General features: G+C 40.1%; 2 protein-coding genes across 3 annotated transcripts in view; both read left to right on the top strand.

Annotated features, from left to right (window-relative positions):
• NRK (Nik related kinase) overlaps positions 1 to 28,250 on the top strand; it is a 105,503-nt gene extending 77,253 nt beyond the window's left edge. For both annotated transcript variants that reach the window (XM_074915269.1, XM_074915270.1), the window contains 11 exons: positions 736 to 829; positions 3,340 to 3,513; positions 4,337 to 4,466; positions 4,854 to 5,012; positions 7,203 to 7,346; positions 8,372 to 8,506; positions 10,526 to 10,626; positions 11,160 to 11,309; positions 14,634 to 14,793; positions 23,559 to 23,698; positions 24,518 to 28,250. In XM_074915269.1, coding sequence (XP_074771370.1) covers positions 736 to 829; positions 3,340 to 3,513; positions 4,337 to 4,466; positions 4,854 to 5,012; positions 7,203 to 7,346; positions 8,372 to 8,506; positions 10,526 to 10,626; positions 11,160 to 11,309; positions 14,634 to 14,793; positions 23,559 to 23,698; positions 24,518 to 24,601 — 1,471 coding nt within the window. In that variant the 3' untranslated portion in view covers positions 24,602 to 28,250. The remainder of the gene's footprint in view (positions 1 to 735; positions 830 to 3,339; positions 3,514 to 4,336; positions 4,467 to 4,853; positions 5,013 to 7,202; positions 7,347 to 8,371; positions 8,507 to 10,525; positions 10,627 to 11,159; positions 11,310 to 14,633; positions 14,794 to 23,558; positions 23,699 to 24,517) is intronic.
• Positions 28,251 to 33,909: 5,659 nt separating this feature from the next.
• Positions 33,910 to 60,389, top strand: RADX (RPA1 related single stranded DNA binding protein, X-linked). The gene is made up of 15 exons (XM_074915271.1): positions 33,910 to 34,631; positions 35,367 to 35,509; positions 36,407 to 36,599; positions 39,768 to 39,876; positions 40,030 to 40,121; positions 40,216 to 40,338; positions 41,407 to 41,514; positions 43,167 to 43,334; positions 43,887 to 44,047; positions 44,523 to 44,734; positions 45,887 to 45,955; positions 51,207 to 51,286; positions 54,614 to 54,907; positions 56,211 to 56,393; positions 57,275 to 60,389. The coding sequence occupies exons 1-15, from the start codon at positions 34,058 to 34,060 to the stop codon at positions 57,418 to 57,420; spliced, it is 2,655 nt and encodes an 884-aa protein (XP_074771372.1). The 5' UTR covers positions 33,910 to 34,057; the 3' UTR covers positions 57,421 to 60,389.
• Positions 60,390 to 71,740: the final 11,351 nt, after the last annotated feature.

The raw sequence follows: 71,740 nt of genomic DNA, 5'->3' as shown, positions 1-71,740 counted from the left end.
AAGCCAGTATGCTGGGGTATATCCCAGCAGGTGTTTGCCTTGTTCTTACTCTTTCTTTAGGCATCTGCTTTTTGGTCACTATTGAGGACAGGATACTGGGCTGGGTGGGCTTTGACCCCAGCCAGTCCAGTAGCTCCTACATTCTTCTGTCTCTGTGCTCTGGGCAACTTTTCCTTAGTTTCTTTGTATGTAAGGTGAGGATGTCCATGTTTCAAGGACTGATTCCCAGTATGAAATTCCAGTGTAGCCTGTCCCAGCAGGCACTGGCAGAGAGGTCCCCAATACCATGAATCTCCTCCTTGCAAGTGCAGCTGGTGCTCTTTCTCTGGAGAGCAGGGTGGCTCATAATTGCACCCCGCAGGGTAGTGTATGAGGGGAGACAGGGGAAGTTTTGAAGTAGGCACTTTTCAAATGGCAGCTTGAGGGACCAGCTCTCACTTTCATGAGCTGTGCAGTGTCTGAAAAATGATGGGTGAAATGCAGGGAGATGAAGGGGTGCTCTCCATTGAGGTGGGGAGAGCTTCCTGCTATGAGTGGTCCTCAGGCTTGAAGTCCGTTCAGGCACATCCACAGACTAATCGACTTGCTTTTGTACAAGAACCTTTATATGTAACTAGTGAATGTTAATGATGCTCACTTTTGAACATGTATGTGTGGGGTGTTTTACTTCTTGGTTTTTGGGCTCTTTCTTCTTCCCTGAAGTAGTTCTGTTCATTAATTGGAGTTTGTTACCAGGCAACTGCTAAGCAGCAGAGTGGCAGATTTCTCAAGGACAAGAGTACCAGATGGAATTGAACTGAAACCCCAAAGCACCGTCACAGAACAGAAGGTAATTTGGCCGTTTGTAAGGGGGTGGGTATAGTTGGGGGGGGAGTCAGATCGTTAATGTGCATGATAAACGCTGTATCCATTTCTTCCTGACAGCGTTTTCACTCTGAAGTCCTGCTCTGTCATTGCAAATTATAGCTATAAGCCTTGAAAAAATGTGCAGTTTCAGGTTTTGTGCTTCCTATAAAAATGCTTACATTTAGGTAGAAAATTGTGCTTCTTTATTTGTCCCTGTTATTGAGGTAGTTGTTTCTGATGTCAACGTATTTCTTGAAAGCACTGGGCAGGTTGCAAAAAGCAATACTGTTGATTATTATTGGTGTGCATTGTTGCTATTTTTAGAAATCTTGACCTCTTTTATTCCAGCTTAGAGAAGTACCTCTTATTACTTAAAATATGACCCAAAGAGGGGAAAAACACTTCATCTCTCCCTACTGGCTTAGCAAAAATGCATGTCTTCTCATATGTCATGTTGTGGTTCCTTCCCAGCTGTAGTTTCTAGTAGAGACTTCAAGTCATGTGGGTTTTCCCCTGTGATAAATATTAGTGCAGAAAAGATGAAGACAGACAAAGCAGAACAATGTTCTTTGTGGTCGAAAACAAAAAAAATTACAGTAATAAGACTTGCACTCAGCATCAGAGCGCTTCTCAGATATTACTGAGTGTACTCTTGTTTCACAGATAGGGAAAATAAATTGCTGTGAAACTGGTGTTTTCCCCAGAGCTGCTTGTGTGAACTGTGGCAGGACTAAGGAAAATAAAAAAAGTTTTCTTTAACTCTGCTGTGATTTCTAAGCTTCAGACCAGGGTGGCATCCTTATTGACTGGGGAAGGAGTCCCACTTTGCCTTTGTCCCACCATCCTCAAGAAGAAAAGACCCTGCTTCAGAGAAAGAATTATAAACAGGGCCAACTCAGTATTTTTCTTGTGGCAAAACCAGCCCGGCGCTTTCCCTTACCCCTCATACCCGGGCATTGGAAATAAGCTGCTGGAGGAACAGGGAAAGATGGGGTCTTTGAGGCCCAGACTGAGGATGAGGGAGGATGTAAAAGAGTGGGGTCACATATTCTGTTTGATTTGAGGAGGAGAATGCAGAAGGGAGAACAGATAACTGCCACCTCTCCTCACAGACCTGTCTGATACCTTCTAGTCTTCTACCTCCTTCTCATGGAGACTCCTATCTGTTCCTCTCACCTAGTTTCACCAACCACGGCCACCATAAGTCTCCACAACTTCTCCCAACATCCCTTTCAAGGCCCATCAACATGAACTATTATGAAGTGATTAGGGTGTACCAAGTGATTACGGTGTACTGCCCACATGATTCACATGGGGGTTGGTTTAGTTTAGCTGAATATGACTCGAAACTGAACAAAAAAGCCCCATGCTGGCTTGATCCCTAATCTCAAATACTGACATGTACGTTTTGGTTTGTTTTGGTTTTTTATATCTAAATCAAAATGTAAAATACTTAGAGCATCAGTTTGATTTCTAGTTAATTACTTGGATTTTAAAAGGTAAATGTCTTCTATTTAGAACTATCTACTTCTTTTTTGGTTTCATATTTTGGCCAGTGTTCAAAAAGGCTGATCTGATTTCAGTAGGTTGTTTATCACCGTCAGTACAATGTACAGACTTGCCTTGAATTCAGCCACCCAGAAGCTGCTCGAGTTTGGTGGTGCTTTCTGCTTCCGTGTAATTTTAATCTGAGGAATTTTCTAGTGTACTGCTTGCCTTCTGTCACTCTCTACATTCCAGTGCCGATGGTGTTCAGGTACCCTTGACCAATCGTGACCAGGAGTAGATCCCTCTGCACTTCCCTCCACATCTGGGACACCACTTGCTTTACGCATCTCAACTTTTTTCCTCTCAAAGCTTCCAGCCATGTATTCCCAGAAACCAACCTCTGACTTCGTATTTTGTGCTGTCAGGGGGAGAGCTTGCGTGGTGTCTCGTACCTTACACAGTTTACAAGTATTTCCTTGAAGCCAGTGGGATTCTGTAGGGAGGTCTGCAGTACCAAACGTCGTTGTACGGAAAATGCTGATACTGGATCCTACTGAATGTCATCATTCAGTCTAGAATCCTAATTCAGTAAATGGAAAGTAGCAACAGTAAGGGGTTTTGAACTAAATGCAGGTCCAGAACCGAGAAGTACCTGCTCCTGACTGTGGTAGGTAGATCTGTAACGTTAGGACAAGTCATTTGATTCTGTCTCAAGTGTCTCTGATAATGAATTTCCTTCTTCACCTGTGGTTGAGGTAACGTACATAAAGAACATTCGCAGAGCACTTCAGGAATGGAAGCCAGCGTTGATGTCTTGGTGTTTGCCATACACTTTTCTATTTGTTTTTTTATTTTAATCTTACCATAAGGTTTGTCTTTACATACTGTATCATGCAGAACACCCCTCCCCATATCATCATTATTTATTGTCCTAATTAACAGGAGTTGCATAGTGCAATGGAAGTATGCTAAATGTGGACTTTAACTGTATGTTCTCATGTGCAGGATCAGATTTTGGGGAAACAAATTTCTAGCACCCAAGAAGGCCTCTGGAGCATAAACAACCAGAACTATCTCCTGCCAGATCTCCTCCAGCAAAGTCAAATTTCAGACTCCTCTGTGAACCCACCAAAAGTGCCACTGACTAGCCAGGAACCTCAGAACAAACCTCTGAATAAGGTAAGAGATAAATTACAGATTGAATGAATCGTACCATCATTTTCCTCCAGCTCTTAGGAGCCTGAGGTTGAGAGTCCTTTAACTTCATCTATCCTGTCTCTTTTTATGATGAGATTTTTCACCCCATCCCTCCTTTTCTTTACAAGTTTTGTCTAGGGGACATATAATCTTGAACTCCCTAACAGATTTTATTGTCCCACTTGTTTGTCCCCATCTGTTCCCTTTTCTTTCCTTCCTTTTTTTGTCCCCTTCTACACAAGCTAGAAGGGCTTGTACCCTCTGCTCCTTTACCTGTCGTGTCAGCAATGCAGTGCACTCTGCTGCCCCTGCTCATTGTCCCTGGCTTTCTTCCATCCAAGTGTCAGGTGGGAGTGCACAGGGCTGGGGCAGCATGTCTCAGCCGCCCCAAAGGGCCTCTAACTGCTGTGAGCACAGGGCTCTCCTGGGGGGGAGTGTGTCACTGGAGGCAGGTAACAGCTCTGTCAGCAGTCATGTCCTAAACAGCTTTACTTGAGGCAACAACGTCCTCCTTGCTGCAGAGATTTGAGCAGTGCCTTGTTGCAAATGTGACAGCAGGGAGTGATCAACGTGCCTTTCTTCTGGGGACTAGTTACGGCAGTGTGGTGCCTGGCTAAGGAACCCCACACAACTGCCTGCTCAGGCTGCCTCTTCTGTCACTGAATTTGTACCATGCATATAGTGCTTTTAGACTCATCGTGTCCAAGTATGCCACGTGCCATTTCTGCTGAACCTCCGAGGCACAGCACTGCTGTGTGCTCTCCTGGCATCATCTTCCTGAAGCAGCTCTTGTTTTTCATTGTAGACCCCGTGCACTGAAAGCACACCTTCAAAGAGCAGTACATCATCTACCACATCATTTACTTCATTCATAGATCCTAGACTTCTGCCAATCACCCCTCCCACCAGTCCAGTAGGACCTTCCTGTAGTTCTTGTGAGTATGCTTTACCCTTCTTATAAAATGTCACTCCTGGTTTCTCCTGGGGGGAGTGAGGAGGGCCTGTTGCTTGGAAATGGAAACTGATGGTAACATCTTCAGAAACTGAAACTCCACAGTGTTATGAGTTTTCATTATACTCCTTCTGCCCTTCTTCCAGATGTGATTTGCTCTACTCTGCTGCTGGGTTACCACTGTGCTTACTCGGGAATGCCTGAGAAATTTTCCAGATTTTTTTTTTTTTTTAAATTCTATGGCTATGTAATGTTCCTGAGATGTTTTCTCACCCCTATGGGAATTCTTTCATTCTGCCATGAACAGGTCAAATGTGAGATATAGCCAAACACTGGAATTTTTCATGATTGCATATGTCTTTCATTGTAGCATCTAGTGCAAAACCTGAGCCTGTCAGGAGAGAAAATGCAAGGAAGGGCTCCGTTGTCAACGTCAACCCAACAAATATCCGCCCGCAGAGTGACAGTCCAGAAATTCGTAAATACAAGAAGAAATTCAACTCAGAGGTCCTTTGTGCTGCTTTGTGGGGTAAGCTCAGAAGTGCTTGGACATGTGTATGGAAGGAAGGCAGCAGCAGGAGAGGCTGGCAGTATATGCCAGGCAGATTTCACAGTTGTATTGCACCTCTTTTGTCAAAATCCTGGAGCAGATCACCAAGTAGATACCTGTGTCAGTCGCATGGCACCGCCTTCCTCGTAGAAGATACAGATGACTTGCGGTTGCAATTTTGTGCATCAGAATGAGAAAATGTTTTGATTGGGCACCAAACTGAAACTGCTTGTTTGAAGAGCCAGAAGCTGCAAATGTTTAATAACTTAGGCAACTCATGATACTCTTGTCCTAGCTGCATACAAGTACAGCTGATCGCTCTAAGTCCTGACCCAGTAGAAATAATACAAACCTGAAGCCTTTTGCTGTCATGTGTGTTACATATTCCAAGAATCTGAAGCAGGTCAGGTGTCGATCTTTCCAAAAGCTTGGCTTCCTTAGTTCCTGCTGTTCCTCAGAACCTCACTGGATCACTTTTTTTACAGGATCAGCTTCACGTGGTGTAAAACGAAGATGAATGTAGTCAAACTAGTTTTCAGCAGCTATAAACCTTGTCCCAGTCTCACAGTAGCTAAGCTCTTGAGTTGTTTTAACCATCTTTCTACTTCTGAAGAATGGATGTATTCTATAGGACTCTCTCAGCCTTTTACTACTCCTCACTTTTTGAGTCCAGAATGGAAAATTAATATAGATGAAACATTATCCATAGGAAATGGAGATTTCCAGTTTACAGCTTCACAGATTTTGTGTAATGTATGTTTGTTAGGACTCCAAGATTTAAAATTAAGAACAGAGCTGTGTGGCAAGGTCTGTAATTAAATGTGTGTTGAGGCTGAAGAGCACCAGGTACTCATCAGAGCATTGCCAGTAGAGTAGGTTGCTTGTTACAGCAGGATACCTCATGTCACTTCTGAGAACCTGCTGATTAGGAAACATAGCTGTCATGCCAGCTGAACACAATTTTTGACATCCTCTGATGTCAGCAACTCACTGGAGCCTTTGCTTCCTTGGAGCACTTGGATTTCAGATGGATTCACTTAATTTGGCATGTGAAAGCATTCTTGCAAAACACAGACCATTTTCAAACACTCTGCATCTTCGTAACAGCAGCCCTTCTTCCCACAGGTTTGGTCCTCCTGTCATTTGAGTGTTGTATCTGGGGAAAGGGGATTTTTTAATTCTTTTTTTTTAATTGGTAGAGACCCTTAGGACATTTAGTTGGATCTCCTGTGTGGAGTGGTGCTGGACTGGGACTTTTGTAGTGCTCACAGGCATTTTCCAAGGTCACCTGAGAAATCGAGTTCACAGAATCACAGGATCATCTAGGTTGGAAGAGACCTTGAAGATCATCCAGTTCAACCATTAACCTCACACTGACAGTTCCCAACTACACCAGATCGCTCAGCGCTGTGTCAATCCGACTCTTCAACCCCTCCAGGGATGGGGACTCCACCACCTCCCTGAGCAGCCCGTTCCAACGCCTAACAACCCGTTCTGTAAAGAAATGCTTTCTGATATCCAGTCTGAACCTTCCCTGGTGCAACTTGAGGCCATTCCCTCTTGTCCTGTCACTTGTTACTTGGCTCAAGAGACTCATCCCCAGCTCTCTGCACCCTCCTTTCAGGGAGCTGTAGAGGGCGATGAGGTCTCCCCTCAGCCTCCTCTTCTCCAGACTAAACACCCCAGTTCCCTCAGCCGCTCCCCATCAGACCTGTGTTCCAGACCCTGCACCAGCTTTGTAGCCCTTCTCTGGACATGTTCGAGTAACTCTGTGTCCTTTTTGTAGTGAGGGGCCCAAACCTGAACACAGTGATCAAGGTGCGGCCTCACCAGTGCCGAGTACAGGGGTAAGATCCCTTCCCTGTCCCTGCTGGCCACACTATTTCAGAAAGCATTTTCCTTTTTGTTTAAGTCAACATTGACCTCAGTGGAACTACTCATCCTTCAAGTTACATGCGTGTATAAGTGTTCTGCTGGGTAGAAATTGTAATGGTGAGATCCTTTTCTTCTATTCATTTTTCTGGGAAATCATCCACAGAACAACAGAGAAATTATCAGGTATCATTAAGTTAGACTAAATAAGAATCAGTTCTCAAACCAATGAACTCTTACTGGCCTCTGAATCATTAGGTGATTTATGCAGGGGGGTTTTTTTTCATTCATCAACAGGAGTAAATTTACTGGTGGGAACAGAGAATGGATTGTGGCTGCTGGACCGAAGTGGGCAAGGAAGAGTTTATTCACTGATTACAAGGAGACGATTCCAGCAAATGGATGTTCTGGAAGGACTCAATGTGCTAATTACTATATCAGGTTAGTTCAGTGTCTAAAAGTATCTGACCTGCATTGGGGTTGGAAGCAATTAAAAAGAATTAGGCTATAAACTAGGTTGAGGAATTTCCTCTTACAGAAAAACATAGGACAGTTATTCTTGTTAATAGGTAAATTCTCTTGAATTTTTAACATTTACATTCTCATTTCAGAGAGGATTTGGGATATTTCATTACCTGGTTAATGTGTAAAATAGTTCGTGGGAAGTATGAAGTATTTCATGTCCTTAAAATGAATTCGTTCTCAGTAACTTGTAGTTTGTCAGTCTGCTTGTTTCTGTGATGGGCAAGCCTCTATTTAAGTCCAATTTTATTAAAATGTCATTGGCCCAGCAAGGAGCAGTGCAGACTTGCTGTGGTAGGTGATGGTGAGAGCTGTTTGTCCCATATTGCCAAGTCCAGTTGCTTGTGTGACACAGTCCTTCTCCTTAGACTGACCTGTGATCCCAGACTGCTGTTGACCATATGTGCTTATGAACTAAAGCAACAGAAAGATTGACTGAAACGAAAGATGACAAAGTAATTCTCACCTGGAAAGGCATCCAAAAGAAAATAGCTACTTTTAATGAAGACTGTCAGTTAATTAGAACTAGATGAGTTACTTATTCAGAATGGCCATTGCAGGCCATACCTGTGTTCCTTCACATCAAAGAGCAAATGCCAGGTAGTGTGATTATTTCTGATAACACATGTGTCAGTAGAGACCTGTTCTTTGGCCTGAGGGAGGAATTTTAGTCAGGTGTGAAAATCTTGCATGAAGCTTGACTCACAAGGTCACAAGGTAAGTGCACATGTGTCAAATGCCGTAGGATTGCACATGTTCCAGTTCCCTCCTGCATGTCACTGTCATACAGGGATTTTCTTTCGTGCTGCTTCACTCTTTTTGCACCTTGAAGAGGCAGAGACCTGCTGTATTCAAGGTCACAAAACTGGCTTTTTCTAAATGTGGGAGAGTTTGTACTTCAGTGAGTTAAAGCATTATGTCTGTCTTCTTTTTTCAAATCCTAGGGAAGAAGAATAAGTTGAGGGTGTATTACTTATCATGGCTGAGAAATAAAATTTTGCGCAACGATCCAGAGGTGGAGAAGCGTCAAGGTTGGGTGTCTGTGGGTGACCTGGAAGGCTGTGTACACTACAAAGTCGGTAAGGACTTTTTGTTTTTTCCTTTAAGAGCTGCTTAGTCATCCTTTTGCATCTCGTGACACCAGCATTTTTTCAGCTCTGTTTCAAGATTGTATTGGGCTGAATACGTTTGAGTTCTTTCAAGCCTGCTTGTTTTACATGGCAGACGCTTTGCTCCCTGTCATTGCAGATAGCATCTCTTTTTGCAGCAGTTATGGATGGTGTTCTGGGTATTCCCTGTGACAGCTGGAAGGATGGAGTGCCGACCCTGGTCTTTTGCTCAGTCAGTGGTGTAGAAGTTCTGTACTTACTTAAGGTTTTAATTAGACTGATGTTTTCCACCTCCATGCTATTCAGCTTCCCTCCTGGCTCTGAGTAACTGCTAAGAAACTGGTCTAGTAAAGCGCTAGTAAATCAGGTTTGTAAGACGTCCATAGGTAGATCAGATTGGATGTGCTGCAGCTCATCCCTGTCTCTGTATCATAAAAGACCCAAATGTATCTTTGTTTAAACTTACACACTGGAAATGGTACCATAGCAGTAGAAAAAACATCTTTCTTTTATTTGGCTTTCAGGCAGTTCATCCTTGAAGATGAACATCAGTATTGTGATAGTTTCTGTCATTTAACTTTGTGAGGGGGTGTGATGTATAGTGCACGTTTTGCTTTGGTGAAAGATGGAATATCAAAGTGGCACTTTTTTCAAAGTCAAATAAAGAAATGATGTAGAGGAGTGCAGAAGACAGAAAGGTGGCTGGCTCTCATAAATATCTTGTTTGATGGTTGTTTTGCTTTTATCTCACTGCTTTAAAACTGGCAAGGGTTAAATCCAAGAAAGAATGTGAAACAGATGTGTATTGTTATTTTGTTTGTGATTACAGATAAGTACCCACATATTCCACTTCAGTTGCTCCTCTTTGGGTTCTGTGTGTTGTTTTGGTTTTTTTTAAAAAATAGGCAAACATTTCATAGGAGCTTCTGTGTTTACTTAGAAGCCACTCTGACAAAACAGCTGCTGTTGTTTTTCTCTTGATGAATCTTCTTGTATCTTGACCTTTGGTTTTACAGCCACTTGTCCAGGTGGAAGAAGAAAAGGATGTACTGTTCTGCATTTTGGTGGAGTTTAGGTTTTTTTTCTTTCTCTGCCTATGTGAGATTTTTCTAGTGTCACTCTTTTCCACTCTTCAAGCCTCTGCTGTATGTTTGGCCAGCGTGAACTGCTGCTTTTGTAAGCAGCAAGGGCTGATCAAGCCCTCCTCCCAGAGAAAACAAACCTTACTTCAGTAGCATAACACCTGCATCTTTTAGAAATCCCTGCCAAGCAGACACTGAATATAAAATGAAGGGTGAACGTGTTGGGATGCAATACCCTAGCATTCCATTTCCAAAGCAAATGCTTGTCTCCGGCAGAGTGAAAACACAATGTACAGAGAAGCCTTAATTTTCAATGCATGATTCTTCATTTATTCTTGATGAGTCCAACATGACCTTCATTGACTTAGAGAAGTTGCTCATCTCTTAAATGCTTACTTATCTCAGAAACATGGAAGTCCTTCACCCACACTAGCACATGGAGATTTAACCCCACACGTGAACAGTGAAATGAAAATTCATCCTACAGAGTGTAACAGAATTGTTCAGCCAACAACCACCATTCCTCCAAAAGTAGTTTTTCACAGCCAGCAATGTTGGTGTGTGTTCACACTTAAAAAATAAATTAGGCTGGTTTAGCTACAGGGTCAAGACCTTTTTTTGTGACAAGTAAGATTTTTTAAAATTTTTTTTTTCATCGATGTATGGAAAGCAATATATAAATATTGTTAACAGTCATCTGGCTTTACTGAGAATAAATGAACTACAGGTTTTCCGTCAAGGTATTGTCACTGGTGATATTAAACATTGATGTCCAGAACCCATTAGTTTCCCTTGCTGGATAATGTCTACCTCTAAAATCATCCATTGAAATTATTTCATGTGATGAGATGGTCTTTAATTTAAGTGTCTGTCTGGTACCTAAGGAGTTGTTCTTCTTGTATTGCAGTAAAATATGAGAGAATCAAATTCCTTGTAATTGCTTTGAAAAACTCAGTGGAGGTTTATGCTTGGGCTCCAAAGCCTTATCACAAATTCATGGCTTTTAAGGTAAGTGAAACTTCACTTTGGTTCAGATGTATCAGTGTCTCTCATCTACTCTTTGCTTTTGTTTCTGTTGCTTTGTATAACATCTATTTCTAGTTAAATATAAAATGAGTATTCTTTTTAAAGAAAACGTAGGCCTTTTGACATATATTGGAGATGGCTGGCATAAAAGTCCCACAATCGTGATTCTGTTAGATGTGAATAACATGTTTCAGTGCTGTGCCAGAATGTACATTTGACTTCACAAAGCTGATGCGAGTTTCCCTCAAAAGAGGAGGAAATTGAACATGAATGGTACTCAGCCCAGTTTTTGCCCAGTCATTTTCTAGAATGTGGATTTTTTTGAAAACACAAGCGAATTATCAAGCACTCCTTGCAACTCAGTGGGTGATGGATACTTAGCTCCTTAAATGTAACATACTATTTAACAAAAACAACTGTCTAACTTGTGAGTTTTGAAAATTCTTAAGACCATATATGCAGATCTGTAAACCAACAGCTTTTTTGTGTTATATAGTGTATCTTTCTTTTTCCAGTCCTTTACCTCACTTCATCACAAACCACTGTCGGTTGACCTGACCGTTGAAAATGGACAAAGATTAAAAGTCATATATGGTTCACTAGTAGGTTTTCACGCTATTGATGTGGACTCTGGATCTGTGTATGACCTGTACCTTCCAACACACGTAAGATACTCCAAAAAATTATGTAAATACCTCTGTTGTTTGGGCTGTATATTGATGATGATCAGGTTAAGAGTTGTGCTGTATTTCAAAAGACGGGGTAAGAGAATAATTATTGTATGCCAGCTAATAAAAAACCACTTTTCACATACTTTTATAAAACTGAAGTTCTGTTAAAAGGCTTTTATCATATTTAGAATATCAGTTTTAATGGTTTAATGTCAGAAAGCCTGTTGTATGGACAGTACTATTTCTAATTGATTTATCCTGGAAATTTAGGACTTCTTAAGCAATCAAAGACACAATAATATCTACATGAATTTAGGTGACTTTTACAATCTGCCACTGTGCTTTTCAATCTTGCTGACAAGCTGATTTAAATTATCACTGAATTGAGCTGAAATTTGGCCTGGATTACAAAGACCATTGCAACATATTAATCTTGATCCACTGGAAGCATGCTACCTTTGCACCAATGAGTACCTGTAGGTAGAGGAGCCAGGTATACATGTGAACCCATGCATAAGCCACATTTCTTCAACATGAAGCAGAGTTGCATTTGTTTCACGTGACTACAGATCCAGGCTCTGTGTGCAAAACCTGTTTTGCCTTTCAGTCATGACTTTGCAGAAACCCAGCTTCCAGTCTAAATAAATTTGCTGATCTTACCGTTCAGTTGCCTGTGAAATCAGTCCTTAAACTCAAAAGAATTTTGACATTTTCCTCAGGATTTTCTCATTAGATTGTCAAGAAGTTGCCATGAGGTTGTTGATTGCAGGTTCGTGTGTACATACTGCATTGTGCATCTGTTCACTGAGGTGATGGTGATCGCTAAATTCCGGCTTAAACTCAGATAAGAGCAAAGTAATTCCCCTGCAGAAGTGAATGACTGGCATGGGGCTGTCCCATATGAAGTCTGTGCTGTGGTTTTAATCTTTTTTGTTTGTTTGTTTGCTTATTTTTTAGCTGTTCTAGATAGTTTTTTTCAAAGCTGCAAGTCCCAAAAGCCAGAGAAACTTGGGGGCTTAGGTCCAGAAAACTACCAGGTTGCCATGGTTCCAGTCTTATGGGAGGCTCCTGGCAAGGAAACTTCTGTGCACACTTGAAAACCTCCCTGAAGTCAACAGAGCTCCACGGGGGCAGAGGGTTAGCTCATCGGGTGCCGTGGCCGCCTTGTATCCCAAGGCAGTGTCCCAGAGTTAAGCTTAGGAGGTCTGAAGAAATCTCATCCCAGATCTGCATGTTGCAGCCTTTGCCTTGAACCCTTTTTTTTATTTTTTTAAACTTCTTTTTCTCCACTCTCAGCCCCATGTTTTCAAACCAAATGAAAACCCGTGCCTCCCGTGCAAGCCACTTGATCACTCTGCTGCCCTGACAAGTGACTCATGGAAATTGTGCCTTCAAATTCCGTCAAACCTGTGTTTCTGATAGACACAATGTTTGAGGATGGCTGTTAAGTTTCTAAACTTCTCTCAGTTAAAAAGTAACTTTTCTAGCTGTTCAGAACAAAGGAATCACCTGCTAAAAGCTTGTACTGTTTATTTCTGTGTTGGGGTTTTTTAAGGGACTTAATATTTGTTTTGTTAGAGGGTTTATTTAATCTTCCAATTAGTAGCTTAGTTAACTATGCAACTATGAAAAATTCCCATCAGTTTATAAATCTAAGTGGGATGCCTGCATGCCATCCCTGGAAGCTGGTTGCTAAGCAAGGTGAATAATGACTTGTCAAAAAGATCATTAGCATAATTGCCCAAGATAAGACAGGCAAAGAAAAAAGTGAACCTTCTTAGAGGCCATATTTTTTCAACAGGCTGCAAATATAATTATGTACCTGATGAAAGAGATTTCCCAGGTGACTGTCCTGAATATTTGGGGCACCTTTAAAACTGACTCCATTTGTGTGTGCTCTTTAACCAAAAGTTAGCATGTACTAAAAATATTTTTTCCCTTAGAGTCTTAGACCTGAAATAAATCTGCTGCTACGGTGGCTCTATCTTTTTTGGTATTTTATTATTTTAAAGAGCATCTGCTAGAAGTGGATAATTCTCTCAAGGAGCTTTGTGGTGGCAACAGACCAGACTTTTAACAGGCTGACTTTAGATACTCTTGCTTTCTGGTAGCCTCTTTTCCTGGTTCCCCACCTCTTTCTTCATCTCTTACCTGCTTCGATCACTCATGCGAGTACCAAGGCAACGCATTAAAATTGCTCTGCGGCTCTGGATACCCGTTCTAGTGTTACGGATAGTTGTTGCGGAGGCACGGAGTCAAGTGGTTGGCCTGAGTGTATTCAGTTTGGCAAGTACAGCTTCAGTGCTTCTTTTACTGTTCATTGTGCCCTTGCGGTGTGCATAAGTGTATGTGCTTGAAGAAAAAAAAAAAAAGATCTGTGTGTTGCTGGCTTGTGAAAATGATGTAGAAACTCCAGTCATCCTTCCTATAAAATATTAATTGTAGTGGTTTAATTTACTGTTTAACGTCCTGAGTACTGCTTTGAACAAGGAAATGCTTTGTTGTTTTTTTAAGGCTGTCGTCTTTTCTTTCAAAAACGCTTCCATAAAACCCCGCCTTCATGGTTGTATACTTAGACTTTTTCACTTGGGACATGTTGGCTTCTGGGAGAGATTCTAGTGCATTGAACAGCTGTTAAAATAATTTGTGTGAGTGAAATGCACTGTTCCTGTGGCATGCAAAAAAAAAAAAAGTATGCTGAACAGCGTTTAAATGGGGAACTATTTTTAATAAAGGCTGCGGGAAGGGAAGGACACAGAGTAGCTTATAATTGAAAGGTCCAGGTTAACTTTTCAACTTGCTGTAAATATTGTTGAATTTACAGGTTTTAGCTTGTGAGTGGGGATAGGGAAATATCATGGAAAGTGAAAGCACTGAGGTCCTGGAATGTGGAAGCTTTTGTCCTTCATCTCCTGAAATAATTGTGAATTCAAATTTATTTCACCTTTCTTCTATTTATATAATGCAAGTGTTTTGTGAGTGAGTAAGTAAATATTATTGTGTCTCAGTGGCTCCATGGCTTCTTGAAACCAATGAATACTGGTAAATATAAAGTGAAGTATTGAACGTTGATTTGTTTGCGAACCTGCTGCCATATTCAAAGCGGGGGCGGGGGGGGGGGGGAAGGAGGGGGGAAAGCCTGTTTCAGAGGCTAGCTAGCAAACTAGCAAACTGCCTTTCTGAAAACAGGCATTTCTTTCACTTTCCATGAGCCATAAGCTAGTTCCTTTTATTGCTCTGCCAAGCTAGTTAGATTGATGTAGTCACTAAAATTGCAGTCCATTTTCTGATCTAAATCTTAGTAAAATACGATTCTAGATCCAGGGGACTATTCGCCCACATGCCATTATCATCCTCCCGAACACCAGCGGAATGGAGCTTTTACTCACCTATGAAGATGAAGGCATCTACATTGATATATATGGGCATTTCACAAAGGAGACTGTTTTACAGTGGGGAGAAATGCCAGCATCTGTAGGTACGTATGAAAAACAGCACTTTATTAAATACAGGATTTTGCTGCATGAAGCCTGACTTCTTTATGAGGTTTGTATCCCTATGAAAGTGGTTGTGTGGCACATAAAGCAACTTCTGAACAAACCAGATGTGTAAAGAGTAGATTTATGTATGTTTGTGTTGAGACAGCCAGTGATTGCAGTAGGGTCTTCACATCTGGATCACAGAGTTTGGGTTCTTGTCACACTGTTTATTGCATCGTACCTTGACTGAGGATGCAGCGTACCACCAGTTTTCACAGGGAGAATTCCGTGAATTACAGAGGGGAAGAAAGGTGCTCTCGTTTCCTCCTTCGATTGTTCACAGCCCATAGCGCTTTATGTAAAAATTCACGAAGATAGAGAGGTCGGTTACCAAAGAGGTCTGTAACTGCTGTCAAATGGCCCCTTAATTTTATCACTTTAAATTCACAGTGCTGCCAGCACACGGTATTTCTAATAGATTCTCAATCTCTCCGTGCTTGCAGTTGACTTTGCAGGAGGAGATTCTGATTGCATTGTAGCCAGGACAGCTCTTTGTTTCACCTTCCCTAGAGGGATTCAAGTTAACAGTGTGGGGAAAACCAAGAACAACACAGGCAGATTTCTGGTTTTATTATTTGTTGCTTTTAATTTCTTTTCTGTCTTACTCCTACATCTTAAAACAAACATACCAACAAACAAAAAAAGCCCAAGACACTTAGATTGTACAAAAGCGTATTATTAACTTGGCAGAAACTGGATGCCACAGTGAAAAATTGAGGATGTTTACCTTTCTCCTTTCACTTCTAGCTGCGTAGTGTTAGGGAAAGTCCATTAAAATTAGTGGAATAACTCTTGAGTAAATTCCAGGTTTGACATTGTAGAGGGTTTTCAACAGTACTGACAACAAGAAGCCCACCTCTGGAGCACAGTTGCTACAAGACAGTTATTTTTGGAACTGTTTCAATAAAATTCAGCAACAAAACTGCTTCAGTTTCAAAACCAGGTATAAGGTAATAAGCTTATATATAATAAACTATATAATGTTTCCTTCCCTTCACTGAATAGCCCCATCTCCAATTTTCAGCCCTTATTCAGAGCTACAGGGCATAATTAAAATGTATGAATTTTCCATTTTTCATAGGAATACCTAATGGTCTTTGATGTTGAAGTTTTACATCCCCTCTGAATTAATATTAGAAACACCATAAGAAATAATCAATAATCAAAAAGCAATTACTCAGCCAGGGTAAGAAGAGTTCTAATGAGAAATACTGAACATAATTGGAACCTGCACTGACAAATGCTATCTGCGTGTCGTTACGAGACATGCTTCCTTAGGCCTTACTAAAAGTAGCAAGCTTGTTTAACATTAATATTTTCTTCAAACTGTAAAGTCTTATCCATCTTTATATAAGTGTCCTGCCAGAGATTAACCCTGATCTCATGTTTAATACTTTTTAAACCATGAATGTTATTTGCAACTATTACAGGCTTTTCTAGTTATATCATTCTTACTCTACGCTATGTCCTAAAGAATCACTGTTATGGGAGAGTTAATGTGTTTCAAAGACAGATGATATAAAAGGAACAAAGGGCTTTCTTACATCCTGCTTCAGAAAGGGGCATACTGCAAGAAGTTGCACAGATCTATGACTCCTGCTTGAAAATTTGCAGTTTGTGTCACTGGGCACTGATTGCTCTCAAAGCTTTTTCGCTTAATCTAGATCAAGTTTGCAGAAATGCCTCAGAAGTGGACCAGAGACCTTAAGTCTTTCTTCCTAATGTTGCTGAAAGTACTGAATCATCAAACCCACAGATATGGGAGAGAGGTTTGTAAAGCATTCTTGTAGCCCAGAAATCACACTGACTTAAGCTCAGTAAAAATTTCCATGTGCGTACCCAGCTGGCGTTAAAGTGAATAAAGCTTCACCACTTTGGACCAGATGAATGTGATCTTTTTTGCCAGTTAATTACTCTGATTTAAAACATCCTTCACTATACATCTGGCTAGGCATGATATTCTCAATTTCTCAAGGTTGGTTACATCTTAATAGAAGGAATGCCATTTGGACATTCGCCTTCCCACGTGCTTATGCAGTTATTTCTCCTGTTCTTCAGCACACTGCTAACGATAATCATTTGCATGGAAAGCTATCAGTATGAAATTGCCTAAGCATTTTTGTTACAGTATTTTAGGGCAGTTAAATAGGAAGACGATGGAGAAGATGCTTCTGAGGGCAGCATCCTGTCTGCTGAATTTATACTATATAGCAGTTAGGAGTCTTGTCTATGTGAACAGTTTAGATTTTCTCCGTAGCCAGTCTAGAGAAATGGGCACCACCAGATGGGAAGGTGGTGCCCCATCCAGGGACAGGGAGATAGGACAGGTATATCAAACGTCCTGCTGAGGAAGCAGAGGGTGAATTAGGTGAAATGTTTTGGATGGTAAGCTTAGGAGAGCGGTGTAAACAGCTAGCTCTTTTTAGAACTTCTCCCAGTGCTCAGAAGGCAAGATTGTAGGCTTTCTCTGGAAGGAAAGCTGTCTGTCTCCATCCACCTCTTTCATTGTTTATACTTCTGCAGATTCCACAGCTGAAGGAAGGCAGTTTCCATACAGCCCCTCTCAGTTGTCATTTGAAGATTTTCCCATACATTATCTTGAGAACTGTTGTGTTTCTGCTGCTGCAACAGCACTTCTGGTATCTCAGAAACTGATTGCCTTAGAACAGAAATTGTCAGGCTTTGTGATGTGGTACAAAATTAATTTGACTTCTGACTGAAGTAATATTTCCACTAAAAACAAATTAACCCAACCTATAACTTGACACACAACTCAAACTTTAAACAAAGAGCTCTGTTAACTATTATTTTAATGACTGTTTCCCTCTAGCTCCTATTAATTTTCTTGTTCCTTTGAAAATCTTGGCTCCAGACAAAAACATTAACTATTACAAGGGAAGTATGAATAACTGTGGTATTTGCATGGCCAAACTTAGGGGGAACTTGAAAGTTTCGTAAGAGATCCCATTTTCATTAAATTTGCAGACCCATTTCAGAACTCCTAAAGTCTATATGAGCTTATCTCAAAATTTTCACTCTGTGTTTCAGAGAGAGAAGGATCTTGTGTTAACCTCAGGGTTCTCTCTAGTCATCCTTTACTCGTTTCTTGATTTCTTTAAACAATTATTTTGAAAGAAAACTTTTATAGTTGGTGAGAATACCTGGACTATGAAAAGTAAAGAATCATTTTTATTGTAATTGATGGATTTAGGGCAAGGAATCTAAATATAGCTTACTGTCATAGTCTTTAAGTTGGGACCTCTGTGACCAATCTGTTAATAAGAAACTGGGGAGAGGAAACCCAAATCCCATGGGAAATTAAAATTGTCGAAGTACTATGTTATGTTTAACCTGAAAGATATTTCACATATATAGGGCTAAATACAAATATAGCTGTAATATTTTCTTTCTATAAAACAGGATTAAAAAAGGGTTTAAGAAACATCAAGTTAATAAGATCTGGAAGCACTTTTGCCCTTTTATGTGAGTAATGAATTATTTACAGTATGTAGTCTTACAGGGTTGGCACAAAACTGGATATTCCAAGAGTAGGAAACCAATAAAGGTCCTTATTTCCTTTGCTGTGTACATATTAGAAGCAAAAAGGATGTTACGTAGAGAAACAGCATTACCAAAAGCTGGCTGAATTACTGCCTCAGTGCTCTATCAGCATACTCACCAGTTCTTGAACCAGCTGCTGTCCAGCTCATGCACAGAAAATGCCTGCTCATATCTGCATGATTCTTGTTGGTCAGATCTCCTGTGCATTTTTTCCCCAAGAAACAGCAAAAAGCATTCGAACAAGCAAATTGTCACCCCAGATACATTTCTGGGTTGGGTTATCAGTTCTGCTGGACTAATTACAAAGCAGTGAGCAACAAAGAAGAGCAGAGAAGCTTTGGAAGAGAGATGCTTAGAAATGTACATGTTTAGGAAAAAAACCCCAAGATTTAGTCATAAATTTATTTTTAAGTTGCTTTGGGGTGGTTAGGGAAGTGTATGTGTTAGCCCTTTGTCCAGTACAATCTAACCAAAACGTACAGCAGAAAAACACCTGCCTTCCATGGCCAATTCCTTACTTTGTCCATTGCCTTAGGTTTTTCTCCTTCTTGATTTTGGCTCTCTAGCCTCTCTCATTTAGTGAAAGTTCTCCACAGCTGTGACTGGAGGAAGAAAAATACCCACTTCTATCCAGGTAACATAAATAATAGCAGTAAAACTATTTAACAAAATTGAACAAGAGAAGTTACTGACTCCTCCCTCATTTTTCCTACCCAAAATTGCTTAGCTCTGGGAACAGTAAGTTGCATGGGCAACAGACAGAAGTACAAGCAAGTAGCTAATCAGTCCCTAATCAGTGATAAGCAGCATCACTGAAGAGCTTGAGGCTGGGTTTCAGAGGGAACAGGCTTTGCTACATCACAGGACACCCTTGGTGTCTCTGTGGGTTATTGCCATTCCCAATCCTCAACATGTATGTCTCCCTTTCATTTGTCCGCAAATAAACATCTTTCCTTAAAGACTGGGGAACCAATAAAAGTCGCAATTTCATGAAGCATACTGGGTTTGACTGAAGGGCCAAAGAAGGCTTCTCTAGAAGTGTACTCAGCTTTAAGATCTGTATGGTCTCTAACAGCTGGTATCTTTTACTGTCAGCAATGGACAGTCTCCTTTCAATGTTTGTGCCCAGCTGCGTGCTTGCCCGAAGCGATTTTCTCAAACATGTATACAAAAGCAAAATTCGGTAGCTTTTTTTGCACTGAATTTCACCTACATACATACATACTGTCTCTGAAAAGGGATTCGGTAAAGCAGTGTACACTCTCTTTTACCCTGTGAAATGGAGTTTGATATCATGGCTCAGGCATGCAAAAAGTGGGTCAGACTTTTAAAATTCGTGTTCAGTTTGTTCATTTCAAACTCCTTGGTTCATCTGGAATCAGTTGAATGGGGGATTTTTGGAGTCTCCATCACTAGAGGTCTTCAAGGTCAGGTTAGACAAACAACTGTCAGAAGTTATACTGATGTGGTACAGAGATATGGATGGAAGAAAAGGTGCATTAAGGCCCTTTCCTGCCCTATTTCTGTAACACTAATCAGAAAAGCCCCACTTTATGATATTTTGCTAAAAGCTGGCCTGATTCTGCTCTCATGCGGAGCTCAGTTGGGAATAACCGCTTATGGCAGTGAGCCAAATTCAGTACATGACATCAGAAAAGGGATTTCTGAAGGGAAAGAGTTTAAAAAAGAAAAGTTGTGAAGTGAGATTGTAGCAGTACCCGGGTTGTGTGGTACCAAGTGCACTTGTCTCGTTCAGACTGAGTATGCTACTGGGGTGAGACTGAGATCATTAGCTCCTGTCAGTGACACTTGGAAGAAAGTAATGGATCCAGTATGACTCAGTAATTTCTTTCAGCTTTCCATCTCTCTCAACCATTTCCCCCTGAAGCAGTTGCTTCCCTGAATGGGGGCTCTACTCAACTTGATGTTAAGAAACTTATTTTGATCTCATTTTTCTATACTAACTTTATGCCACATATCCTTTGATGTCGAGGGAGTAATGCTGGTGTAAATGGTGTAATGAAAACCACAGCTCATGCACAACTGTAGGTCTTGTAAGACAGGCAGTAATCTCGGTGAGGCAGGGTGGCTTCAGGGAACTCTGAATAACTTTGTTCCAGCACGTTAAGCAATACTGGCACATCAGGCTGAGTCAGTATACACCTTTTCTGCTGAGCTGCTGTCCAAAGGACCAGCGTGGCTGTCCAGGTCTGGGGTTGCTAGAAACCAGTACAATCTTGCATTGTCTGTAATATAAACACCCTTATATGTTGCCAGCAGGGAGCATAGGGTATTCTTATCTAAAGTTTGTTGCGGTGGAAAGTGGACTCAAAATAACTATATCCTAAGTTGCTCATGGTACAGGAGTTTTTGTTTCAGAATAAGACAACTTTATTCTGAGTATCTAATCTGTTCTCAATTCTTTTCACATGAAACACGTGTAAGTGCTCCCACATGGGAAGATTATCAAGACTTAGTACTGACCTTTGAATTCACAGCCGGCTAATTAATTTCCATGTATAGATAAATCCTTATAATTGGACAAGCCCACAAATGGTATAATGAAGCCCTTCTTTTGGCATGTTATTCCACAGATGCAATTGAGAAATAACTTTTTGATTCTGCTACAAGAATGAGTTTTTGTGCTACTTGTACTTGAACTGAAATTTGCCATTCTCAGTTGACAAGTTCTCAGTATATTGGCTGGCCAGCAGAGCATTAGTGGCTGAACTTGGGTCTATCTGTTTTATTATGTTCCAACTATAATACTGCTTGGAGAGCAGGTCTCTTCTGAATGCAGCAGTAGTGGTCCAGAAATCCAGGGCTTTCTATCCTGGATGACCTAGAGGCTGCAACAGAGCCTAATTGAGCTGTCACTGAGAGCTGCAAGGATGCTATCTAATTGAAACCTGCCAAAGGCAGATACAGCTGATAGAGACACGGCATACTGACAGCTCAAGCACAGATTTCATGTGGTGGAAAAGATAAGGAGACTTACGAGTGGATTAGGTCTTTGCTGCTGGACCTTTATCACAGAATGGTTTGGGTTGGAAGGGACCTTAAAGATCATCTAGTTCTGCCCCCCCTGCCACGGGCAGGGACACCTTCCACCAGCCCAGGTTGCTCCAAGCCCCGTCCAACCTGGCCTTGAACCCTGCCAGGGAGGGGGCAGCCACAGCTTCTCTGGGCAACCTGTGCCAGGGCCTCACCACCCTCCTGGATTGCTTATGCCCAATATATATGACCTATAGTAAACAATATAGCCATAGAATGCTTTCATGTTGTCTATGTGTACGCACCAGCCTCGCTGTCCCACCCCCCAGAACCATAGCGTGCCTTTGTCTCTGCTGTGTTCAAAAGCGAAGTTTGAGAAGGTTAATGATGTGGTGTTGGCTGTTATGAAAAATAGCAAATGTTTGAGTATTGTATCATTTTTATCTTCTTCACTTTGTGGTCTGGGCCTACCTTTTTAGATAGTAACTGTGCAGTGCATGGGTGCTGCCCTGTGCTCATCATGCTACTGCTGTGGTGATTCAGAAACGTTAATGACTGTCTTCACAGCCTGTAGCAGGAGTGCCCGGTTGTGCAGCCTAGGAACTGAAGCATAAGGGAAAATTTTAAAATGTATTGATTTCAGGTGTTCAATTTTTAGAAAATACCCTTCCCCCCACTCCTCCCACTTATCCTCAGTTGCTCACTGCTGGTTTGCTTTTCAAACAGGATGTTTTCTTCCTCTTTCCACATGGCTGGGATACTGGGAAAGAATTTTCTTGCTCTCAGCTCTAGTGGTAGGGAAGCCTTCAGTGTGAACAAAGAATAACTGAAAGTATACTAAACAGATTTAGGGGAAATTTGTAGACTTTGAGGGAACTAAAATCCCATTGTAGCCAAACCACACACATTTCCAAGGAGGCATAATTTTCATACACTTGCTCTGACCAGAATTATAAAGCAAGGATTTCAAGTTAATATTAAATCAACAGCTGCTAGAAGAAGGATGTACAGTCACTCGGGCATATTGCCTTTATTTTCTGCTGTCCTTCTAAAGTAGGATCGCAGACTGTTGCTTCCTGTATCAGTGTGTACTGCAAGCTTAATTTTTAGACAAAACCCTAAGTCAACATGGAAGGTTTTAAGGAACAGACATTGTTTGCACTAATAATGTAGGGCAGGCAAGCACTGTCCACTGAAGCTAAAAACCAGTCAAATGGACACATTCCCTCTACATCATTTCAGGGCACCAGAATTCTTGGACTAATGAAATAACCGTTCTGACTATCATTAGAGCATAAATAATGTGTTTTCACCTTGCACGCCTATACATGCATTAATCAGAGGGCTTTCATTGAAACTGTGCCTAATTTGCTATCTGTGGTGTTAACTCCTTCATCACTATTCTGATTTCTTATCGAATCACCAGATTTAAAGAGAGTAACATAGTAACTTCCACAGTGCTGGAATCTTCTTTCAGTTTTGGAGATACTGCATTTAACCAGCAATGGGAAGACAGTAGATAAGGACACCAAATAAATCATGCCATAGTCTCAGACTCAAAAGTATTTAGGTTTCAGACTAAGCTGAACTAGGTAGTAAATACAAACCCGATTTCCTAATGGGAGGGTATAGAAAAGACAGTCGAGACTTTTCTTGGACATGTATTGTGAAAGGATGAGAGGCAAAAACGGGCACAAGTTGCATCAACAGAAATCTCAACTAGCTGTTAGGAAGAAATTTCTAACCTTGAAAGGAATGATGCATTGCAGCAGGGGCTCAGAGAGCTTGTGAAATATCCATCATAACATGTCTGGACAAGGTCCCGGATAACCTTGGCTCATTTGGCCCTGCTTTGGGGGTGGGGGTTAAACAAGATGCCCTTCAGAGGTTTCCTCCCACCTTCTGTAATTTTAAAATATAGATTAGTAGCATACTTAAGATTTATGTCTAGAGTCCAAAATAAGTCTGATAGAAGAAACTGAAATTTAGTTACTGTTCCCAAGGCTTTTTGTGTAAATGTAAAATATCAGTAATTCAGAATATATTGTTTAATTAAAGACAAATGTTGCAGATTCATATTAACATAAATGAGGCAAGAATTAGTCTTTCAGCTGTTAAATAGCATAAAATCTTTTTTTTTTTCTTTAAGCTTATCTTCAGTCTAATCAGGTCATGGGCTGGGGAGAGAAGGCGATTGAACTACGCTCAGTGGAAACAGGAAATCTGGAAGGAGTATTTATGCACAAGAAAGCACAGAAGCTAAAATTTCTATGTGAAAGAAATGACAAGGTACAGAAATTATTACAGTGTGGTGATTTAGCAAAAATGAGTAATAGTTGACTATGACACCATTTAATCTTTGTAACTTTGGTTTTACACTGATTATTTCTTACCTTAGTATAACTTCCCCATTCAAAGCAAATGTAGTCACTGACCCCACAAAGCACTCGCTACAGATATTCCGCACTTTCACACCACCCTACTTCAGCCAGTTCTGTTGTAACTCCTATTCCACCGAGCCTTAACTGATATCAGAGGTGATAACAAATACAGACACTGCTAACTGGCCAGACTCCAGCACAACAGGTTGAGTGGGGAGGGCTAGTGAGCCAGCCCTGATAATGCCCAACTACAGGACTGCCTCTCCTGGGCTTCTGAAATTACAGGCAATTCAGAGCAGCCATCATGGGGAAAAAAACCCCAACATTCTAACATTTGAGATATTGCAGGCACTAGAGTATGGATAATCATGATTTTCTGCATATAGCAGTTCTTGATAAATGTTCTGTGAAATCTCCTTAGTCTTGCTGACATATTTAGAAAACTGGGGCCCCAAAACTGTTTGGATTAATTAATTATTTTTAAATATTCTCTTGTGCCTTTCCAAATAGGAAAAAAAATATTAAAAAAAACATATCCCAGTTGTACCACAAGCACCATTTCTCTTTTAAAAGTTTCTCATGGGATTAAAATTAAATTGTGATATATATATATATCCTTGTATTTGGGACTGTGGCATTCTCTCAAATTTCCTGTATAGATAAAAATATTCTCATAAATGTAAACTGACAGTAGCTTCTTTTCTTTATTTTTTTTCCCCCTTTCAAGGTGTTCTTTGCATCTGTACAGTCAGGAGGCAGCAGTCAAATATACTTTATGACTCTTGGTCAAAACGTATTATTCAACTGGTAAATCACATCAAAATGAAGGATGCTTTGAAATTCCCTGTAGGTAGCAGTGTAAAATGCTTAGAGGTAATATACAGAAATTTGCACTTTTTACCTACAAAAATTTTGTCAAGTTTGGAAAGGATTCCATTTTCTTGTCAAAGTATTGCAAACATGTTTAGTTTGTCTTCTGAAATATGTTGCAAACCAAGTTGTATTCACAGTGTTAGGAGAGAAGAACGTTAATGAAGAATGTAACCAATATAAGAAGCTCCTGTACTCTGAAACGTGTATGGTTTCATTTTCACAAATGATGTAATGTTGTTACCCTTGAACTGAAGTCTCTTTTTTTTTTGGACAGCAACATCTGTAGGTAGATATAAAAACACAAACAAGGTGGGTGACAAGTTGAAATCTACTTTATTTTGAATTGGGTTTTGGCTTGTTTGGCATTTTAAGCAAGCTGTTACTGTTTCGCCAAGACTCACTTGTCCAAGTCTTAAAATCGGTGAAAGAGCAACTGTTCCTGATGGGGCCCAGCGCAGACTGGGAGGCTTGAGGGACCATAGTATCCTGTGCGAGGCAGACAGGAGCATTTCACTGCAGAGTTGTAAAAGCAGTTACTTCTAGACACGTGCCCCATTTGGTAGATTTTACAAAATGCAGGGGACAGACTTCATGTTTCTCTCAGGGCTGGATGCCTGAGCCCGTAGACACAGTTACTGTAGAATGTATTTGTAAAAATAGTTTAAAGAGTAGTTTTTCAAAATCATAGATGCATAAAGCATTATGGACCTGAACCTGTGACACCTATTCAGACACAGGACCCATACTCATATGAGTTGATTTAAAGGCACTACCCCATGTATATAAGGGCACAGGATCAGGCACCTTCTTTTCTTCCCTTCTTGCTCTTCAGCATCAAGTCTTCATGAATTTGTGTGTAAATATAATCTTCCCACAATGGATGTTAAGATTAACAAATGTATTCTTAATATAGTTATGAAAATATCCAAAGAGTTATAAATAGAAAATATAAATAATTTCAGGTGCTTTCTGTGCTAATTACATCTAAATAAAGCTGCATCCACTAGTGTTATTGGTGCCAGTGTTTCTGCATAAACTCTGTTCTCAGGGGCTTGTAACTTGGCCATAAAACTATACAGATATAATATATATATACTATATATAATCATATACTATGATTAAATTGTAGAGTTTAATTCAATCCTCATTTAGCTGATTTTTGGATGTGCTTTGAAAATGTAAAGCATCAAATGTAATACAGAAGAGCTCATTCCAGACATGATACAGTATGGATGGTGCTGTAGGCAAAAGTGAAATCGCTAGCTACAGTGTTTGAAAATAGCTATTTTTTACTTGAAATAGGTGATACTGAAAGGTGCAGGGAAAGTATGTTGGAATATCTGGTAGTCTACCTCAAGGATGACAATTCAAAGTTGACTAAGAAGGGGAGTAATAAAGTTGTTAACTGGTAGCTGTTTTGTACAGTACGTCAGGTTAGGTTAGTGTTAGCAGTCATGCTGTGACTGACAGGTGCTCAGACTGCAACCATCAGCTCCAGAACTGGTATCCTTGTGTATGTCAGCAGAGAATCAACCTAGGGGCTAATCACCCTCCCCCACTTCCCTGTGTCAGCACCTCAACTGCTGCAGGCAGAGCAGGGATGTCTGCACTGTTGCCGTCTATGTTCTTTGGCTATATGGAGGACTGCACTTTCCAAAGTTATTAACCTAGCACTTTTCACAAGCACTAGCTTATCTCAAAACGTATAGTGTTTTTTATGAAGTATTTTCCTTTTAAATGTTTTAACTTACAGAAAAATTAGCCTAAGGCCATACTAAAAAATATATGCAGTTAAATACTCAAAGTGGTTCTTAATGCATGCAAGTAATCAGCTTGTGTGCAGGCTTAAAATCTGAATGGTGTACTGTGCTCGGGCAGAGCTGTGTGAAAACAGGAGGTCTCTGTCTATTTGTAGTCATGTTCCTACCTGTTGCCAGTGCCCAGGACTGGGACAAATGAACAAAACATGGCTTGGCTCCCCATGCTACTGAATGCTGGGCTTGTTTTGTTCAACTTTCACCAAAACAAGAAAACAAAACCCAAACCTGTAACAGAAATAGAAACAAAAGTTAACAATTACAGGCAAAAAATAATTTGCAGACCATCAGAATTACAACTTACTGGCTTTTGACTGTGAAGAAAGAACAGCTTTCATTTTGTACACAGTAGGTGTGCAAAACTTGCTTGCGAAACTGCTCATGCTATAGGCAGTGATCCAGGCTGCCCTGTGATGTTCTTTAAAGTGTGCTTATCTGAGCAGCTTCTGCATTACATGGATTCATGTGAATTTTTTCTCTCCCATTCTGGCATCAACAGGTAGGAGGCAGATTTTTCCTGATGCTAGGCACTAGTTAAAAAGAATTCAGCAGAGAACAGTGGGAATTTAGAACAACCTGTACAACAGATTAAAGAAGCAAATGGGATCGGACTTGTTTAATATTATTGTAACAGAAAAGTGTGCCAGTAAGTTGACACTGTGAAGATGTTCAGCTTCATACCAAGAGGGAGAAAAAAGCACAACTTAAAGAGAAGGAATGTGTACTATTACACTGAGATTTTAATTTTTCATTCTGTTTCCTATTAGCTCTCTTTTCTTTGCAACTATGATTCAAGGCAATGGGTTGGATTTTTATCTGTCACTTTGCATGTAAAACCATTGGAATCATTGGGGTTACATCCATGTGTAAACATGGAAAGAATGAGGCCCTCAGAGGTGAATATTTTTAAAGGATTTAGAAGAGGTATTGCAAATAGCAATAGCAACAGGATGCAACAAGAAGACTGTGACATTTTATCAAGAGAAAAATCACAATGGTTGAAGACGAGAAAGAGCCCAGAGACGTTGGCAAGAGTAACAGGAGAGAGTGGAAGTGACTGAATAGGAAGAAAAAGCTGAATAAATAGGAGTAGCCAAAGGGGAGGGAGTGAATGTCCAGAACTGTGTATTGCTGTAGGAGGAATAAAAAAAGGTTAAGAGATGTTAAGGAAAAGAAGGTAACCAAAGAAATGGAAAAGTATCTGGAGTGACCACGTGGTCTGAACAGTGAATGAGTGTGCTGAATAACTGTTTCAGCTCAAAGCAAAAGCTGAAAGACTGGAAGAAAAAAAAATAATCCAGAGACCCAAGTTTATCCTGACATAAATTTAACTATGCAAAATGTCTATCAGACTTGTAGTTTCATTTTGTGAGGTGTTTCTCGAGCTGTACTCTTTCACTGACTTTTGAAACCAAGGAGAAAACTGCTTAACAATGTGTTTTTCTAGTAATGTCACTTTGATGTGAACAAATGCTATAGTGACAGAAGGGCAGAACATTAAGACTCCATGTTAGTAATCCTCTGGTACATACAGTAGCCTAATGGCAGGTGGTGCTTCTAATGTTACGTTTGCCAAACAAGATTGCACTAACACTGCAGCAAGATAGTATGGTATGTGCCTGCTTTCATTTTAGGAATGGTGAACTCTATTCTGCAGCCTGAACCTTGACACATGACTTTAAAACCTGGGAACAACGCAAGCTATGTACTGTACATTATGTATTGTTCTCTAATGTTGAAATTGTACAACTGAAACAGTAATAAAAAAATACTCTGAAACTAATATTGTGCTCGTAAAATTGTTATATTGGCATAAACTATTGTAAAAATCATAGAAAGCTTTGTTATTTTTTTCTAAATCCAGTCAGTATCCCTAAAGAAACATCTACATCTGCCCATAGAGACAAAATGAATGTATTTCCTTGCCATGAATTGAGATGTTGAGGTGACAGTGAGGGAGTTCAGCCTCGACAGAGTGCTGGGAAGGGTGACAGCCAGTGCTGTGCTGTGTGTTCTGCTAATGAGCTTCACAAGTGAATTTCTGTGCTTCCACTTTTTTCTTTACACAAACACCCAGCGGAATGAGGGCAGCAGAACTAGAGCAAAATGACAGCTTGGAGGCACTGACGCTACAAGAACCGGCTTCTTTTGTGCACATGCATCAGCCCGAATGCCAGGTTAGCCCAATTCACTTTCTTGGGTATACTCATGGAGTCTTTGTTGCCACATACAAAATTTATTGCTAGATATGGGTGTGATAGCTCAGTGTAGCTGTACCATTTAAGAGTAAGAATTAGAAAATTTGCCATTTATGCCAGTGTTGGGAGTTGGGAAGGGTGGGGCATGAGGCAAAATTTCTCTTCATTTTCTAAAATGAGTATCTTTTATCAATGTTATATTTCTTTTAAGCTAGCAGAGGACTTTTTTTTCCAGCATTTGATTTTTGGAGTGGGATCTGTATTAGAAGTTTAACGGTATCATGGTTGGTTGATTGGGGTATAATTTTTTTTTTTTTTAGATTTGCCAGTCATTATTGTTCTTTCCACCAAAAGTTATTTCTAAGCTTCAGTAACACAAGAACACCTGGATTATCCCACACTAGTTACTTCAAATGAATTTCACTCCTCAGCACAAGAAGTAAGAGAGCAGGCTTGAGTTCCAGGACTATTCTGTCTGTTGGGACAGGAGCTTTTCTCTCTTTTTTATTTGCTTACCTCCTTTAAAATCAGGAATAATTGTAATAAGTAGAGAAGAGCAAGAATTCTGGCTTCCTGCTTCACAGGTGATTCAGTTCTGCAGCTATGACTCTCCTATAAAACAAAAAAAAAAGCACAGTGATTCATGAATGCATTATTAGTGGACTGGGAGATGTCATTAATGTTTCTTATCAGGAGATAATAGGTATTTTTTTCTAGAACCAGCATGAGAAATCTTGTATCCAGCCCCACATATGTGAAAAGAACTGCAGGTGAGGACCCAAGGGTTTACTCTTCTGTGGTGATTCCTTATGGTTTTCTGACTGTAGATCTGTGTTACCTTGCCAAAGGTTAGTAACATGTACAGCGAGAAGTGCTGATCTTCAAGACCCTGTTTTTCCCCTTGCTTCTAATATTGTCAGATTTTTCAGAGCAGGCTACAGTTTTCACCTTTTGCTGCCCAGAGATGAGAGCAAATAAAGGCAATTTCAAATCTAACCTGCAATTACTAGGTTTGGGGTTGATCTACCCTGTCTAGACTAGTACTAAAACATTATTTGTGGGTTTATCCAGTACATATGCTAAGCTGTGGCAGGTGCTACAAGGAATGTCAGAGGAAGTGTTTCATGGGCTAGTAACTAAAATCTCCTCCCCCACCCCTCACTCATTGACATTGGCTGACATGCAGGTAGGCAGCACACCCATTTAATCAGTGGTGTTCCGGTAATCGAGTAATCATCTCATCCTACCCTTAAATATTCTGCAGCAAACATTGACTAAACCTAAAGAAAACTGGGCACAACTATGGTACTCATTAGTGTGACTACTAAATAAAATTAAACTTATTTACAACAAAATAAAATTAGTCTTTCTCTGATCATCCTTACTCACGATCCTCTCCTGCTCCCCATCCTGAATTGTTCAATTAAAATACTATTAAGAAAACAGAAGGTTGCGAATTGCTAGAAACTGAACCCCCTTGGAGACAGAGGACTATCCACCCATACACTGATTCACCTGATCTAGCTTCCAGCATACAAGCATACTGGACTTCAACTTTCTGACATGAACAGATAAGACCAGGCCTCAACTTGCCCTTTCTAGAGGTAGCAGCCAGGATCAAGTTAATACATAATTTCCTTAGTCGTCTCCTCCTCCACACACACTTCATTCCAGCCCTATATAGTTCTACGTCTGCATCTTTTTTGTGTTTTGTATTCTGTAAAGTGCTGCACAAAATCAGCATATCCGTGCCAAAAGGAAATAGCAAGATGGCCATTAGATTTTACTCAACATAAGCAAGCAACCCTTTTCTTGAGAATCTGCAAAGTCGCAAAAAAAAACCCCCAGGCAGGGGAGGCATGAATTAGCAGGCGCTAATAGGGAACATGCAGAATTTCTCTCTTCTGGGCAGAAACTTCAGCACCTTAAGGACCCTTCAAATTTAACTAGGACTTGGCAGTAGAATTGTCCTGATAAAGTTATATTATCCATGTTGCACCTAAAGGCATAGATAAACCAGTTTTTATCTCACCACCACAAAACACACTTTTGCAGACAAAACAATGCCAGTCCAAAGTGAAAGCATTTGGGAGTTTGTCTCATAATAGGAAAAACTACAATATCTTTTTTAATTTACAGCTATTTGCCAAACAGTAGAGCTAGGCAGTAAGACACAGCTACATACACACAGAGTGCAAGTTACATAATATATCAAACAAACTGTAAATAGCTTTTTATTATCTCTTGCTGTTTGGAGCTCAAACAAAATGGCATTTTAATTTTAGCTTTGTTTTACATTTAAAAGTAGTTTTTTTCACAGTACCAAATTGCTCTGGAATGAAATTGTTTCTCCAAAGACCATCATAAAAGCTAGCTTATGAGTTCAGTTCCGTGTTTAGACAGCTGTAGTTAAGTTAAATGAAACATGAGCAAACCTGCAATCTATATAAAAGTCTTCTATAGATTCTAAAACCTGCACAATAAATCGAGGTTCTACATAAAAGTGGAAGAGATCTTCCTGCTGATAGCCCACCACTTTCTTAAACCGCTCTTCAAAGTGCATAGGGCTGATTAAAGTGCAAAAGGATGTCTGCTCAATCACCTCGAATGTTATTTTAGCATTATTTAATTGCTTCCTGTTATTTTCTATGTTGATTTTAACAAAAGCACCTAGGAGATAATGGTGAAATGTATTAGAAAGGCTTTTTCGTCCTCAAACACTGTGGCAAATAACTGTGCTTTACAGTAAACTTGCACGATAGCTAATTTTCTTCTTAATCTATGGCATCACTTTTTATGCTTTTGTGCCTCTCATTTCTCCAACATATAGTCAATATAATGTTGAATAGGAGGACATTATACATTCTGTTAAACAGCCAATTTCTCACTGGCATTGCTAGAGAGGCTAACTGCTGTTCTACTTGAGGTGTGTTGTACATAAAAACTGAGATACTTTGCTGCTAATTATGTCTGAGAATTTGAGACTATGTATTGATTCACCAGAGGTCAACACTGGTATGGTTCAGCACGCTTAGTTGTAGGTATATGAAAAATCATATTGTCTTCAATAAGCTGCTTACATGCCCCGATGGAACAGGCTCGACATAACACTGAGCTCTCAGCTTTCGTGATTCTGAGACAGCCATCTGCTGATGGCTCCTCACCTTTCATTACTGACTTGCTGAGTATTTCTGAACTTCCAGTTTCTAATACAATCACATCCGTCCCACTGGCCAGGTATGGCAGGGAAACCACATCTAGAGGAACTTACAGGCACAACCAGTCATTAAAACATGCTGTTGATGTGCCATCAGCAAGAGATTTACCCTGTTCCAGCTTTGAAATTGGTATCTTAGCTAGACCTCTGCTGGCGAGAAAGCAGTTAACAGCAAGTTCCTAAGAGGGAACTATCTTGTATCTGAAACTACAACGCATACAAATTTTTCCAAAATTACAAAGTATTAACTCTACTATCAGGCCATATCAGTCCATTATCCCTCCACAAAAGCTACAGCTTCAGAGTTTTCATGGCTGAAACCATGGTGACTTACAATAATAAAAAATCCTGACAGCAGATATACGTGTAACAATTACCTCTGCTATAAATAAAATACCTTTCTTCTGCAAGTCATATCACAAGCACAGATAAAAGTGGAGACAAGCTGGGAACGGCCCGTAGATTTCATCATTAAACCTACAGATTCATTTAATAGCTGAAAAAAAGTCTAACCTCAGCTCTCCAGGTAAGGCTTGTATGTGTTGTGACATCACAGCCTGTGCGACCTCAGTAAAAAGGTGCTTGGGTCGTGTTCATTCGTTAAAGGCCATATTATCAGTCCACACAACAGATCATGTGTTTACCAGGAAAAAAAAAAAAAAAGAGACCATTTTACTCACTACCTTGGCTTCAACATGACCATCAAGAATGACTGATTTGTTCTGAATTTTGTAAGGAGTGCACTGTTACATAAAATCCATAAAACTCATACCATACCTAGGGCAGTCTAAAGGCCAGAAAAGGCTTGGGGTTTTTACCCCCTTATCTAGTTTTTCAGTCTGTTTTAAATGGTTCAGGTAACAGGTTTTCCAGTTTCCCTGAGGCAAACACTCCACAGTGGCAAAGGCAGTACACTAAGAATACAATCATTCTCAAGCTGTGAGCTCGGAGAACAGAACTGCTTCTGGCCCAGCATGTGAAGCAGCTCTGCCTAAACTGCAGCCCCACTTTAGTCTTCTGGATTTCCAACGTCTATCTAGACCAGTGACACTAAATCCTGAAAACTGCTCCTGTTCTTTCTCTTTCTGCTCTTTTATCTTTTCCCCTTGGTCCTCTCTGTCCTGCTGCTTTACAGCCTAATGTTTCCTCTGAGATAGAAAATATATTAGCATATATTAGCAAGTGCTAGTAAAGTATTAAATACAAAGTTCTTAATCCCCAGAAGTTTCATTAATATTGTAAGTGACCATAGTATCATAAAGAATAGGATGATCTGGATAGTAGCAGTGGGATGAGAATCAACAGCAAAATAAGGAAGGTCACGCACTTAAGGACCACTAGTGTTTCTCCTAATGGATGGAAACTCAACCACCACTGTTGGGAACAACAGAGAAGAAAGACCCAGGAGACGTTTTCAACAGCTGGATGATTATGATTACCAACACACTGCAACTGTGGAAGAGGTAAATGCGGCTTTGAGTTAGCACGAAACACTTTCCATGGCAAGTAGGAACGCCTTCATCTCGAGGCAGAAGCAATAACGAGTGTTGTGCCCTTATCCAATAACGAGTATTATCCACTTAACACGGGATGAGGAGCAGGTGCAGCACAAAGCCCGTCGCGGGCCGTAGGGAACACAGAGCCTGTCCGCTGCCCGGCCCTGCCCTGCCGCCGCGGGCTGGGGGCGCCCCACCACGAGAAGGAGGAGGAGAAGGCGAGGGCGGGCAGCGGGCTAGCACCGGAGCAGACGGACAAGCGGCCCCCGGGCTCGGTTATCTGAGGCCGGGGCGGCGCCAGCCTACAGGCGAAACTAGCGCCGCCGCCGCCCGCGTATTTACAGCCGCCCGCGCCGCCGCCGCCCCCCGCGCCGTTCCGCGGGACGCCGCCCGCCCCGCCGGCCGAGCCCCGCCCCCCCGCGCCCCGCCCTTCTGTCACCGCGCCCCGCCCCCCCCGCCACCATTGGGAGCTTTGAATGGGACGCGGCGCGCGCGCGCCAGCCCGCCTCCCCGCCCCCCCCCGCGCGCCATGGCGGCGGCGCCGTGGCTCAGCCCGTGACAGCAGGAGGCCGCGCCCGCCGTCTCCCGCCGCCCTCCCCCTCCGCAGCGACGGCCCTGGGCCCCGTCTTCCCGCGCCCCCGGGGGAGGGGCCGTGAGGAAGCTGTCATGCAGGACCCTACCCCGGAACGCGGCGGGAGCGCCCATCCCGCCGAGGAGCGGCAGCGGCGGGGGGCGGCGGCGAGCGGCGGGGCCTGCTGGCTGCAGAGGGTCTTTGAGGAAGTGCGGGGCTCCTCGCAGCTGAGCGTGGCCCCCGCGGAGCCGCCGCCGGTGACGGTGGTGGCGGTGGAGCGGTACCTGGCGGAGGGGCCGCCGCCGCCCGCCGCCACGCCTCAGTACTGGTACGACGTGACGCTGGCGGACGGCGCGCGCCAGGAGCGCTGTTACCTGGCTCCGCGCCTCAGCGGCCTGGTGCAGCGCGCGCACCTGCGGGCCGGCGCGCGCCTGCGCCTCACGCGCTGCTCCTACCTGTACGACGAGAAGCGCCTCAACTACGGGTTCCTCTGCCTGGAGGAGCTGGAGAGGGTCGGGGGCCGTGGGGCCGACGCGCCCCCCTTGCCCCGCCGCCGCCCGCCGCCCCTCCGCGGCGAGAAGAAGTGCTACCTGCCGCTGTGGAACAACGAGGATCCCTACGGGGACATGTGGGTGGCGGACAAGGCCCAGGCGCAGGTGGACGTCGACGGTAAGAGGGGAGGAGGCGGCTGGAGAGGGAGGGGATGCAGGTGGGAGGCGGCCCGCGGAGGCCTGGCCCGGAGGGGCCCGCGTGTCGCTTGTGCCGCTGGGCCGAGCTCCCCGCTCCGGAGCGACCCTCCGGTTGCCGTAGGCACCGGTACGAAGGCGCCGTGCGTATCGCGGTTTATCTGTTCTTGTTACTTGGAGAGGTTTTTTTTAAACCTCACGAAAGGTTGACTGAAAATGCGCGGCCGTGGTGCTTGCACCCAGCCTTCACAGGTGTCAAAACCAGCGGTAGCCTCTTGGCTGGTGTGTGGGACTAGGGGGGGTCACACCTGGAAGCGGCCTCCCAAAAGGTGGTCAGTGCTGGGGGCCACGGGCCAGTCCACGAAGCCTGGTGAGGAGGAAGGCTTAAGTGGAACTTCGGCACAAGTGCGATGCCCTGGTAGGCTCACGACAGTGTCGTTTGTAGTAGCTCTTCTGTTCATTTGACAGCACTTCTGTGCCATTTTAAATGGGTCATCAGGCTTTCAATTAAAAAAAAAACATAAAAAACAAAGAGATGATGTGTGCAGATAGCTCAGATGCTAGAAACATTAAGAGAACACATGTGACATCCTGCTCTGTGGACTTAACTCCTGAAAACTTAAATGTTCAGTCATGAATGCTCTTTTTTGGTCTTTGTACTGTCTCCTTTTTTTTAGTCCTTACCTTTGGTCTTTTTTACTTTTTTTTTTTTCCTTAGTCTCCAAGCTGACTTCTCTTGGTCAGTTGGAAATGACCTGGAGAAGCAGAATTCACTTCCATCCACTTCTTGTGAGAGTCCTTTACAAATCTAGACTAAGGTACTACGGGAAACCAGAGAAAAAGCTGGATATGCCTTATCAGGTAAAGAAGGATACATAAATAGGTTAATGCTCGAATACCTGTAGGATACTTGGCAATCTTATTCCCATATAGTAAGCACATGAAGTTAAGTTTTATGTTGTAGCTACTATATATTAAAAATGCTACCTTTGCAAAAATGCTGAGCTCTTAGAGTGGGAAATGGTGAATTTAGCGATTGTACAAACTTTGGTGGATGTGTTTCAGTTACTATAGTTCAGTTGAGCTTTTTGTGAAGAAAAAAAATATTTGGAGTTGTTAGTAACTTAACAGCCTAAATGTTTCTGGTCTCTGCGTTGCGGAAGTTAGAAATAGTCTGTCTTGTCAAAAAAAAACAACAAAAAAGACAAACATTTTAACAATTTGTATCTCCTGTATCTCCTAATTCTCTCACCCAGTGACTTCCAGATTGCTTGACTTTAAAATTCTTGATGATTTTCCTAATATGTTTTACTTGTGATATTTTTGTATAGGGCCTCTTGGAAAGGGAGATAGGAGGTGTGGTGGGTTGGTCCCAGCCAGCAACTAAGCACTCACCTGCTGGTTGTTGGTCTTCCCTACCCCCAGGTACTGGGGAAGAGAATTGGAAGAGCAAAGGCAAGGAAGAATCCATGGGTTGAGATAAAGACTTAATCTTAAACCTTAGAGTGAAACTGGCATCACCTACCATTACTGAGCACTGGAAAGATAAGACTTTGGGCTGGGGTAGTTGTGGCAGAATTCTTTTGTGGAAATCAAGCATTTCTTCTAGTATTCAGTACAAATTTTCGAACATACTGTTTGTAATCATCAGTGAAATTGTTCACGAGTTGAGTAGCTGATGCAAAATAGATACATACCAGAATGATGATAAATAAAAGGTGAATGTATTTTGTCTCTTTTGTCTCTGTTTTCTTTTAGGCTTACTTTGAAGTTGCTGATAGTTCAGGCATGATGTCAATGGTTTTGTGGAATTCATTATGTCCTGAATGGTATAACAGTATGAAGGTTGGCACAGTACTTCTTCTTGAACAGTATGCTATCAAAACCAGTTACCCATATAAAACACAGCCAACCCCAGGGGATTCACAGATGAAGAGATTTGCTACAATTGGTTAAGTATTGCAGAAACCTGTTTTGATTCAATGAAATACAGCTGTAAAAAGGTAGCTCTTCACAGAAAGAAAATAAAGTGAACCGTTGATGAGACTAATTGATAAGTTATATATCCTTAAACATTAGCTCTGACAGGTGTCTTAGCATCCAGGTTCTTATTGTTCCCTGTTCGTATTTGGATTATGTCTACAAAGTTTATTGCCACAATTCATTAAAACCTTTATTTAAAAAAAGAAATAAATAAAAATCTGATTTCAGGTATTGGGGTCATAAAGACAGGCCCCTGGTACTGAATTTTAATCTGAATTTACTTCCTGAGTAATAATGCAGATATTGTTTGTGCACTGCTCACGCTTTGTTCCAGGTCACTGAAGCACATTGTCACCTCATCTGACTAGATTTTAGTGTATGTGGTTAAGGCCCAGACTATCTGCAGAGCTCCACTGCATAAAAAGTTGCATCGATGACTGCTGTCTGTGCTGAAACAGCAGCACCGTGGGCGTGCATATTCCTTGGCTATGAGGAAGTATTTTCTTCCTTGCAGTTGTTGAGTGTGACACATACTCAGAGGAGCTGTGCTACCGAAGTACAAGTGCTGCAATGTAACATTAATAGCCTTTCAAACTGGATTTGGGCAGCTTTTTTTTTTTCTTCTACTTTGCTGAACATGAGTTCTTTCCCCTTTTGCACTTGTATGCTCAGAACAAAGTGACAGCCAACATGCAGAAAATCCAGATAACTTCCTTGAAACAAGCAAAAGTATGTGTGCTAGTGACGGATGGTGTATGTATAAGTTATTAACGATGGCAGCCTCCTAATGAGGTTGAAACAGTGCACAAAAATAATATCTTCGCTGCCAGAATCAGGGTATTCTCTGCCTAATGTATCTTTGCCTTAAAATCTGATATTAACGTCTGAAGTGTTTGTGATGAGTTGACAGGAGAGCAAAATATTTAGCCAGAAATGGAAGTTTGTGAGGGAAGCTAATGATGATTACAGGCCAGCCTTGAAAAGTTACATTGCCACAAAACCTTTCTTCAGGAAAAGGACAGAGTAAAATATGCCTTCTGAGGTGACTTTCTCTATGGGCAAATATCACTTCATTTTAATGGCTTCATTCACACAATACCGATTTCTGCAAGCCTTATTGGGGTAGAAATGTTAACAAAGAGATCAAAATGGAAATTAGGCTAATGGGCTGTAAATGGTAATAGATGTGTAATGGAAGAATTCAAAGTCAGTCTATAGTAAAGTGCCATGGTGTATTTTCAGACCATGGATTACCTGTAGAAATTACTAATCTTTGGTTCATATCAATGTCTGTACAGTATCTTATTTCTTTTCTCATCAAAAAGCTCAGAATTTTGTCTTAATATGAGCTTAAAAAGCACATAATACCATGCATTGGTGGATCTTCTGTCCATATATCCTCTAAGAAGATAGTGTAAAGAGAACAGAATATCCATTAAAATTTCTAGAGCAGTTATAAAATCGATTTTATGCAACTCCTGGTGCTTTTTTTGTTATTGTTCAGATGGAGTGAAATATAATGCCTCACTAACTACTCTGTTAATATAAATATCTCTGTATTTGCCCAATATGGGGTGATATTTCAGCTTTTGAGTGCCCCTAAAATTCTTCAGCTAGCTAAAGGAATCAGTTACAGTGAATTACTCAAGCTACTTTTTTCATCATGTATTTCCAATTTGTAATTTCATGAGATCCCAACTTCCCAGTGTTTCCTTACAACCATTCACCTGTAAATGTTGTAAAATATATCTGGAGGGTTAACAAGGCAGCAAGGGGAAGGGCTTTCCAAATTACAGTTCTTGCAAGCTAGTATGCTTCTGGCCTATTCCTAGGTTGCTGAGAAGCGAGGTCTGCACTGCTTGCTTCTCTTTGCAGTTGCAGCGTTTTTGCAGCTGCACCTACTGAGAGGTGCTGTTTCAGAACCTAAAACCTCTGAAGCTTAAATAGTTAGTAGCAACACCTAGACTTGCACTGCTAGGCACTGTGTGCATTTCACAGATCACTGAATTTACGTGGTACTGACGAAAACTGCTGTTCCAAATAGCCTGGGCTGACCTTAGCTTCTGCATCATCGTGGGGTGCAATCCTGAGTTGAATATGTGACTCTCATCTAATCTCAAAATGACGAAACCGTCAATAAATAGTTTTGATGCATTGGAAAACTTTCTTTTCAGGAATTTTCTCTGAGGTACTTTCCTAAAACACTATATGTAAAACCACAGTTGTCATCCAGATACATTTTTTAAAAGCAGCAGCCAAAAGAAAAGTCTGAAGTAGAGAGTCTGATTGCCTAACACCTTCCTAATGTAGCACTGCTAGGGGCTGGACAGAATTATATAAACAATTGTATACATTATTTATACCTAATTAATTCTCTGGGTGCATTATTTGAATAATTCCGTACCCAAACATCTTGCAGAAACTTCATCAGAATCTGTGGTTTTCATACCAGCAAGATTTGTCGTCTTATGAGAGAGACAATAGAGTTCCACCTTGTGTATTCTAGATACTAAAGCCATTCCTCCTGTATCTTTTATCCGGTTGCAGAACCCCTCACTTCCCCCAGTGCTTTACCATGTTTGTTAAACAGTCTGCTTAATAAATTAAAATTTTCAGGTGCTATAGAATAGATATGGGAAGACCTTTTGTTTCCTGCTGTGGTGTATTTCTATCATATTAATAACTACCTGAACTGGTATCAGATGTGGAAGTTCTTATCTGCTAGACTGTCTTCTGTTTTACTTCATTGTCTGCAAGTCAGTTTAGATCTTAGTGACATTTGAGAATGAGGCTAGTGTAAGAAGTACTCCGTATCTAATCAGTATTGTAGCATTAGTTTCTGTTGCTGGCTTTTAAAATATCTTGCTGGACGGGTCTAATTGATTCATGTAGGGAACTGGAAAGTTTTAACATTGCTCAGATAATAAAATTGCATTGTTGGATGCTGTACCTGAATCCCTTACTTTATTTTGATGAAAACATAAAGTCAGAATTGATTAATGGTTGCACAAGCAGTGAGATAAAATTGGAATATTTCATTTAAGAAACTTTACCCTGGGTTTTTTGTATTTTTCAAGCTTTTTTAAAATTTGTATTCATGCCTTAAATGTTACTGACTCTTTTTTTTCTTTGTCAGAAATCAGCCTTAATGTTCGAGACCCTCCTACTAAAATAAGTATTATTCCAGAAGAAATGGTTAAGCCAGAGTGGGGATTACCCGAAGTTAAATATCGGTTTATCACAAGGTAAAATAAAATTTTGTTGATTGTCAAGCTGCAATTTAAATTTTGCTGCATTACACTGCATGTTAATTGGAAATGTTTTTTGATAAGTTTCTGAGAAAGCTTTATGTGTTGTTATTAACAAACACCCATATTTTTGTTGTGTTTTGATTTTAGGTCAGAACTGGATAACTTGCCAAACAATCATTCCTGTGATGTTATTGGTCTTGTGACGTTTGTAGGAAGGGCTGAACGATCAAGAAAGAGAGGTCTTTCTATAAATATGACTTCCAGAATTTATCAAACAATTTTAAACTTTCTGAATAAATGCTTATATGTTTTTCTTACTATTTGTTTATATAGAACATGGTGAGGACTTCTGGCTCTATCGCTGGGCACATGCCATTGATGGGACCTCAAACCAACCATTTATACTGGAATTATTTGCAACTTCTCAGCCAGATGTGTTTGAGCATATTCACCCAAGTATTCATCTCTATAATACTTATTATAGTGTTTTTCCTAGTTGGTTTCTAATTTTAAATTCTGAGTATAATTGCCACTGAATAAAAAATTGCCATGGTTTGTCTCCTGAGACAGAAAATAGCTGATCAGAAACTAAAATTTTAAAATAAAAAAATCAGTTTTAAGTATTTGAAACCCTTATCATATTGCAACCTGCCAGTTAGTCTGAACATATAAATGGGCAGCTGGGCCTGATCATCTGATCTCATTAATTTCAAACAGAAACTTAAGTAAAGCACCTGGGGCAACATCTCTTGCATCAGAGTCAAATAAAGACAGCTGGTCAAATTTCTTACTCTGTTAGTTATTGCATGTGAGCTAAGAATGATAAATTTCAAACTGGGGAATCCTTAATTAAGGATTTTAAATATTTCTTCTTGCCTTCTTTCTCTTTGCCTCCAAGCACTCGTCCTTAGATTAATACTGATAGGGGTCATGTGCATTTTTTATATCATATGATGCAGGACCAGCTGCACAATCCTGTTAAGATTGTGACTGCATTGTTCTTGAGCGTTCTGGGGAAATGGCAAAGAATGACATTCCAGTGTTTAACTGAGATATTAATGGAACAGTGAGTTTGTACTCTATTTGGAAGCTTTGTAGTGGATTGTTATGATTTCTTGTGCTTTTCATGATTTTATGCTTATTAAGGTTGGACCAGATGATCCTTGAGGTCCCTTCCAACCTGATATGCTGTGATTCTGTGATTATCCTGAAGAAACACAGCCATCTAATATTCATATTTTTACTGTTTATTTCACTGATATCCTTGGTAAAGTATCTCATTTTAGTCCTAATATATATACTGAAATTTCCTTGCACAGTTATTAAATTGAAAAATTAATTATATCTCCACATTGTAATTTATAACAGAGGCTCGACAGCTACTGAAACATTTGTAGGGTCAAGAACTAAAATGTCTTGTTTAGAGTGCTTAATAAAATTAATCCCTTATGTGTCAGTCTTGACATTTTAAAATCAGTGACATAGCAGGAAGAAAACTGAAGGTTTGTTTTTCTTTTTCTCCAGTGACATACTTGGTGTGTACACAGATGAGAGTGGTAAGGGACCTCACTGAGAGTCCTTCCAGCACGATTTACCTTACAACTTCGAATGAAAGTCAAATATTCATTACAGGTAACTTAAACTAATTTTAGTTTTATGTAGTTCTCATCTTATTTCTTTGGAAAGAGTATTTTCATTTTACAACAAAGTAATCAGTGCATAGTATTAGTTTCTCTCTCAGAAGTGTCTTTGACTTAATAATGAAATACCATTGCAAAAAGAAAAAGGCAAATTGCGTTCTTGTGAGGCATTAATGGTGTATCTCGTGAAAAGTATTCAAGTATTATTAGGTTAAGTTACATGTTTACTAATTCACTAATTCTTTCAGGCTGTTTTAATCCTTTGATAGTGTAGCAATACAGATTACCACTTCCTTAAAAATGTTAAAAATCACTTCCAGCTTTTCTGGCTTACAAATTTCCTTATTACCAAAAAAAAAAAAGTGTGATTGTCCTATATTTATCTTAGCTACTCTTTTTCACTAAATATCTGAAGAGCTGTTATGTTTCATCTTTCCAAATGTGCAGGGCCTTATGCAGGCCATGTAGTCTAGGAAGGGATGTGGTGCTGGACTGCACTGAAGGAACAGTCCTTCTAGATAGTTTGAATACCTGGGCCTGCAGTTGCAGTGCTCTCTGTGGTGCTGTGGTACTGTGCACTAGATACCACCCCTCAGCATGTCGCAGGCAGGACCTGGCACAGCTCTTTATAGTATCTTTGCTCTTGAATCAGCAAGCAGATTACAGTAGCGTTGCAGGCGAGTGATGTATGGGCCTAATTGCAAGGGAGTGTAAGATGCAATAGGTGTATCTTTCCTGTGTTTATTTATCCAGATCATTTATTCAGTGTTCCTAATGTATCAGTCACCCAGTCCAAATCTTGCTGCCAACAAGTAGAAATAGAGAAAAAGTATGTGCTAAAAAAGTACCTGAACATAGTTCTATACACATGGTCTTTCCTGACCAGCTAGGTGTAGGGTGTTTTGTGCTTAACTGGACTAGCAAAGCAAGCTGGTTTTTTTGTTAATAGATTTCTGATTATTTCATTTACTCCTGAATGAAGGGTTTGAGAGGTTGGTTTTTTTCTTTGCTTTCCTACAGTGTATTTTTGTGCTTAATTTTCTAATTAAATACTTAAGCTTTTCCCCACCCTAGGTTTAGTTCATTCTATGTCTTTTTGGGTTCTAAATGAGAACTACAGCTGGAGATTGCAAACCATTGGATAAGATCTCTTTCAGTTCAGAGGTTAGACATAGACTGGTCAGATTACAACTTGTTTGACAAAACTGGTCCTTAGTCCCTATCTTGGTTTTAAAGCAGCCAGCAATGAATACATACCTTGCAAATTACCCGTCGGTAGCAATCTTTGCTGAACCCTGTGAAGATGATTTATCTGTTTTTTCCTGCTAATAAACCAATTTCTGATCATTTTACTGTTTTGTATGCTCCTGCAAGAAAGTATTCTAGTAGCGTTTTTGCTAGTTGTTTTATTTCTTTCTGTTACTTTACATTTGTCTAACTTTCAGTTTCAAATGTGTTAGTCAAGGAATTCAAGAGACTCATTTCATAAAACACTGTTGAGTAGTGGAAAGATGTCTTTTGTATTCTGTAGTCCAGTTTTTCTTAATTTGTTTTTCTGACATACTGTTCAGGATAGTTTCAAGATGAGAATGAGTAATAGTAACTTGCTTTGGTTTTAATACCCATTTATTTTTGTTTGAAAAGGGTGGCACAAGGGCCAGCCATACACCAAGGATACCAAAGTGAAAAACTTCATTCAGTGGACTAAAACACAAAGTGAAGCTGATCAAATGAAGAAAACTGTCATTGGTGGCTATTATCCTTTTCCACGACCTCCAAATAACTTTTTGAAGTATTGTAAAAACAATAAAGGTATCCTACCATCAAGTATCTGAGATTTGTAGCCTTTTTCAGTTCAGTCTTAGTCCAAGCATTGAAAGCATCAGTTAAAAAGCAACACAGTTACTGTTAGCGATTACACAGGTGCAAGAAAAACTCCCTTTCATGACTAAATGTATCATAGACTAGATCCTCATCTTACAGAAAGTATCATGGCACCATTAGCTGCAGTGAAGTGCAGCAGTTTACATGAGCTACAGATCTGCCCAGAAGTTTTACTCTGAGTATTCTGCTAAATCAGAATTGAGACGGTTATACTGAAGAATACAGGGAATTAGAAATTTCACCTGAAACAGAAAATGTAGTGTCTGATAACACATGCTAAAAGATGCTTGTGAGCTAATAAGGTTTATTGTTTAAATTTTTTCCATGTGATGTGAACAGCAAAAAGATATAAAATTCTTCAAAAATATAATTTTAAATCAATTGAATATTTAGTAACAAATTCCTACTTCTGAGCCTTGCATTCAGATATTTTGAAGTTGTATTTCTTTAAAAATTGTTTCTGGAAATTTCTTTTTGCAGTTAAATCGGTTTTGAAAGCCATAGGTGAAATGGAGAAAGAGATTGAAGACTTGCACTACAGAGAACACAAGCGCATTGCTGTCCAGGGAATAATTAGTGCCATAAGATACATCAGCTCTAGCAATGCAGCTGAAGAAACCTCGGGAGCAGAACTTGGTCAGGTACAGTGTTTGAGAATTAATGCTATAGCACTTAAGCAGCTATGATTATAATTAGAATGGAGAATTTTGCATTTGAGTTCAGAACCTAGTTACACTGTCTTTTGATTAATTTCATTTGCTATTTTGAGAGCAAAATTTTTGAAAATCATAATTTAAAACTTTTTAAAAAGTGATGATTCAGTGCTTTTCAGAAAGTGTTGTGGCAGTCCTCTGTATAACTAGGTAACTGTTGAGAAGTTACGAGTTTGACTGGATAACATAATGATAATCAGAATGCAGGAGAGACAGCTACTGCAGTATGCTCACTGTCACTTTCTAGACGGAATTTATCTTATTAATATGATTAGAAGCTAATTTCTTCTAGATACAATGTGACTTTCAGAAGGTGGGGTAAATTGTTCCTTTAAAGCTTGCAGATTTTTGAGTTGGAACTAATAGCTTTGCTTTGAAACTCTTAAACCATTAACTGTTGCAGAAAGATACTTCTCAGTCTCTTGAAAGTGCTGCTATGTCCAAACAAGACTGTGTTCACAAGGGGAAAAACACCAACCTTCAAACAAACGAAATTAAGTCTTCTCTGGGGCCACACTGCACTCCTGGGGAACAACAACAGCACCAAGCTCTACAGTCAAAAAAGAGTTCAGTCAAGAGAAAGATACCGCGCAGGTTAAATACAGATGCAGAACAGTAAGCTCTCTTCATAAATACGTACTGGATCTTCTAAAAAGTGTTTACAGAAATTAGTTCAGAGACAAGGCCATAAAAATATATAAGAAAGCTTTAAAAGCATATATAGTTTGATCTTTAAAAAGTAGTTAGGTAATTTTCCTGTCATCAGGTGATAACAATTATACTGTTCAGGCTAATGAAGGACTGATTAAAGCAGGTGCCTGCTTTGCAGTGCTCTCTTCTGATTAATATTTATTCTACTTTTGTGGTTAATCTCACAGATTTGAAATAAAAATAGTTGATACTGGAACCATATATAGTTTAGTGACATAGCAGTGGAACCAGCAACACTTACAGTGGTGAGGAAATAAGATTTGTTCACTGGAATTGCACAATTGGGATCTGGTATACCTGTTCCTTAATTTCGAACATACTTTATTTTTTTTCTTTCTGATTAATGGAATGTACTGCCTGTAGCTGTAATTTGCTGTCAGAAAGGCAAGGAGATGGTGGTCATGCACTAACCTAAAGGCTCGAAATAACTTGTAGTACTATGGCTCTGCTTGTGATGGGATTTCATTAAATTGTATTGCATCTAGTCAGACATAGACAAAGGGTATCAGTCTGATATAAGGAAATGGAATAAGATTAATTTGTCTGATAAAACTGTATTAGATTCAAGAGTAAAATGTCTGCTTGTATAAGACTGCCCTTTGTTGCAATGTTTGTGCAAAATCACATGTACCCATACTGAGTATTAAAAGCCTGGCATATACTTTGACAGATTTAATGTTACAAAAATCTAGCCAGGCACTTTTTTATTTGTAGTGGATTTCCTGTGCTGTAAAGGGCTTGTTTTTCTTCTCAACTTTTCACATCCAAAAGTCATAGTGTGGGAAGAGGGGTGGGTATTTGGAATAATTTAATGGAAAATGAGATTAAGTATAATTAAGACTGAATGAAAACTTAAGACCAAGAAAACCCTGGTGAATAGAAGTTCTGTCGTGGCGGTGTTACAGCAAACTTGTTAGTGGATTTCAGTTCCATAAAAAAATTCCATAATTTGAGTGTCTTAAGTTAGTTCTGCTTAAAGAAAAACATGCATTTTCTTCACTTTGTGTTTCCAGTTAAATAAATACTATAAAATAATGGTGAATTTCCTACTTTAAGGGGAAGAGCATCTGTTACTCCTGCAACACCTTGCCTCTATTACACACGGTCTGCAAGAAGAAAATTTGGGTAAGTCATGTGAAGTTGATTATGTTAAAGAATTGCAATGATGAAACAAAGATATTTGAAGTGAAACTTTTACAGGTCAGGATTGGAAGTGAAATGAAAGAACAGATTAGGGTAGAGTTTAATATTTTGTATTCACTTCCTCTTCACTGTTTCTAGTTAATTGGATTATTTTATTCTGAAATATCATTTTGAGTGTGGTATTAAACATATATTTATATTGCTACTAGTGCTACTTAGGGAGTATATAGTAACAGGGGTCCGTCTTGGTAAGCAGAGTAGTATATGTAGTTTTTGTTTCAGAGAGATTACAGCTTAACTAGAAAAGTCAAAGGTAGGAGGGAGGGATGCTTAATTAGCCAGCAGAGTGAACATTGTAATAGCACTAGTGGATTTTGTAGCAGTGACTGAGCTATACATCATCCTTGATGCTACAGGGGTGTAAGTATAGTTACCCCTGAGAAGCCACTTGGCTCCTTTTCCTACCCAACACTCAGTCTTTATTAAGCTCAGTTTGGATCCGGAAAAGGATATTTTTTTAAAATCCAGATAGGAATTTCAAATCCACAGCCCTGAGAAGTCTGGAACTTAATGAAATAACTACACATGGGAAGTTATTAAGAAAATTGAATGAGTGTTGTTATTTTCTAGTCTGGGATAAAAAGCTACTTTCCTTCATGCATTGTGTTTTAAGGGCCATAAGTTCTTGTCATTTCTTCCAAACACAGCTAGGATAGTTTGAGCATCTGAACTCTTTAGTGTCAGTCACTTCAGATGTTTGGGTTTTTCGGCAGCGGTGCTTTGGACTTGTGTCATCAGTACATATACCCCTCAGTTGCCACGTTTTTTTACTTTTCGCACCTCTTCCTTTCCCTCTAAAACAAAGAATCATGGTGCTAGGGATATAGCAACAATAGTAATGATGTAGTTGGTCATAAGTTGTTGACCATTCTGCAAGTATTACTGCCCTATAAGCATGCCTGTTTTCTTGAAAAACATTTGCCAAAACTTTTTCTGTGGAATAAATGAGTCTCTCTTAACCCTCCATGTCTTCATTGTTTCTTCTGGTCCTCTTGGCAGATACTGCATTTTCTAAGGGAAAAATGTTGCCTGGCTCTGCAGCCTGTTCATTAAAAACGTGACGCCTGGCTTTAAGGTCACATCTCTGCAGGTGGTGCAGGAGTTTGCAGGGACTTGTGGCACAAATCCATAGGAAAATCAGGAATTTTTTTGGAATGTGAGGAATCCTATTTTCTTTTACTTGCTGAGAAATGTTCTTTTTTTTTCTTGGGGGTGGAGGGTGGGAAGAATGTTTTTCTCCCCGTTTCTTGAAAGTGAAGCAAAAAGTTAAGGCATGTTTACTTTGTCTCTGCTTTTCTCAATCTGCTACTCTCCTCGCTACCTGTGTGTGTCCACTCTATGCCATTAGTGCTAGAACCCCAACTAAAGGAGGAGAAAGTGTGTGTTGGATTATGGAAAGCTGGTTCACTCTATATAATTAAAAGGTAACTTGTGTGTTTCTGTAATTAACTATGAAGTTGTGCTGAATTCTCCAAATTGCAAAAGAAACATATGAAGAAAAATAGCCTGACATACCTTAAAATTGCATTGTTTTCTGTCCTGTTTCTTAGAAGTAACAGAATGTCAGCTCTCACTGAAATCTTTAAGTTGATGAAATAACAACAGTAGAAATATATTTTGAAGTACATACTCAGTGCAAAATAGTCTGATAGAATATTTTGTGCAGTTTTTCAGCATGTGGTTGCATTTTTAAGTTTTCTTGGTTTTAAACAGTAAAAGCTTATTTTAAGGCTCTTTATTGACAACCTCAGTACCTCCATTTGAGGTAACTTATTCATCTGATTATTAAGGGTTTCAGAAAGAACAAGGTAAGAAGAAACTGGTTAATTTAATATTATTGTTGATATTTATATCCTTGCTAGTAGAGACATTTGACATAAATGTGCTTTTAAACATTCAGTATACCCCTGAGCAGTTTAATTGATAGTTTATTGTGTATGGGGAAAGATTAGGAATTTCAGAAAGGCTTATTTTTATGTGGAAGTGAAAAAAACCCAGTAGTTCTCTTAGTGTTTTAGTATTTGTAAGTTTAGCACAGCAGTTACCATAGAGTTGCTGGTACACTACCTGCTCACACTCTACACTACTTCAAAGTAACTTGTTTGTATGCTTCTATTCTTGCAGTGTCACTTCTAAATGTTTATGTAACTTAAACCCTTTTCTCCTTTTTCCCTCCCCTCTGATGAGAGCTAAGGGATGGAGATTCCATTATAGAGGGAAATACAGCTTGAGGTTTGCATAACTGAAAGTTTCCCAGAATTTGACACTTCCATCAGACCCCTTTTTCACATCAGTAGGAATTTTTCAGAGAGAAATTGGTACATACCAACACTCAGTTTCTGTAAACTTGTCAAATTGTTGCAGAAGACTGTTTGGTTTCTCTGTTACTGCTGTGGTAGGTGCATATACCGTAGTAGTGTCATGACAGTTAAGTTGATTTCAAACCAGCCTATAATATAAGGCTTTTACCAGTTACATGTCAGTGAGTGGGGTGTTTTGTTGTTTTGAGGCACTTCAATTCCTCACATCATTTGAGCATAGCTACAAGTTGTAACTATTTTTTCTTAATTTTATTTATCACAGTTAGTCCCAGTGCTTAGGAAACAGGTGTGAAGCACAAGACATGCTTATTTTCCCAATGTTTTCTGAAAGTATTCATCTGCCATCTATTTTGATTAATGTTTTTTTCATTGACAATACTTTAAAGTAAAATGACTGAAAAGCTGAATACCATTGCATCCAGAAATACTGAATAAAGGCTTTTTTACAAGTGGGCATATGTGGAAAGGGGAGTCTGCAGAATGCAGGCTGGGCATAGCAAATTCACGTGGCACAAGTTCTCATAAAGCTGGCATGGGCAAAACAGGAATGTGGCTGTTCTGGTGTACAATAGCCATGGCATATTGCAGGAAATGGAAGGGTTTGGGTTAGATCAGGTGGCTTGCAGGCGTACTGGCTGGCAAAGAAACATATCAACTGTGTGTATAGACAGGTAGGTTTCTCTTACAAACCTAGCTCAAGTTACAGTGTATGCACATCCAGCACAAAGCAGTCCTGTAAGAATAACATGTCAGGCAGGTAGGAGAAATCGCCCCAGCTACAGATCTGTGAAAGAAGTGGGGAAAAATTGTGGCAAGTTATTCTCATATTTTTCAGAGGCTCTGCTAGGTCTAAATGAGAGCCTATTCACCTCTAAAACTAGAGAATTTTTAAAGAAAATAAACCATCTCCATAACATCAACTTGTCAGCAGTATGACTTGGTTTAATCCTCTGCTTTAATGAAGGGGGAAGTTGGGATATATCTAACTTGACATGGTGATTTTTGAGCAAGCCTTTCCCAACATCATTCTAGATTTTCAGGTCTCTTGTTGAGAAGTCCGAGTCTCAAAAGTGAGAATTAGTTTTGTGGGCATTAATTTCTAATTAGACTACTTTTGTTAATACTTTTGAAAATGTCTTCTAATGGCTTGAAAACATGATAATATAGCTGGTATGTCAATGTTTAATTTATTGTTATGCATACACAATAATTACTTTCCATGATGGTTCTTGTAAAAGGAATTCTTCACAAGATACTATTTTCATGAAAACATTCTTTCATCTAGAAATAATACCATAGGAAGCACAGTGTAATTACTCAATTATCATTTTAGAAAGAGACACTTTCCTGCTACCTTTCACAGAATACATAAAAATACTACCGGATAAATTTAGATCTGACATCTTGCATGCATTTTTCTGAGGTTGCCCTGGACTTCAAAATTTGAAAAATACTTTGGACTACAAAGTCACGTAGAAACAGATACGAATTTTCATTTACTAACATTTTCAACACAACTCTGCTGAGAAGCTTGGGTGGTTGGTAGGAGACAAGTACGGTCATGCTGTTTTAAGGTTCTCCAAGTGGCAGCTTTTTTTGTTTACAAAATTAGGTGGCTGAAACCTCAGTTGCAGTTTGTGCTGCTTAAATGAGAACTCCTTTGTGCTTAGAGTTGGAGATTACAAGGTGGTCACTCCAGTACTTAGCCCACACCATGATGACAGGGCATTTCATACTCAAAAAACCACAACGTATTTCCTTTTATCTTTTCACTAGATTTTAGATATTTTCTGGTTTTTATGAAACACTGACATGAAATTTTCAAGATAGAGCCTGTCTGACATGGGAAAAATTGAAAAAAAAAAACCTGTAAATCCTTATAACTGAAAAACAGAATGTCCCGCTAAACAGCATGTTCATCTTTGATTCCCTTTTCACTATCTATGTATTTGCAGTTACAAAATTTTATTAGTAACTGCTTTGGTAGTCTGGAGTTTTAATGATACCTTAACAAAGTCTTGCCTATGTCTCAGTTATTTGTGATGCAAGATAATCAAGATCGTTTTTTTCCTAAGTCTGTTCAGACATTATGGTGAGTTTATAACAAGGAATGGAGCAAAGAAGAAAGGAATAAATGGGCCTAGAGCTTATTTTACCATGTTGTGGCTGCAAAGTATCTGTTACATTTTTATCCTGCGTAATATCCTAGGTAATTCGAGATTGTTAGAGAATAGCTGCTTTCTGTTAATTCAAAATTTCATGTTTAAAAATGAAAGTATAACAAAAATCTAGTTTACGTGATTGAACCAATTGTTAAAACAGGGTAGTATATCCTAACGAAAATATATATTTGTAATTTCTCTATCATTTTGGATTCTGGAATGATAACGTGGCTCCACTCGTGCTTTGTTTTTGACTGCTAAAGGGTGCCGATATGAAAGTGCAGCGGCATGCTGTGCAAACGTTTTTTCAGAATCAGGTTGTAAACCTGTTGGCCATCTGTGATGTTCAGCTTTTAGTGTCTCACATGCTATTTCCAGCAGGAGCCCAGTAGAGGGCAACAAACACTGTTTTTTGAGTGTAAAATGCTTTTTCTATCTACTTCATAAGGCAAAGAACTACGGCAGTTCTTGTCCTGAGCTCTTCAAAACCGATTTACTGAGCGTAGCAGGTCTTGTTATGTTAAGCTGCTAGGTTACAAGTCTTGTGTGATGAAACCAGGTACTAGTACCCACTCATTTGAGCTTGTATCATTTATCACTAGAAATCTGTCAAGCTTTGAACTTCTTCTGCTCAGTGTTTGAGGTTAAATAGGTTTTAAATATATATATGCTATAACTTTCTTTTTATAGTTTGGATGAATTTCAACATGAAGATTCCATGCAAGATAAAAATGGACAAGCTCTATCAGACAGTTTACAGTGCTGCACAGGTACGTTGCAAATAGTTGCTACATAACCTTAGGAGGTTTAAGTCTACTTCTTCTCTTCAGATCCAAAAATAGGCAACCAAGCCTTATAACCCTTGTTTGTAAAGACACCTGTTCCTTACATCTGGTTGCATCAATCTCTGGGGAGCCACTGTTGTAAGGTATTGTTAATGTCATTCTGCTCCGTCATGTCCCTGATGTGTTCTAAAGGATGGCTGGAAGGACAGTCTGGGGCTGTTTCCCAGTATGGGGGAATAAATTCTGTGTTGCTTTATGCAAGTTTTAAGTTAGTTTCGTGAAGTGCTTACTAGCATAAGACCATATATTTTCTGTTGGCAGTTTTCTTGCTATTGTCATCTACATGTGATAAAATTGTCCCTCTCTGGGAAGGTAGCCCCAAAGCTATGTGAGTATTTAATTAAAAAGACAAATACAAGATGTGAGGAGGAAATGGATGAAACATACAAATCAGTGATAAGAATGATGTTTGGTTTAGGGATTTTTCCAAGTTAATATTACTAATTTTTTCTTTCTTCCTTTGTGATTGAAAAATAAACTCATATTCCATGCAATTCTTGATATCTGTTTTTGGATGAAGAAAGAAGCTTAATTTGCCTTATGTGCAACTTGGTCTGCTTTTAATTTCATGAAAACGTTTTGACATGTTTTCCCATTTTTAAAGCTGACTGAATATACCCTGAGTCATGTAATTTTCTCTAAAAGTTCATCTACTACTAGCATCTCTCCCAACATTAACATCTGCCAATTTACTTCTGTGTATAGCTATATTATGTATAATGATGTCCATCCTTTCAATTTTGCAAGGCAGCAGTTCATCTTAATTTAGTAATGACCACAATAGGTTATCTCTGTAGCCTGGTGATGATGACCTACTCCATTATGCTGCTTTAAAGCAATAGAAATTACAGTAAATTTTCCCAAATCTTTAATACATTAAAGAGACTGAAATGAGGAAACTTTCAAATTGGAGAAAAATTTGTACAGATAATTGTTTAAAGTGAAGTTTTATTCCAGAGAAAGAGCAGCCTCAGTTACTATGTAGAGATCTGTTCTTCAAAAGTAAGAAAAGTAAGCAAGTTTGATAATTAATTACTTTATTGGTTGTAAGTCTTCGCTTAAGTCTTCGCTCAAGTTTCTTGTTGCTTTTTAAAATGAGAAATGAAATTGAGTGTTCTCACCTGATAGTATTTTTACAGGCATTTCTGGTAGCTGTAGAGTTTATTGTGCTGTGCTGTTGCGCTCTCTAGTATTGGTGAGCTGTTGGGTAGATCTCATAAAATGAATGCATGTATGCAGTTTCAATGGGTTGGTTTAAAAGGTTGGTTTTCAAAAAAAAAAAGGATGTGAAGATGTAAAATGAAATAGATGTCTCATTTCTTAACTGTAGTTAAAAAATCTTGCATTAGATACTTATATTTAGATATTTATAGCTGTAATACAGATCTATTTAGATACTTTTATTCTTAAATTAAAATATAATTTACACTGGTATTTCCTCACTGCATGTGAAACCCCATTTAACTTCAGTTGGCTGATATTTTGAGTGTAGTCCAAAATAAATTAATCAGTCTCTCATCTAATGTAAGTATACAATAATTATATGAATATGTTAGTAAATGTAGCTACTAAACATATGCACATATATGGGACAAGGTTCACTCAGTGGAATTTCATTTACTCCAGATACTGTTTTTTGCAGGAGGTACAAAGGAGGAGTAAAAGGTTGCAACTAGTGCTGTAAGATAATGAAATGTGCACTGACTCAGATTTACTAACAAAAGTGTTTGCAAGAAACAAACTTTATAGTAACAGTGTAAGCTGATGATCAAATTAACTTCTAAAATTTTACAAGAAAAAAACAGCTACTGTACACTGGAATTATACAGTGAATTTAAAAAAAATCCTCCTGCTAACTGAACTCAAAATAGGGTTCATCTCAATTGCTTTTTGTGGGAATCGTGTTTAAATGTTCACCATAGCCATTTTTATATTTTTTGATTGGTTTAGAGAAGAAAGCCAAGAGGCTCTCTGTACCTAGAGGAGTTCAGACGCTGTATTTTTCTTCTAAAACACGGTCAGATTTTTAAAAGGTTTTAGCATCTTGTTTAAATAACCAGTGGTGGCTGTTCCCACTGTGCTGTCCTGATTACAGGTCTGTTTATGCTGAGTTAATAAGGATTGTACAAGTAGGACATACAGTTACAGCACCAATCATATATTGAGGGAGAAAGTAAAGTAATGATGGAAGTTTTAGAAAGAGAAAGGGGGTTTAGATTATGAAACTTTTTTTGTACTTTATTTGCCTAAGGTATAGTATTAAGTCGTCACACTTGTAGAGAATACTGTAATTCTCCAAGTAAAATGATGAGAAGAAACATTTCTTCGTGTAGCCTCTGTCATGTGCCCCTTTACCTTTTATGGTGAATTCCAGTTCTGTGAGAAAAATACTATAGGCTGCTTTATGCAATCCAGAGCACACTTTTAATTCCAGTATTAGTGTCAGTTTTCTTTAAATTCACTGTCCTTTGTTGTCTTAACTCAATGCAGCAAGACTCTCATTTCCCTTGTTGAATGTTCTTGCATGTGTTGTATGAAGTTTGTGTGCATACATTCTGCTTTCTTCCATTTTTTAACATCATAGCAATTAATGACACTAAAAAGAAGTCAAAAAGCATGTTTGTAGAGAAATGTTGGGGTGAATAATATACCCTGTTCAGAAGGCTACTTGATAAGTTGTTTCACAGGACATGGAGGAGCTACAGGGCTATACTGGGAATATTTTGAAATGAGCTTTCTGATAAGCTCAAAAGGTGGAATTTAACACTTCCCTTCAAAATGGGAGGTGATGGCTATATAAGCTTTTACCTTTAACAATCCTCAAGTTACATGTAATAGGAAAGAATGGAGCCATCATTGACTGTATAGCAGGAAATTTTAAATGTAGCATAGTCCTCAATGTAAGCATATAGTTATTGTGCAAGGGATGAAAAAGTTTACCTTCACTGTGCCCATTTTAAACTTGTTTTTGTCGTTTCTGGCTGTTCATTAAACAAGTTACATGCCCTCCAAAAATAAGCCATGATGAGTCTCTTCGTGTGGTGAAATAAGTCTTTTTAGCACAAGTCTAACCTCTGAGGTTACCAGTTTAATCACGTTCCAATCCATTTAATTCATTGTGTTGTAAGTTTTGAACATTCTGCCATGTCTCCATAATTGAAATGTTCTAATGAAAATATTTTTTATCTAGCAGAGAAGTGATACGATTCCATGAGCATATAAGCAACTGAATATTTTCTGTGTTTATAATAGACCAAGAAGGAATGAGTGATGTACCTGAAACTGAAGAGATGGGAAGAACTCGTGATTCATGGCAGAGTGACCTGTGGGCACAAGTGAAGGACAAGTTAATGAAATACCTGCACCACAGCACAATTTTCCCAGAAAGCATCCCACGTAAATTTGATTATGTGCACAAAGACTTACTTATGCAACAGTACAACCTTTATGCAGCAGTGCACCAGCCAAAAGAAACCAGAACAGATAAAAATATCAATGAGTTTAAAAGTGCTAGTGGCCTTGGGTATTACGAAGTGACAGTTCTGGGTAAGTATTTGGTAGCTCGGCTTCTAAAAAAGCCTAAGCAAGAGCAGTATAAGATTGTTGTTCTTTGCTGCATTAACTTATGAATGGCTTGAAGGTTTGTCAGAAACTGAATGGATTCCTCTGTCACTTGATTCTGATTATTTCTTGAAGTTTAAAAAAATAATTGAAGTTTTAGATTTCTGTTGAACTCATGATTTAGGATTTTTTTTTTTACCTGAAAGCTGTAATTCTTATTAAAAATACCTTGAAATGAAATTATCAATTTCTAGTATTTTTTATATAATTGCAATTTTTTTTGATAGCCTTATGTGTATCATTTGAAGAATATGTGTAGTACTTAAGCTATTGATTATTACAATTAGAGGTTCTGTTTACCAGTTCAACCAGTCTGACATAATTGGGTAAATTATTCAATTGCACTTGACAGCTGACTTTCCTGCTGGAGAGGTATTTATCAGAAACAAGATAGTTGTCCTTTTCCCTTTAAGAATACTGTAAATACTTCTTTTGAGCTTTATTCTCATTGAGTTGTTTTTTGAGCAGTGATGCTCCTAAAGACCCTTTCTTCCATGATAGAAAATTTCAGGGCTGTATTTTAGCCATACTCATAACTGCTCTCTGCTGCTTCTGGTTAGCACAAAGTGTCAATTGATTGATCTTTATTTGTTAAAATATGTATATGCAAATTGATGTCTATCTGTTTGTTAGCATTACTGTGAGCTATTAATCTGTTTGATTTTGGTTTCCCATTAAAAGGAGAAGGAAATTGTCTAGCTTAATGATGCTGATGTTAAAGTTCCCATAATTTGAAAGTTTCCATTATTTGCTAAGGGAGATTTTCAGAGAAGGTGTTTGAATATTTAGTCATTAGAATCCTGGGACTTACAATATAATAATTCAGGACAACAGTAGCACAAGTACTGCACTTCATATTACATAGATACACTGGTTGTAAAATGAATTTCTTTGCCCTGAAGAAGTGATAAAGTTAAAAAGGAGTATGAGATGGTTTCCAGTGCTGGCTTAATATTTTCTGAGCTAACAGCATTGTTAGCCTTAAATCATAGTGTGTTAAAGCATCATATCAATTTGAATGTGCTCATGTATAAATACCTGTACATGTATATATTAAAATGTATTTTTAGGCATTAGTTATTAATTAATGGACAAAGAACAAGTCAATGAAAATCAGTGTTTGGCCTGTAATAGTTTGTTTGTTTAAAAAAAAAAAAAAAAGATGCATGAAGTTGCTAATGAGCTGGAGATAAATTTTTCTGCTAATTTAAATATTTTTTTTCAACAGGTATAAACCATGATGTAGCAATAGATGTTGCATTTCTTCCACTGGTTTGTCCTGAAGATCCCTATTTATTTCAACTGGAAGACATTCAAAATGATATGTTACTGTCTCATATGAGTTGCATCTCTGGATGTCAGCAGAAGGCCACTAGCAATGGAAGGCGTCACGAGATGTTTTCACTTTCAAGTGAGACTGGCTTTTACTGACATTATTCGTTTATCATTTCTTGTTTTATCTTTCAAGAGTTAATCTTCTATAGAAATCTCTGTTGGTCAGACATTGTTTACGTCTTCAGTGAAAGATGCATAAATTCTGTGTGACCACCTTTAGTAACTACATTTAATACTGAAATTTCAAGGCAGTTTTTACTGGAGCTGTTCTCATACTCTGCAGATAGTATTTTAATATCCAAACCACAAACTCCTAAGTGACCTAGATAGTATTTGCAGTTATTAGTTGAGGCAAAATTATACTGACATAGTCAGTACGTGTGGCTGAGCATGAGACTATTGGCTTGATCTGCTTTGAAATAAGAGTGGAATAATTGTCCATCTGTCAATCCATTTCACTGATGTCACTTTGAACAGCTGCTTTAACACAACCTACATGCCTATAAACTGAATTATTTGCCTACTATTGAATTATTTTCCTTCAGAATATGCTTCTAATTACTAGCACCTTCCAGCAAATGTGGTGAACACTATTAATGTGTATCATACTGCAAAATGCAATAGAAGCATTGTGGTTTTCTGCATGTTTATATAGACAGACCTGATTTTATTTAAATCCATCTTTACTTTTCCTTGAATAATACTGTGAAATCTGAGAATCATTAATGGTTAAGTACTGCATATTTCAGCTTTTGCATATCTAAGTTCTGATGCTGTCGTTTCTAGTCATTGAATTTACTAACAAAATTCTAAAAAAAAAAAAAAAAGAAAAATCCCAGAGTAAGGTTTTTCACTGAAAAAAGCTTGAACGTGTACACATTACTGCATGGAAAACAGTATCAATTCAGTGTATGTTTTTACTGTATGTATATTAAAACACCTTTTCTTAACTTCTAGATGAAATTGTAAAAGCAGCAATGGATCTAGACGGCAAACATGTTGTCTGCATCTTGGACGTCTGTCACTTGGGTGATGATAAGGTGGAAGTCTTCCTGAGCAAAATCTACAAGACAGTGGAACCTGGTGTGCTGGAATCAGTGTAATTTAATAACTTATTTTTTAGGTTTATATTGTTCAAAAGGAGGGAAATAAAATTGCTGTAACTTGAATACACCCTCTACACATTGCACTTTTCTAGAACTAGCAGACACAAATATAAAATTATGATTCTTAGAGCAATTGCAGTGGTCATCCATATAACTGAGAAGGGCAATTGTTGTCTTTATTTTTTGGCAGTCTTGAAACAGATAACACAATGTCTTGGTCATTTATGTTCAAGAAGGATGAATAGGCAATACAGTGAGCTTATTTTTTGATAGGATACCAAGGAGTATAAATATGATTGTTACCCCTCTCTCTCTGCCTGTGCACGTACATGCGCAGGAAATGTCCATATCAGGGTGAGAACTGAGAAGAAGACAGGTTTTCCCCGTATTAAAGGCAGTGTTTGCAAAAGAATTAACTGGCTGTGATATAAATTTAGGATGGAAATTAGAATAATTTTGAGGATTAGAGCTGTTATGTTCTATAGTGATCTTTTAGTGGGAGGTATTAGGGGCAACCTAAATGCTTTTTAGGGTTGAAGCTTACTGTGTTTGTGAAAGTGATTAAATACCACAGTGCCTTTAGTATTGGGGTCTGGACTCAGTGATCCAAGACGCCACTTTTAGTTCTTTTTTGCCTTAGCAACATCGGCTCCTGTGTCTTTGTATGTCTGCTTTTGTATATACAACATAGGGTAGTGAGTATAACACCTAAAGGTTTTTAACATATTTATTAATAAAATAATAATGAAATATTTAAAAAAATAAACTTTGTTATGGAACTTGCTTCTAGTTTTGCAAGAAGAAAAACTTTCTTCAAGGAGTGCTTAGCATGGTAGGATACACAGTTTGTCACACCATAGAAAAACTTGTATTTTTGCTGTTGGTCACCACTATCCTTTTTCTTTTAACCAATAGCTATATTCTGAGTACGTGAAGGAGCTCAGCAGCTGCGAGAAGCTGCTGCTTCCACAAGAGCAAGAGACTCTAAAATTCTGTCGGCTTTTTGCCTGTAAGTAGCAGCTGACTCCTGCTGAGTTCAGAACCAAGTCCCACTTTTTCCCCCTATGTCAAACAGCCTCAAATCATTTATACAGCTGGGTCCTTAGAAAATTGTTCTCGAGCAGGAGCTAAAATACATTGCTATGTGACAACTAGTATGAGTTCAATTCTTTGAGAAGAAATGATTGCATTATGGAAGCTTGCCAATTAAATTATGCCATTATTGACCAAAGAGTTAATTTATAAAAACAGATTTTATTCTTTTGTGGAAAACTTCTAGGCACGTTTTAGCAGCCTGTTGGTAATTAAGGAGCATCTCTTTCAACTAGTAGCTCGCTCCTCTACCCTGGGGACAGCTGACCTTGTCTTCAAGCACTTAAATTCTGTACCCTAACTTCAGTTAATGGTAATTGAAGGAGGAACATGTCTTTATTATAGTACAAGTTCATAGGCAATTTCAAGATAAAAAGTAAAAGCCTGAACATTCTAAAGAAATTTATAACATTCTGTCTCTCTAGTGTGGTTTACCGTTTTAAAATGCATTAATGAGAAAAGTTTTAACTTAAATTGCACAGGAACTAAAAGTTAAATGTTAGATGTATTGTATGTTTATATTTTGTATGGATCATACAGTATTAGTTCTAGAGCAATGTTTGTCAACCCATGCCTATCAGAGTACCTTGTAACCTTGCCAGAGAAGGCAAAATTAATACATACCAACCAGAGAAGAGCATGGTACTGCTCACAATATGTTATTGTGTAATTTGTTGCTTATGGGTATGTGAAGATTAGAGGCCATTGCTCTAGAGCGAGAGAGATTAGCACCAGCACTTCGTGTACCCAACTGAGCCATGCTGACTGTGTCAGCCAGTATTTTTAATGTAGATATGCTTCAGGCTGAAGTCTGATTTTAATGAAACCATTTTTTCTAGAAGCAATTTTTAAATTAATTATCTTTGTATGAAAGGACTGATGTGGCTCATCCTGTCGTGGGGCCACTCTGTTCAGCTGCTCTAGCATCCCACCCAACAGAAACACAGCCAGTGCTCTTTGCTGCGTTGCAACTGCTTACTACACTTTAAACACATAGCATTAATCATTTCATCCTCCATGTTAGGACTTCTTAACCTTAAAAGAAATATCACAATGGTGTGGAATATGTGGAATATGCACTTGGGACTTTAAAGTATATCATTTTATTTTACAGAGGTGATGTTTGAAATTTTTATGGCAGAAGCTGGGAAGGAGAGATGCTTAGTCTTGCAGAGTGAAATGCCAGTGTTAGAAGCATGGGCTCTCTGTAGCTAGAGAATATTCAATGCCTGTAGTAGACTTGGAGTTTCAATACACTGGGTCATTCTGTAGAGGCACTTACCCCATCCCTGTGTGTTACACTGAACTTAATATGCTGACTTCCATTTCTGAAGTGTTGCAGTGTTAATAGATGGTCTCCCCACTCCCTGCCAAACCAGCACTGTAGTACTGGGGCAAAGGTCCTCTCTGCAAAGAAACCACTTGCTGTTTTATTTCACTTGGTGTTTATTGACACAAGTATAAAAGCAAAGTATTTTTGACCCTGTCAAAACATGTTAATTTTGCCATGTTAAACCAAGATACAGAATCTTTAGTCCTGCAAAATGTCGTAGGAATAATCCTTTTTGCTGCTGTATATTGCCACTGCTGAGGATAAAGTACTATCAGAGCACATTCTCTAACTGTAGAGTTCATAACCAACTGAAGAACTGTACTCTGAAATCTTACATTTGCATGTTTGTTATGTTTCTGGCATTAATTTCAAAGAAAAACAGAAGATGGTAAGCTGTATGTAGCTAATGGTACTTTCAAGTGTATAAAACTTGCTAATTCATAGATCTTAGAGGTAAGAGCACTTTTGCATTAATGTGATGTAGAACTTAGTGCAACACTGAAAACTGAAAAATATAAATAAATGAATCCATGTTTGTAAATTTCTTGGATTATTTCTTTCAGTTTCTCTCCATTTTCTTTTTACTTCTGAAAGCTGTTTCAGGTTTCCAGGAATCTCCACAGTCGTGTACTTCTTTTAAAGAATCTTTATGGAAGAACCAGGTTGAGCTTCCATTGAAATACATGCCACCAGTTGGAGCTTCTCTTGGCTTTCAACATTGGTTCAGCATGACTTGTGCAGAAAAATGGGAAAAAGGTCTTTAATTTTACAATTTGCCCTTTATTTTTGTTATGGACTACAGAGTTCTGACATCAGAAAGGTTTTCATTTTTCTAAGAAAACAGGAGTTGATACTAGTAATTGTTATGAAATACAACGCTGACTGAATTCAGAGACAGAATCTATAGAACTGACACCCAGAAACTGAGAGTTGGCTGATAACCAAATGTCTCAGTGTGAATCTTGAATGTGACCTACAGTGTGAAAATGGGCTGAAAGAGGTAGTTTCCTTCTGTGATCAGTTCAGGTGATTGTCATTTGCATTGGTATAAATCAATGTTAAAATCAGTCCATTATAAACACCTGAACAAGCTGGGCCTGACAGAGGAGATGACTCAAAGAATCCAAAAGGCGAAATGCAGGGAATAACTTGGCTATCTTAGTCTGTAAGATGGAAATCTTAAAAAATAATTCCCTCCCCTTTTGACCTTTTTAACAAGGTCATGTGCATCACGTTGCATTGTGAAGTGAGAACCCTGAGCTACATTACTGGGTGAAAGATGACCTGGTCCTCTGCAGTGACGGGCAGGTTGAAATAGGAGCAGGGGGCTTGAGCAATCTCATGGGAAGCATCATCAAAGCTCGAATTTGTGCAGTGATGGGGAGGAAGGAGGGAGAGAAGGGAGCTTTGTGAAAAAGGAGCAGCAGCTTAGTGCTGTGGGTTACTGGCAGGTCCTTCAGTCGGCACCTCCACACAACTGCTGGGCGTGTCCCTGGCTACACCTTACTTCACAATGGATGGGCGTGTTCCTGGGCTGGTAGCGCAGCCCCCACTCCAGATACGCTCAGACACCTCGAGGACTTACCTGGGTGGTGTCAGGTTCCTGGTGGAACTGAAATTTCAGACTCCTCAGCAGGCTGTGGGCTAACAGCAACCCTGCCAGCTGAAAATATCTGTAGACGACATTTTGTGCTTAGCTGAATAAGCAATGAAGCAAGTGTTCATTTTTTTCTACCTCCTGGTGGAGGTCGGTATCTTATTCAAGACTACAGAGGCATTTGTTGTGAGGGCCTCTGTAAGTTTATTCTATTTCAACAGCACTAGCAACAGGTCTGTGTCCGAGCACTGCGACTGTGGCCTATATGGATCACATTCGCCTCTGCTTAGTGCTCGGGGGCTTCTGGCCATTCCTGAAGCTGCTGATCTTCAAGCCTGCAATGCAAATACTCAGTTCATCATCACAGAATCTCCGTGGATAGCGCTGATTGAAAGAGGCAATTGCAGTTTTGCTAAAAAAATCAACGTGGCAGCCAGACGGGGTGCAGCAGCAGCTGTGATCTACAACGCGCGGGACAAAGGCAGCAGCACTGTCCTGATGTCACATATCGGTGAGTATCACAGCATGAAGCGCTCCAACCTGATCATTTCTCTGGGGTTTGGTCCAGGACAGCACAGCTGGCCTATAAGGTAGTTCTGTTTGTGGATGATTGTTGCTTCAATCAAGAAATTCAATGGGGAAAAAAAAAAAAGTATTCCGCAATTCGAGTCTTGATTTCAGTGCTTAGTAAGAAATACTCTGCTGTTATGTTCTGAGCTTGGTACAGTGTGGCCAGAGTGGTGAATCTCTGAAGTTAGTATCATTTTTCACTTGTACAGCATGCAAATTATTTTAGACAGTGATATGGAGAAACCCATACTGTCTGCTTTGAACTTACTAGTTTACTTTTTGTGATTAGACACAAATGAACCTACAGGTGTCTGCAGCGTAGGTATATGCTTTGCAGATTGCAAGCCAGATCTTGCTGCACCTTTTTTTTTTTTTTCTTCCCCATCCCCCAAATTGTTATAGTCTTTTCTGAACAGTGGCTGGTCTCAGCCTCTTCTAGGATCCCCGAATTCCCTAATGGAAGGTTAGTCAAAATGAATGTAATAGCCCATTCTGGCACTAAGAGCTGTGAATCTGTCATTAGGGAAGAACTGGGAAGCTACGTGTGATACTGCAGTGGTGGCTTTCCTTTCTCTGTATGTTGCTCTAGGTCAACCTGTCTAATAAGCACTTTAATACAAAGCATACGTGTTCATAGCTAATTTCTTGAAATATACTTTGGTGGAGCTACACTAGGAATCCTTTGCCTTGTCTGATTTTGTGAGCAAACTGAGTGATTTTTAATCTGGAGATGAGGCAGCATTTTACTGATCCTATCCCGGTGCTGGTTTGGGTTGCTCCTTCAGGAAGTTGTTAGCTGTGGAGCCTGCACCTGGGCAGTTCCCAGGTGTCAGCCCCACCAGCTGTGGAGCCGACTGGCTCAGGACCGCCCTTACCGACCTGTAGCAGCATCACAGGTGCTTTACCAGCCTAACGGTTGTGTGAGGCTCAGCTCAAAAGAAAAAAAAAACAAAAACAAGCTATTGCACAACGTAATAAAAAATGTGCTGTGCAGCCCTGAAAGTGCAGTGACTTGTCGTACAACGCAGCCAGCTTTGACTCTCCAGATACCATGACAGAGCCAGTGTTTGCAAACAGAGTTTAAATGTTTTACTGGAAATGTGTAGCCAATAAACCAAAGCTTTTGTTCTACCTCTGGAGAAAGTAACTTAGACTTCATGGCCACCACGTCAAAATTCAGATTAACTTGCTTTTTAAATTTGGTTTTGGAGCATGCCAGCTCATACTAACACTAGGTGGATAAAGAAAGAATTGGCTCTATGTAGCTGTGAAATTGGTGCCAGCTGCGTTTCTTGTGAGCGGTGGTGGGCCCAGCTGGCCCAAGGTGTGAGCACAGCCGGAGCAGGGCTGCCCGTTTCCCCAGAGATCAGTGGAGGAGAATGGGATGGAACCTTGTTTAGACACGCTGGGTAACTAGGATGTCAGAAACACAAGTTAGATTAGACTCCAGAAATAAGTATTTAGGATGAGCTCTGAAAGCAGACCTTAATTTTTCAGATTTATTTTTTAAAACTAAAGAGATTTTTTAAATCTCGAAAGCAACACGTGTATCACTCAAGAGTGTATTTATGAAACATGAAGTTCCATCTTTCTTAATTTAATTCCGTTTTCTCAAAGACAAACTGATTTTTTTTTTTATAGGACTATTTTCTATAGTCATCCTACAGGACTGAAGTGGATATTATGGTCTATTTGGTGGCTAAGAGGGTTTATAAAACAGTCCAGTAGTCACATGCATTAAACACAGTGAAGGCAAAATACTTCAGTGAGATGAGCTCTTCATCTAATCAGTATAAAAGGAGCATCTTCCTTCTGTATTTCCTCAGTGCAAAGCATGGAGCTGTACGTTCTTTAGGTAAAACCAAAGAAGCCTGGGAGAGGGGCAGTCACTGCACACAGCGCTTAGAGCAAAAGAGTGCTTGGAGATTATTTTTTTTTTACAGTAGAGTTGTTCACAGGGCTGGGGAAAGAACTCTGCTATTTGGGCTGGAATCTGCCAATGGTGGCATTGCCCGGAGAGGTCTGAGGAGACTTGGGGATTAATCCTCTCTGTCCTTTGGGTAGAGGACCTTTGGAGATGAGATGCCCTGTTGGCGAAGCAGCAAGAGGAAAATCTGCCCTGCTGCTGCCAGCGATCTGCGAGCCGCTCATCACACAAGGAGCAGCAGCCTCGGGGGTTATCAGCCGGCTCTCGGCTGGGGCCAGCCCTGACACCTTCAGTTATCGTCCGCATGGCTCTGCTACCGTGCCGGGCTACAGGAATCCCATCACCTTGGTTATTTATTAGGCCTCGGGGCCTTGGCCACGGTTTCATAGAATCATTGAATACCAGGCTGGAAGGGACCTCAAGGATCATCTGGTCGGACCTTTCTTGGCAAAAGTACAGTCTAGACAAGTGTCCAATGTTGGGGAAAATTGCTGTTGTTTCCTGCAGTCTTCCTCTGTTCCTGCTGACTTTAACATAAAATCAGTAGAACTTTCTAGCCAACCTTATTTCTGTTATAATGTGTGTTTCACATTGTAAAGCACCTGCTCAGTCTTACTGCAATGAAATAGTTTGTTCTGGGCAAAGTCCAGGTCTGCAGGAAATGTTGGTAGTTTAAAGTTGCTGGGAAGGAACAGAGATAAACACCCCTCTTGGGAAGGAACAAAGATAAAAAGCTCTCCTTTTGGTGACTCCTCCCTCATCCTCTACCACAGTTCCTTTTACCTGTCATCAGTTTTACCTGTTATTGGGTATTGGTTCTTTTTTATCTTGTGTGTGTGTGTAACACTGATACATTAATAGCCTTTACTGTGGAAAATTTTAGAGGTCAAGATATACTAGTAACAACTTTCCCATTCCTCTCCGATTACACAAATCACTGGTGGGAAAATGCTCTACTTTAATCTGAAAGATTTTCTGTAGGTGTTTGTGTCTTATTTGCATGAAGTTAGGTTGGTCCAACAGCACAGAGACTAAGCTTTTGTTGGAAGAAAAATGGCTCTTTTTCGTAGTTCCAGCACTTGATTTTCTCTGGAAAGGAAATGGAATATGCATCTGTAATAACATTTTTCCAGCACCTGTCCTTGAAACAAATGGAAATTTCAGGAATTGTCAAGTTTTTGAAACATAGCTGAATTTAAACAAGGTATTTTGGGGCTCCTTTTTAAGTAACAAATACTAGACCACAGATGGTAGCAGAGTAATGGTGGTCTGCAAAGTCACGAAGTAGCTGGTTTGGGCCCGTGTTTTGTGAGCAGGGCTGGCACGGGCCGGTGGAGGGCTCTATCCTCTTGTCACTGTGATTTATTTTTTTTCCTTATTTCCAGTTCATTTACATGAGAAAATAGGAGACTGGAGATAGGAGCATTTAAAAAAAAATTAATTACAACACCATTAATGCTGCCATTTGGATATGAGTCCAATATAGCAGCTAAATTAAAATATCAAGTGTGTTCTGAAAGGTTTTCTCCAGGGGATTTACTAAGGGAAAGGGATTTCTCTTCCTGGTGAAAGCTTCTAAGACTCATGAAGAACAGTATCCTGGCAGAACTGTTGTACAACAGGAGCAAGCAGATATCTCAGTTTATCCGTACAATAGAAATAATTGGCAATCCTGACAATAACTGAAAAAAATCGTTATGGATCTGCATTTCCTTCCGACTTGTTTCCAAGTTCTGTAGCCTCAAAGTCTACCATTCGTTATCTTTGAAGTATTTCAGATAGAATCTTATCAGCTATACCTATTATAAACCTATGGGACAAATGCCTGACAATGGAGTTTGGTTTTATCTTTTGTTTTGAAAGCTGGTATAAAAACTTGCTCAGATTCCCCATCTAAACTCTCTAAAATATCATTGCTTATTTGATCTTCAGAGTAATTTGTTTTACAGCACATTTTGAGTTATCTCCTCTGTTTACTGTAGTAAAAGCCAGGCTCTCTGTCCTAGCTTTGAACAGCCTGTAGGACCTGCACTTGAAAACAAATGAACTTCCAAGAATGTTGATGCAAAGCAGATGCCATGAACTTCCCTTTCTGTTTATTCCTTGTGAAGTAAGTGGCTGTGCTAACAGCAGTCCTGATGCCTGCATGAAGTCAGTGTTCTGATAGCATAGACTAAATTCCTCCACTTATTGTCCAAGAAAATTGTCTCAGAGTCTTCACGCCTGTGATGCAGTGAGAGGTGGGGAGGGCAGTGACAGGAGGGGCGAAGCCCACAGGCCTCGTCACTGCAAGGAGAGGCTGGGAGAGCTGGGCGGGGTCTATCTGGAGAAGGCTTGAGGGGTTCTCATCCATGTGTACAAATTCCTGATGGGGCCAGGGAGAGTAAATATGATGGAGCCAGACTCCTCTCAGTGGTGCCCAGTGAAAGAAATAGAGTCAGTGGGTACAAACAAGAAATTACATAAGAAAAAACTTCACTATGAGGGTGGGTGAACAGCATGGCGGGTTGCCCAGAGAGGCTGTGCAGTCTGCATCCTTGGAGATACACAAACCACGACCAAACACAGCTCAGAGATGGGTTGGGCTGTCCAATCTCCAGAGCAGACAGCCTTTGCCTTCCAGAAAGGCTCCCGAGCAGCTATATAAATCCCTGTGAGCTGTGGGCTCCCTGCATCAAGGTCTGGGATTTCCCAGAGCCCCCAGAACATGGAGCCAGCAAAGCCTCACCACACTGACTTTTAGTACTGTATCTCCAGCTTCCACAGTAAACAATGTGATGAGCGCTGGGTTTATTTCAGATGACTGCATACTGTGGCCCACTTTTTCATCCATAAACTTGGTGGTGAACATATACAGGGAGCCCAGATTCTGCTTCTGTGGAAAACCCAGCAGAAGGTTTGTCCTGAGACCGCAGCATGGCGCTCTCGTGAGCTTCCTCAGTTAGCAAAGCTCAGGAGAGGCTTTGCAAAACTTTAACTGCCAGAACCAGAAAAAGAAGCTAACCTGCTGGCTAAACTGTTTTCCCAAAAAAGAGAAAGGTGGCATCCTCTGTTTAACCTGCTGGAAACAAAGAACAAAAGAAATATTTGCATCTAATCAAGTCAATCAATCTGGCTCCTAATTACAAGCATGTAATATATTATAGAACCTGCACAGCTTATCAGTGTAACCTCTTTTACCAGTCATGCCATTGCAGTTGAAGTTGTGTTGGTTGTTTACGACCTAAAACTGAAGATAGGAAAAATGTAATGGTGGAAGCCTGCAGGTATGAGAGAAATGAGTCCTCAGGGGCATCGCGGAGTGCGCTGGTAGGGTCAGCTCCTGGTGCCTCTTCTCCACGCTGGCACCACTGTGAGACACCTCAGAATGATCCATGAAAGCCAACGAGGCAAATAGCAAACTGCCTGGGTGTAACCACCCAAGCAAGGAGCTGGGTGTAAACAGCTAAGAGGAAAATGCTCAAGACATATTGAGTTTAAATTGTGATCTCCGTGAAGGCTCCTGTGGCTCAGGGCACTGCTCAGGCCAAGACTCAGAGCTTGGAACCCAGCTGGATTTAAGCATTTCATGCATCGTCTCTCACTGTGTTTTGGGATGGTCCCTCCTGGTGAAGCACAGAGGGTGTGGTGGAGACCTTTTTCTCCAGGAGCTCACTGCACTAACTCACACCAGGGAAGAGCTGGGTTTGGTTCCTTTTATCACCTGAGAGGATTCAAACCCATTTTCTTGCTTCCTTGAAGACCCCTGAGCTTCCGGCTGTGCTGGAGTGCAATACGCCTTTGGCACTCACGGCGCTGCAGGAAAGCAGAGCTGATTGCTGGCCCTACCCTGACCGGTGCACATGTAGAAGCAGGACAGCAGGTGCTTGACGTAAATAAGTTCTTTTATGAGCAAAACGACTAACAAAGTGGGATTTTTGTCCTAATACCTGTCCCCTGTGTCCCTATACCCGCTCTGACTCCGCATGGCTAACGTTTTCCTCTTTTCTCCCCTTCCTTCCCTATGATTTCACCTCTGTTCCCACCACAAGCTCAAGAGGCCTTTTGCTTCCTTGTTCCTCGAACTAATAAACCCCAATGTCTCGCAGGTGGGCCTCTCCCTGGGCAGAGGCCATCAGGAGCTGGCGGCCCAAAGACAGCACATGGCTGCTGAACCTCAGGTTTCCGCCTCTCCTGAGGGACCTGCAGGAACTGACAGGGGTTTCTGTCCTCTAACCAGCTGTTGATGTTAAAAAACTTGTGGGAAACTTCTCTTTGAATTTTCCAAGCTTCCAGAGGAGTTTGATCATTAGCGTAGGCAAGAGGAAAAGTTATATGCAGGGAGGGGATGGGGAAGGTGGAGGGATGAGGACAGAAAGGAAAATTTTAAGATTGCATAACTTTTTTCCTTTGAAAACCAAAACAAAAATGAGCCAACTTCAGATTTTGGAGGTGATCTAAGCAGCAACTGATCAGAGATTTTCAGAATACTTTCTGGACCCAAATTTCACTAAATCTCTTTCAGGATCAGCCTTTTGTTTCTTTTAAAATTCTTGCTGTAATTTACTGTCCTGTCTACTTACCTCCTAGTCCACCTGGCTTTCTAACTAAGGATTTATACAGGGTCTTTAACAGAAGAAAAAAAATAATCAGTGGGTTTCCTTTGATTTCAGTGGACTCTAGAGTGTGCCAGATGCACATGGAAATGTTGGGTCAGCAAGTGTGCAAGCTATGCCACCTTTTTTAGAGATGCATTTATTACTTCTAAAATAACTACAGTATTTAGAATTAATTTATAAGTTATTTAGAAGATATTTTAACATGGGCCATCAATTTGCCTGCAGTAGTCACTGTTTTCGGTAAAAATCTACTGCTGCTTTCTATGCAGTTTTCCAGATGGGTTGGGGAACCATAAAAGGATCACCTGCATCAAAGTGTATTACCATGTGCATCCCCCTGAAGAGCAAATATGTTGATGAACAAAACCTGAAATACAAATCTTATTTGTACATAAATCGATGAGATCTAGAAATACAATTATTTGCTATGAATAGAGTCCATTTCACGCTTGGAGAAGTGCTTGCAGGCAGCGGGCTGCCCTCTCTCCAGTGCTCTCCCAAGCTGTGGCTGTGGGCATCTTTGCATCAGTTGAGCAGAGATGCAAAAGGCGCAGAGGAAATACCATCTGTGGTTTATAATTTCTTCTATCTCAGGGAGGGGGAGATGTTGAAAGAAGCATACGCTGGAAAGCACCGCTGAGCCTAAGCCACCATGCGAGGTCTCTGTCCTCTCGGGTGGGGGCAAGCACTGCCTCTTGCTCTAGACTTTGCAGTGCAGGGCTGTCATGCTTTGAAGTCATGTGCCAAAAATAAATCTCGGGAAAAAAAAGTATGTCCTAAACCAAATCATTTAGTCTAGAGCTGATAGTTGGTTTTGACAGTTCCACAGTCCTCTCAGAGAGGGAGCGAGTGCTGACCGCTCCTGGCTGCGAGCCCTGACGGCTGCCCAGCGCTGGGTGACCCTGGGGGAGCTCAGGAGATCCTGTAACCCCCTCAGCTGCCAGCTGGGTCCAAGCGCTGAAATGCTAGATCTCACACACCTTCCCAGAGAGGATTTTCTCCCTCCTGGTTTTTCCATTTGGATGCTTTCCTCTAATGCTTGTTTCCTCCTGCCAGTCCCCTTCCTGAGGTTCTGTCTCCACTGGGGTGGCAGGTGCCTCCTGCAGCTTGTCAGCAGCTCTTGGGGCTGGAGGGAAAGATGGAAAGAGCTTGGCAAGTCTGTGGCCTGTTGAGGCCGTTGGCAAAGTTACCCCTGATATTACTGGGGCCACTGAAGTTTGTCACAGCTTATATCCTCATTATGCTGATGTGCTAATTATACTGTAAAAGTCGAGCTTTTACATTTGTGTGGTCTTAAAATCCCCTATTCAGAGCATTCCTGCCTTCAGCATGTGGTCATGAAAACCTTTTTAACAGCTGAAGCCACTGCTAAGCTTTCCCTGTTGTAGTGAGGGCTTCTCGCACAGGCAGTTGATCAACTGCATTACATACATTATATGGAAAATCTCATTCCCCAGGCTGAAATGGAGATTGCCCAATGCACTGCAGGGGAAGGAAACCACTGATTCAGTCCCCTGCTTGGAAACTCCATTGTCACTGAATAAAGACCACCACTGAATCAACAGGGCTAAGTAGCATCATGCCTCAGCAACATGTGAAACCAAAAGAGACCAAAAGTACATGTTGTCTGGCAAGTTCTGACCTTGTATGGGGGTTTTTGTTTGTTTTAGTTTTTCAGAGGAATTGTAGATGCTTTTTTATCTGAAGGCTCCTTGTAGTCACCTGTGGAGAATGCTTTCATCTTCACTTTGATATGCTCACATCTCCTAGATATTGCTTATTCTATTTATCAACCAGCTTCCTTTGAAATAAAAGATGGAAAACATAGTTTCATGAAATTGGAAGTGTCTTTGATGGGAGGAAGAGTGCATGTGAACTTTGGTCAGCGTATGAGCATCCATCCCTTTTGTACCTTCTGCCTCTGCTGATAGTGTTTCACCCACATTTTCTGGGGTGGTAGAGGGCACATGTAGCACTGTCACAACAATTGGTCCCACTGTGCCAGAACACGGAGGAACAATGTTTGCTTTCCTGGCACTGGGGACTCTTGTGCACGTCTGGCTAGCCGAGGGAAATCGTTTGGTGCCAGCACACAGGGCAGTCTGATGCACTTTTGTTTCCATGTCCAGCAAACAGAGAGTTTTAGGCTGGAGTTTCCGAGTTGGTTTAGAGCCAGACAAGCTCCCAGATTCATAATGAAACTTCGCTGGAACTGGCATCCTCCATTGTCTTCTGCATCTAGTCACAAGGATCACCTCAGACTCTTCTGGAAGGCCTTAAGCCCCTCAGGCTTAGGAGGTGGGAGGTTTCTGGCCTCTACACCTCCTCCAGCCTGAGCCTGTCCTCTTTGTAAAGCAGCGAAGGACCATAAGCTCCATCCTCATACCTTAAACTTTTTTTCAGCTAGCTTAAAAATTTGGGATGCTTTAGCCCACACTGTTGCCTGCCCAAGACCCTTCCTTAACCCTTCCTTTGCTGGTCATGGACATGAGCTTGTTTTGGATAAGGAAACGCAAGGTCTGTTCTGTTTAACTTGTGATTTAGGGTAACGTTTGTTCATGGATTTTTTTTGTCCCATGACATTCAGTCCTGGGTTTCATTTCAGGGCACTCCTTTAGATTGCTTTTTCCATTTTTATAAGTGCTTCTCCTTTCCACTTCATTGTTCAGTGGAGAAGGCCCAGAGACTCAGTTCAGATCCATATGCAGCACTTGGAGCCCTCAGTGCTGGCCCCTGTAACGCTCTGCCCTAACAGAGATTTCTCATGTCCACGTGAGCTTTCCATCAGAGACAGAGATCCAGAGCTGGGTACTTGAACAAGAAACAAATGCAGTTTTGAAGGACATGAACATACAGGTCTCTTATCAGCAAGATGCTCTGAGTGATCTGGCTTGACATTAAAAAGCAATATTTAGTATATACTTTTTTTTTTTAATCTTGAAAAGAGATATTTAAATATTGATTCAAATAAGATAAAGTGCCAGATAATGATAGGGTCCATCCCTGTAGAAGACAGTGACAGTGCTCCCAGGATTGCACTTTGTTTAGCTGAAAGTCATGCCCTACTTTCTGAATTTCTCAGAGCCTCCACCAGTAGCCATGGGGAAAAAATGAAAAGCAAAATTATACCGCATAGGTTTTTAAATAATAATACTTGATGGTTAAAAAAATCAGATCTGTGCCAGAAATTCCTTCATGCT

Source organism: Athene noctua, chromosome 11 (assembly GCF_965140245.1).
Source record: "Athene noctua chromosome 11, bAthNoc1.hap1.1, whole genome shotgun sequence".
NCBI classification, from domain to species: Eukaryota; Metazoa; Chordata; class Aves; order Strigiformes; family Strigidae; genus Athene; species Athene noctua.
The sequence above is the reverse complement of the archived record's forward strand: the minus strand, read 5'-3'. Positions and strand labels throughout refer to the sequence as shown.

What these genes read in the sequence shown, in the direction of transcription:
- RADX (XM_074915271.1), top strand. Translation starts at nt 34,058, where the DNA reads ATGCAGGACCCTACCCCGGAACGCGGCGGGAGCGCCCATCCCGCCGAG. An exon ending in TGAACGATCAAGAAAGAGAG is followed by an intron (nt 40,122 to 40,215) that starts GTCTTTCTATAA and finishes TTGTTTATATAG; the next exon opens with AACATGGTGAGGACTTCTGG. An exon ending in AAGTCAAATATTCATTACAG is followed by an intron (nt 41,515 to 43,166) that starts GTAACTTAAACT and finishes TTGTTTGAAAAG; the next exon opens with GGTGGCACAAGGGCCAGCCA.